We start from the raw sequence: 72089 nt of genomic DNA, 5'->3' as shown, positions 1-72089 counted from the left end.
CCTGTCCCTGCTGAAGAAAAGCAGGCCCAAACTATGATGCTGCCACCACCATGTTTGACAGTGGGGATGGTGTGTTGAGGGTGATGAGCTGTGTTGCTTTTTTACGCCAAACATATCGTTTTGCATTGTGGGCAAAAAGTTCGATTTTGGTTTCATCTGACCAGAGCACCTTCTTCCACATGTTTGGTGTGTCTCCCAGGTGGCTTGTGGCAAACTTTAGACAAGACTTTTTATGGATATCTTTGAGAAATGGCTTTCTTCTTGCCACTCTTCCATAAAGGCCAGATTTGTGCAGTGTACAACTGATTGTTGTCCTATGGACAGACTCTCCCACCTCAACTGTAGTTCTCTGCAGTTCATCCAGAGTGATCATGGGCCTCTTGGCTGCATCTCTGATCAGTCCTCTCCTTGTCTGAGCTGAAAGTTTAGAGGGACGGCCAGGTCTTGGTAGATTTGCAGTGGTCTGATACTCCTTCCATTTCAAAATGATCACTTGCACAGTGCTCCTTGGAATGTTTAAAGCTTGGGAAATCTTTTTGTATCCAAATCCGGCTTTAAACTTCTCCACAACGGTATTACGGACCTGCCTGGTGTGTTCCTTGGTCTTCATGATGCTCTCTGCGCTTTCAACAGAACCCTGAGACTATCACAGAGCAGGTGCATTTATACAGAGACTTGATTACACACAGGTGGATTCTATTTATCACCATCAGTCATTTAGGACAACATTGGATCATTCAGAGATCCTCGCTGAACTTCTGGAGTGAATTTGCTGCACTGAAAGTAAAGGGGCCAAATAAATTTGCACGCACCACTTTTCAGTTTTTTATTTGTTAAAAAAGTTTAAATTATCCAATAGATTTCGTTCCACTTCACAATTGTGTCCCACTTGTTGGTGATTCTTCACAAAAAATTTAAATTTGATATCTTTATGTTTGAAGCCTGAAATGTGGCAAAAGGTTGAAAAGTTCAAGGGGGGGGCGAATACTTTAGCAAGGCACTGTATATATATATATATATATATATATATATATATATATATAGTAACCTGGGGGCAGGTATAAACCTCCCTGGGATGAGCAGTTTCTCAGGCACAGATACCAAATCCAGAGATGAAGTGACAAACAGTGCTGTATTTATTTGTGTTATATACAAGTCCATACACAGGTGCTGTACAGTGTTCCAGAAAACAAAAATAAAGGGCAAAGTAGCAAAACACAAATCCTAGCCGTGTCACGGCTCTAACTATACAATCTGCAGGCTCTCACTACCAGGCTGAACAAGCCTAACGCTTGTCAGTCTCTACAAAAACTGCTTTTACCAACCTTACTCTCTTCACAGACCAACTTTGTCTGTATGTCCCAGGCAGAGAGCAAAGGCTGTCTGCTCAGGTGAGCTTAAATTAGCCTGGGGAAGAGGACCAAGACCCGAACTGGACCATGGATCAGAGATTTCGGATTGTGAACGAGAGGAGCCTGGGAGACGTATAAACCCCGAACAGGACTTTTCCTGGCTCTCTCTGGAACGCTCTGCTACAATATATATATATATATATATATATATATATATATATATATATATATATATATAAAATCATCTAAAAATATATATATGTCCTTTAATTGGTCAGATCTCACCAATTATGCAGCCAGTGCTGCCCATTCTTTTAAATTCTTTATTTAGGATGAATATCACCATAATGAGGTTACATACATATAATAACAGATACTGTACATGTATCTTTTCCAAGTGTCCAAGCACATTAATCAGTATATAGATGCAAAAAGTGTAGGGTTATTGTAAACAGAGTCTAAGTTGATGTGTGCTACCATCTTGGCCAATGCTGGGACAATGCCCTTCAGTGCCCAGGGCAAATATGCCAAATTGCGCCCCCCCCCCCAGGATCAGGGTGCCCCTATCCCTGCAATAAACCATTGAGCCCAGGGCAGCCTCTCCTCCTGCCCACCCCTTGTCCTGGCCCTGATCTTGGATGTTTATCATGTCTTTATGTATCTGAGGTTTCTGTTATATAGAATCATTAAAGAATTGGTCTTTTCCACTGACGCCTCCATTGTTTTCTTCTCATCTTTATGGGGGTTAGGGGGAATGTGTATGAAATGTGAAAGGTAGGGTATGAAGGTAGAGTTTGTCTGAAATGGGGCTGGGGAAGTGGGGAAGGATGGAAAAAGTAGGTGAGTGAAAAAAGCTGAGCATTTGAGTTGGAAAAACTACAATATGTTGCACATTGAGTGTCATATGGATACACCTTTTTATTTATTACATAAGCCTATAAACATGTAAACTTTTTAAAAGACAAGAAAAAGGGAAAAAATAACACCAGATCTTCAGGTCAATGACTCAAAAGGCAGTGAAATGGATTGGTTTCACAGCCAAGCAGCTACTATTTTTAATGGGAGGTCAGCAATTGCTGCCTTCATATTTCTCTTATTACACGTTTTCATTAAGATCAGAAACAAGGAATGATTTTAACGTGAAAATGAAAATGAACAGCAATATTCGGTCACTAGCAAACATATTCCTTCGTTGAAAAATTTTAAATTACCCATATATTTCCACATTAGCTGCACAGACTTTCTTTTTATAAACAATGTTTGTCCATTACACATCCTGTTTTATCATTTAACCTTCATTAATTTCAATTTTCCTGTTTTCTCAAACAGACTGCTTGGTTGACTCCCATTTAGCTATTAGAAAATGCAATGAAGTATGGAGACATTAAGGCTGCCATTGCCTATGCATTGTGTTTTTCAATTTTCACATTTAAATGGATTATGCAGGCATAGAACCTTAGATGTAATAGCATAAAAGAACATGTTATTTTTTTGTAGGCTAGGGTCACACTGCTGCAATCTGATTTTCATCTGACTTTCAGTGCGATTATATAGTGTATGTTGGAGACAATTTGGATGCAACTTGGATGCTACTTTTTTGAAGTGGTTTGCATATTCGACGGGCCAAAACTGTGCTGGAATCTAACCTGTAGTCAGAAACTTTTTTTTTTAAATCGCGCCCTGCTGAATTGCATTGATGTGAATGGACACTATTAAAAACAAAGTGATTTCTATTGTCATGAAATTCTGCGCTACTCAAGTTGCATCTGAAATCACACTAGTATAAATGGAACCTTAAGCTTGAAGTTTATTTACAGTTACCTATATGTACAGTGTATATCGTTTTGGATAGAGTGGGAAGTGATTAAACCCCCATTGGGTTTATATCTTTGCAGTTATTGTCCACTTGGGGAGATTTCCATTTTTACTTCCTGTCCTGTGCTTGTAGCAGGAGGAAAGAGAAGATCTTTGCACAGTGTGGGTAATTCCCCTCTTAAACGGTTGTCACTGGAACATACAAGGCGTGTCTAAAAAGTTTTTTGAATGGTATCAGAAAACAAAAAAAAACAGAAGATACAAACAAATTACCTTTATCGGCCATCAAAATATTGGCCATCCTTCACAACACACTTTTGGCAATGTTCTTAAAGCTTCTGGAAACTGTCAGCAAAAGTCTCTTTAGGAATCAATCACAGAATCGCTGTCACACATTCTTGGAATACTGCCACGTCTGCAAAACGTGCACTTTTCATGGCGCTCTTCAGGCAGGCAAACAGAAAGAGGTCCACAGGCACCAGATCAGGGGAGTGCAATGGATGATCCAAATCAGGTACAGCGTGCTAAACCAAGAATTGGCACACACAGATCGCACAGGCACAGGGTGAATCCTAGTCACACATGGTAATGAAATCTGCAGAGGTTTACGTCAGTTATGGTGTCTGTTGGTCTGTTAGCTTGTGTGGCACAAACCGGAAACAGATCTTCCGCTTACCCAAATCTTCACGAACGATGGTGCGCACCATATCCTTGCTGACGCCCAATTTCTCCGTAGATTTAGTCGCCGATCTCGTGCCAGCATTTGTCACACTCGCTCGATCATGTCTGAAGTTCTGCTTGTCGATGGCCAACCCGAATGTGGATCATCCCTAGTCATTTTCTTCCCATCGTGAAAACATTTGAACCAGTTGTAAATAAATTTTCTGCTCAAGGCTTCCTCCCCATACACTTGCACCAATATTACATGCGTCTCTGTTTTCCCCAATTAGTAACAGCACTTGCTGCTCACGCGTTGCTCCATTGCACTGTGACCCTCCCTCTCACACTTACTATATTCAAAAAGTTTACCCTGACTGTCACGTGTACTCCACGCTAGGTGCCGCTCGTCGAAGTGTCTTTGGATAGCCATGTGCATCCGCACTGTGCACACACCTAGCTCATGTTGCTGTTGAGACACACCAAGCTTTTTAGACACACCTCCTAGGTCTCCTTTGAAAGATTTCTCCTAACCTCTTAAGAATGCTAAAACTTTGAAAAATTCCTCATCATGTTCTGTCTCCATGACTATGATCACCAGGAGAAACAAAAAAATACATTTACATAGCAGAGATAGCAGAATATAGATAAGCAAAAAGCAAAATAGCAAAAATATATAAATTAATGAAACTTCACAAGAGTTCTAGCGCTTCCCTACACTATACAAAATAAAAAAAAAGCTAACTATATATTCACTTTATAGTTTAAAATGTTGCTGTTTGTAACCACATTTTACTATTTTGAGAAAGTCACAATGAGTTTTAAGTTCGCTATACTGTAAATAGGAGAACTTGTGCTAAATGCACCTTTTTGTGCTCAAGATACTTCCCCTAAATTTATGTAAACACATTAAAAACCAGCTACTGTGTCACACTGTGATAAACAATATGATTACAATTAGGTGAACATGCACAGCGCTCTACCCACAACCTATAATTCCCAATTCTATTTCAATGTTATTCTAATAAAAATCAGCATATGCAAATAAATAAAACATACAAATGCGCAAATCCATTAAAAAGATAAGGTTTAAATCTAATAACATGTCCAAATATTGCATAAACAGTCTTTTGTTATCCACCATCTGTAATCTCTCTTTCTTCATATAAGAGCGATGTTTTTTAAAAAGCTGCACACAGAGGGGCGTGGCTAGCCGCCGGAGCGGATGGTCGCATAGAGGACCTGCTCCCATCTACTGAGATCCCCCGGGGACAGTACAGCGCTGAGACAGCCTAAAACACAGCGGCTAAAGGTGTGCGAACACAGCGGAAGGTGAGTCATGCCTTCCAGGAGGAAGAAGGACCACAAACACCCGAGCAAGCTGCCAGCATACTTCTTGCAGCACCGCCGGCCAGAGAGGCAAGATGGTGGCGGTGGTGGAGAGCAGGGACGGAGTGCATGTGAGGAAACACATGGTGGGACGCAGGGCGGTTCGCAGAGCTACTCTGGACATGTGAAGGAGGGGAAACCCCCTTCCTCACTGCCATCAGCAACATCAAGCCCAGCGAAAAGCAGGCAGAAGCTGGATGATGACCTGACAGAGAATCTGGAGGTAAGCCTGACTGCTTCCAATGATAATACTAGGGAACTGCAAGACTCTAGAGAGATATTTGGGATCAGATGGCGCAAAGAATCAGTCACTGTATAGTCTCTATTTGAGTATGAGTATTTTAAAATGTCAATAACAATAGCATTTGTAATAATATAGGAGAAGCACCGTCGGCAGCAACAGTCTTGAGAGGAGAAGCAGGGCTCTCTAAAGATTTCGAAAACACAAAAAACAGGGAGAAGGTGCGCCAGACTAAGTGCAGTATAAACGATAAAGTATTTATTAAAATAAAAAACATACGGCCAAATGGCTACTCACAAAGGTCAGAGTGATTTAGGCATGTAAATTAGATAGGGATGTATCCATGTCTCAATCCGGTCCACGGGGTTTGCAGAGCTGATGGAGTATAAAAGCAGACAGGGGGGACGACAATAGGCTTGCCTCTGTGTTCCAAAAACAACACTGACCTTTGTGAGTAGCCATGTTTTTTATTTTAATAAATACTTTATCGTTTATACTGCACTTAGTCTGGCGCACCTTCTCCCTGTTTTTTGTGTTTTCGAAAACTGCAAGACTCTCTTACAGATTTCCTACTGCTAACAGGCCTGTAATGGACACGACTTTAACCACTTGCTTACTGGGCACTTAAACCCCCCTCAGTCCCAGACCAATTTTCAGCTTTCAGCGCTGATGCACTTTGAATGACAATTGCGCGGCCATACAACACTGTACCAAAATGAATTTTTTATCATTTTTTTCCCACAAATAGAGCTTTCTTTTGGTGGTATTTAGTTACAGCTCGGAGTTTTATTTTTTGCTAAACAAACAAAAAAAGATGCAAAAAAAAAAAAATCATGTTTTAATAGTTTGTTATAAAATTTTGCAAACGGGTCATTTTTCTCCTTCATTGAAGTGCGCTGATTAGGCGGCACTGATAGGCTGCATTGGTGGGCACTGATGGGCTGCATTGGTGGGCACTGATGGGCTGCATTGGTGGGCACTGATAGGCTGCACTGGTGGGCACTGATAGGCATAGTTAAGGCGGCACTAATAGGCACAGATAAGGCGGCACCGATGGGCACAGATAAGGCGGCACTGATGGGCAAAGATGGGCACAGATAAGATGGCACGGATGGGTGGCACGGATAAGTGGCACGGATGGGTGGCACGGATGGGCACTGATAGGTACCACAGATAGATGGGACTGATGGGCACTGATAGGTGGCACTGATAGGTGGCTCTGATAGGTGGCACTGCTGGGCACTGATGGGCGGCACTGCTGGGCACTGATGGGCGGCACTGCTGGGCACTGATGGGCGGCACTGGGGTGCAGCACCTGAGGCAGATTTTGGGTGGCACTGTGGGTGGCACTGCTGGGTGGCACTGTGGGTGGCACTGTGGGCACTGCTGGGTGGCACTGTGGGCACTGCTGGGTGGCACTGTGGGCACTATGGGCACTGCTGGGTGGCACTGACAGGGGGGCACTTACTTTATTTCAGGATGGCACTGCGGGTGGCAGGTGGGCACTGGCAGGGGGCAGGTGTCCTTTTAAATTGCTGGCCGTGATCGGGACTGATGTCCCGAACACGGCCGCCGGCGATCGGCTTTTTTTTTTTCTCCTCGCGCTGTCAGCGCGAGGAGGAATACTAGCCGATTACCGGCTCCGTTTTATCACATGATCAGCTGTCATTGGCTGACAGCTGATCACGTGATAAGGGGTCGGGATCGACCCCTTACACGGATCGGTGATCAGGCGAGTCTCACGGACTCGCCGATCACAGAGCGCGCCACGCGCGCCCCTCAGGGGGCGCGCAGGCCGCTCGTAACCGGGACTACGTCAATAGACGTAGTCCCGAAAATGTGGGTCCGCGCTATTGCCGTCATTTTGCAATAGCGCGGATCCCAAGTGGTTAAAAGACATGCTGGTGTCCCTGCGCTCCACTCTGCACACAGATATTCTATCTTTGACACAACAGTTTAAGGCGGACATTTCTGCTGTTAACAAGCGAGTCTCTCATGTGGAGGTTAAAATGGGGGAATTTGCCTCTACCTTTAATGACCTAGTGGATGCACATAACGACAGGGAGGATGAGTTATTTCAATTAAAGTCCAAAATGGCGAATTTGGAAGACAGGTCAAAGAGAAATAACATTAAGATCCGAGGCATATCAGAAACGGTCAAACCTGTCGAGTTAAAGGCATACTTTCTTGATGTCATGAAATTAGCACAGATGCCACTGAAAGTGATTTAATCATCGACCGCATCCATAGGTTGCCCAGACCTAAGCACGTCCCTTCTCATTTCCCGAGAGACACTATTGTAAGGATCCACTTTTTTCATGTGAAGGACAGATTCATAGCAGCCACCAGGTACCGAGACTCCCTGCCCCCTGACTTGCAAAATCTTTCCTTCTTTCCGGATATGTCAGCATTTACGATGCAACAAAGGCGACAGCTAGCCACTATCACTAAAGCATTGAACAACAACAAGATTACATACAGGTGGTTGTACCCGGCAAAGCTATTGATCACTAAGGATGGAGTCACACACCTCATTGCTAATCTAAACGATGGAAAAAAGAGTGGGTTGCGCTACAGAGAATTACTAAACAGAGAATACACCTACTTGAAAAAACTCACAGAAACATTGACTTAATAGTGTGTCAATACTATGCGGGAAAGTTTAGAGTGCAAGAAAAAATTGCAACTAGAAATTAGGCAATCATATAAAAATAGAAAATGCTAAATCAGTGAAGGTAGCAAATACACCTTAATATGATTTCAAAAAAACACCCTTAATAACAGTGAATATTCAAATGAAAATATGATGTGAACCTGAAAAAAGTATAACATCCAATAACCCGTTGCCTTAAAACATTAGTGAAACATGGATATATAAATAAATTATAAACATAACATAAAGTGTTGCAATGTTCAAAAAGTCCATATAAAGTCTCTATTTGCAAGGTATTCCACAGTGAAATGGTGACAGCAAAAAATATCCAAAACGAACGTGACTCGTGCTTAGCCTCCACCAAAGAAATTACTGCCGCTTACCAAAAATGAATGGTTCCTTATTATAGAGAACCATGCAGAGCAGATGACTGATTCCCCCAGTCCAGGGTTTTCACGAATGGATGTGAAGAAACTCCGGAACCCGTTCGCCTCTCAATTCACTCCCGTTCACAGGTTTGCATGAAAAGTAATAAGACTCACAATAGTGTAAAACCCAAGTATATCTTTAATCGAAAGTAAGAGACAAATGCGCACTTACAGAAATAAAGATAAAAACGATCGTTTCAGCAAAACCGAGCTGGCCGGTCTCGATTCGCGCCCGTTATACCGTAACCAAACAACACGAGATGGTGGCGTCAGGACGTCGCTCCTACTCCCTACGCGTTTCGTCACTATAGGACGTGATCACGGGGTACGGGTGGCGTCCTGATGCACCGCTTAAATAGTACAAACAATAAACCAAGCCTCGGTTTGACCCCAAAGCCGAGACGGAAAACGCCATTTTGTTTTAGGGAAAATTAACATTGACTAATGCTGCCACGAACAGCCACCCTATTGAATACATAGATTTAGCACATATAAAAATTTGAAAAAATAAGATGTAAATTTAAACATCTCATTAACTCAACAAAAAATGTATATTCAATGAAAAATATAAATAAAAATAAAGAAATAGTATTTGCCCATAAAAGAATATATGGTTAAAACAAAGATAATATGATTATCAATGTGGCCACCTTAAAGGGCCCCCGGAAAGAGCCTCATAAGAAAAACTAAAAAGGGCACCATTTGAAGCAAACAGATCGAATAAGCCATCTGAATGAATTAACCCCGTGTGTAAACCGCTCAGTTCCTGGGGTCAAACCATACCTATACGGCTAATATAGAACAGCTTTAATCTCAAAAAACATATATCAATAATAAACATAAAACAAAAATATATATATAACAAAAATATAAAAAGATGGAAAAAAATATGGAAAAAAATATATATATATTACATCCATAATTACGTCCTAATGACAGAGCCATAAATATATATGTGGACAGTAGAAACATGCGTAACCCCAAAATAAGGAGACCTAGATGGACCCCTTAAACAAATTTAGCCACATATACATTCTCAACCTAAAATTCAGACTGTAAATAACTATTATATTGAGTAAATGGCCATAACAAAAATAAAAAAGGTTGCACTGTATCGATAATTTGAAAATATACCATACTGCGCCCAAGAGCTTAAAAATGTATGGAACATAGAGCCATACATGACTCCAAAAATATATAACAGAATCATTTTTAATAAGTAGAGGAAATAAAAAAGGATACAGTATTTAAGAGTTGTCAATAAAACAATTGACGTCAACGTCAATGTTTAACCCAAAAGGGGTATAGCTCTTTAATTTGTGTACCCAGGCCATCTCCAACCTGGAGATGCTGCGAACCAAGCAACTACCCCTCCAGTTTGGCCTATATTTGTCTATGCCAAGGAAAAGAGTATCTGAAGGGTCCCTATTATGAACAGATAAATAGTGCTTGGAAACGGAATGTTTCGTAAACCCTTTCCTGATGTTGCTAATGTGCTCATTGATCCGGACCTGAAAAGGTCTTTTGGTCCGGCCCACATATTGCAGGCCGCACGGACATTGGAGCAAATAAACAACACCTGTGGTAGAGCAAGTGATAAAAGAATCTATAGAAAAGGTTTTAGAGGTACAGGTAGACGAAAAACTAGTGGTCCTTCTCGTAGTGCATCGATTAAGCTGGCACACCTGGCATCTTCTACATTGATAGTATCCCTTTAGCTCCGAGAACAGATTTGTTCTCTCCCTAGGGGGGTTTACAACATTAGGGGCCAGTTTGTCTCTAAGGTTAGGTACGCCTTTAAAGACAACCTTTGGTTTATCAGGTAAAATGGCACCCAAAACCCTATCGTTCTTTAAGATGTACCAATATTTATTCATGATATTCTTCACGCTAAAGTGTTGACGCGAGAAGGTAGTAATAAAAGGACATCTATAAGAACCAAAGTCCCCCTCCTTCTTTTTGGACTCCAATAGATCTCCTCGGTTAGTGCCAATAGCCTGGTCTAGAGCGTCCTTAAGGAATTCAGGACTGTACCCCTTATCCAGAAACCTCTTAGTGAGAACATCCGCCTGTGTCAGAAAGGTACTATCCTCTGAACAGTTGCGTTTAATTCTGAGGTATTGGCTTTTTGGAACTGAGTTGAGCCATGATTTGTGATGGCAGCTGTCTCGGGGTATGTAGGCATTTCGGTCTGTAGGTTTAAAGTAGGTGGAGGTGATAAACCTATCTTCCTTAACAGAAATGACCAGATCCAAAAAATGAATTTGTTCTAAACTGGCTTCATAACTAAAATGTATCCCTCTGTCATTGGTATTCAAGAAATCCATATATTCAGAAAGAGCAGGTAGGTCACCATCCCAAAGGAGGAAGACGTCATCTATGTACCGGACCCAGAGGATAACCTCTGACCTGGGTTCCGCATAGATGACGTCCTCCTCCCACTTGGCCATGAAAAGGTTAGCCAGGCTGGGGGCGTATTTAGCCCCCATGGCAACTCCCCTATCCTGACGGTAAAAATGTCCGTCAAACCAAAAAAAATTATGTGTTGCAGCATAATTTAATAGAACCATAATAAAATTAATCTGCTCTTGTGGGAGATTAGACCCCCTTTCAAGAAAACACCGAACAGCCTCTAGGCCCAAATTATGAGGAATCACTGTGTAAAGTGAGGTGACGTCGGCTGTTACCAGCCACATCCCTATTTTTGGTTTATACTGAGACAAAAGATTAATGACATCCCTTGTGTCCTTCAAATAGGAAGGAATAGAACGTACTAGGGGTTGAAGGTAGAAATCAATGTACTTGCCCACCCAGGACGTAACTGAGTCTATTCCACTCACGATAGGACGACCCGGGGGGCAAGAAACATTTTTATGTATCTTTGGTAAGTAATACATAATCGGTACTCTAGGTGCTCGAGGCACCAAAAAAACTTTTTCCTTCTTATTTAAAATTGAATTAGCAAAACCCATATTAACAGTATATTCCAAATCCTTCCTATATTTCTCATTGGGATTATAATGTAGTAGAGTATAGGTAGTGGTGTCCCCTAAAATACGACGCATCTCCTTCAAATAGTCATCCTTATTTAAGACGACAATCCCCCCTCCCTTGTCCGCTGGACGAATGACTAGGTTATGATTAGTACAGAGGGATTCAATGCCCTTATCTATGCTCTCCTTATTTTTCACCTGTCAGACCCGCATAGCCTCTAAATCTTTAAGAGCCAAATCCCTAAACACTTTCAGGGATGGGGCTAATTGTCCTGGCGGGTTGAATAAAGAAGCGTTCGCTAGGCCAGAATGTGTAAAGGTAGATAACAGGGCTCTAGGTGGATTATAGGAATTAGAGGCCATGTACCGCTGTACATTGAGTCTGCGTACATATTTTTGCAAATCCATGTAAGTTTGAAATTTGTTGATGTTATGAACAGGGGCAAATTTTAGGCCCCTATCTAAAACATCCACTTCCAAGTCCGTTAACACATGGGAGCTCAAATTAAAAATACCTGTACCCGCTAAGTCCTTGCTCTTTTTGGACTTCCTGCGCCTCCCCCCTCTAGTTCCTCTCGGAGCTCGACTATTCTTTTTATTCCTTGACCGGTTTTGGGAAAACCCCAATTTTGTTGCGGGTATACCATGGTATTTCTTGGGTCCTGATGACCCACCTGTTCAAAACCACTATTCATGTGGGCATTATTTTGTGGCCCCAAAGGAGGGTCACAAAAATCCTCATTAGAGTCCATATGGTCTCTCAATGGAAAATACTGGTTGTATACTGGAATGTTATAATCCGGTACCAAGTTGCTATCATAATGTATCACCCGTTGGTCATCAAAGTGACCAGATGGGCCATAATTATAAATAGAAGACTGTGTTGGACCATAACCCTGATCAGAAGGGTAGTTCTGCCCTGCTGCAAAGTTATCTGCATACCTCAAATTGGGGTTAGAGACTTGTCCCCTAGGGATGCCTTGACTCCGCCCCCGACCTCGATTGCGTTGGGGACCTCTCGGTTGACCTCGTCCAGAAGGTCTACCCATCGGAGCCCCATTGTAGGGACCTGCTAATCCCCTATTCAGATTATAGTAAGACCTGGGACCTCCTCCTCCCCTACCGGCGTTTGGAGAAGAAGGAGGGCGAGTGCCCCTTCCCCTCTGATTGGGTGGTCGTGTGGCACCATTTGAGGAGCAGTTTTGACCCCCCCCCCCTGGAACGATTGGAAGATAAGGTGGACCCAAATATTGATTGGCCCCAAGATTGGAGGGGAAGGGGCACTCGCCCTCCTTCTTCTCCAAACGCCGGTAGGGGAGGAGGAGGTCCCAGGTCTTACTATAATCTGAATAGGGGATTAGCAGGTCCCTACAATGGGGCTCCGATGGGTAGACCTTCTGGACGAGGTCAACCGAGAGGTCCCCAACGCAATCGAGGTCGGGGGCGGAGTCAAGGCACCCCTAGGGGACAAGTCTCTAACCCCAATTTGAGGTATGCAGATAACTTTGCAGCAGGGCAGAACTACCCTTCTGATCAGGGTTATGGTCCAACACAGTCTTCTATTTATAATTATGGCCCATCTGGTCACTTTGATGACCAACGGGTGATACATTATGATAGCAACTTGGTACCGGATTATAACATTCCAGTATACAACCAGTATTTTCCATTGAGAGACCATATGGACTCTAATGAGGATTTTTGTGACCCTCCTTTGGGGCCACAAAATAATGCCCACATGAATAGTGGTTTTGAACAGGTGGGTCATCAGGACCCAAGAAATACCATGGTATACCCGCAACAAAATTGGGGTTTTCCCAAAACCGGTCAAGGAATAAAAAGAATAGTCGAGCTCCGAGAGGAACTAGAGGGGGGAGGCGCAGGAAGTCCAAAAAGAGCAAGGACTTAGCGGGTACAGGTATTTTTAATTTGAGCTCCCATGTGTTAACGGACTTGGAAGTGGATGTTTTAGATAGGGGCCTAAAATTTGCCCCTGTTCATAACATCAACAAATTTCAAACTTACATGGATTTGCAAAAATATGTACGCAGACTCAATGTACAGCGGTACATGGCCTCTAATTCCTATAATCCACCTAGAGCCCTGTTATCTACCTTTACACATTCTGGCCTAGCGAACGCTTCTTTATTCAACCCGCCAGGACAATTAGCCCCATCCCTGAAAGTGTTTAGGGATTTGGCTCTTAAAGATTTAGAGGCTATGCGGGTCCGACAGGTGAAAAATAAGGAGAGCATAGATAAGGGCATTGAATCCCTCTGTACTAATCATAACCTAGTCATTCGTCCAGCGGACAAGGGAGGGGGGATTGTCGTCTTAAATAAGGATGACTATTTGAAGGAGATGCGTCGTATTTTAGGGGACACCACTACCTATACTCTACTACATTATAATCCCAATGAGAAATATAGGAAGGATTTGTAATATATTGTTAATATGGGTTTTGCTAATTCAATTTTAAATAAGAAGGAAAAAGTTTTTTTGGTGCCTCGAGCACCTAGAGTACCGATTATGTATTACTTACCAAAGATACATAAAAATGTTTCTTGCCCCCCGGGTCGTCCTATCGTGAGTGGAATAGACTCAGTTACGTCCCGGGTGGGCAAGTACATTGATTTCTACCTTTAACCCCTAGTACGTTCTATTCCTTCCTATTTGAAGGACACAAGGGATGTCATTAATCTTTTGTCTCAGTATAAACCAAAAATAGGGATGTGGCTGGTAACAGCCGACGTCACCTCACTTTACACAGTGATTCCTCATAATTTGGGCCTAGAGGCTGTTCGGTGTTTTCTTGAAAGGGGGTCTAATCTCGCACAAGAGCAGATTAATTTTATTATGGTTCTATTAAATTATGCTGCAACACATAATTTTTTTTGGTTTGACGGACATTTTTACCGTCAGGATAGGGGAGTTGCCATGGGGGCTAAATACGCCCCCAGCCTGGCTAACCTTTTCATGGCCAAGTGGGAGGAGGACGTCATCTATGCGGAACCCAGGTCAGAGGTTATCCTCTGGGTCCGGTACATAGATGACGTCTTCCTCCTTTGGGATGGTGACCTACCTGCTCTTTCTGAATATATGGATTTCTTGAATACCAATGACAGAGGGATACATTTTAGTTATGAAGCCAGTTTAGAACAAATTCATTTTTTGGATCTGGTCATTTCTGTTAAGGAAGATAGGTTTATCACCTCCACCTACTTTAAACCTACAGACCGAAATGCCTACATACCCCGAGACAGCTGCCATCACAAATCATGGCTCAACTCAGTTCCAAAAAGCCAATACCTCAGAATTAAACGCAACTGTTCAGAGGATAGTACCTTTCTGACACAGGCGGATGTTCTCACTAAGAGGTTTCTGGATAAGGGGTACAGTCCTGAATTCCTTAAGGACGCTCTAGACCAGGCTATTGGCACTAACCGAGGAGATCTATTGGAGTCCAAAAAGAAGGAGGGGGACTTTGGTTCTTATAGATGTCCTTTTATTACTACCTTCTCGCGTCAACACTTTAGCGTGAAGAATATCATGAATAAATATTGGTACATCTTAAAGAACGATAGGGTTTTGGGTGCCATTTTACCTGATAAACCAAAGGTTGTCTTTAAAGGCGTACCTAACCTTAGAGACAAACTGGCCCCTAATGTTGTAAACCCCCCTAGGGAGAGAACAAATCTATTCTCGGAGCTAAAGGGATACTATCAATGTAGAAGATGCCAGGTGTGCCAGCTTAATCGATGCACTACGAGAAGGACCACTAGTTTTTCGTCTACCTGTACCTCTAAAACCTTTTCTATAGATTCTTTTATCACTTGCTCTACCACAGGTGTTGTTTATTTGCTCCAATGTCCGTGCGGCCTGCAATATGTGGGCCGGACCAAAAGACCTTTTCAGGTCCGGATCAATGAGCACATTAGCAACATCAGGAAAGGGTTTACGAAACATTCCGTTTCCAAGCACTATTTATCTGTTCATAATAGGGACCCTTCAGATACTCTTTTCCTTGGCATAGACAAATATAGGCCAAACTGGAGGGGTAGTTGCTTGGTTCGCAGCATCTCCAGGTTGGAGATGGCCTGGGTACACAAATTAAAGAGCTATACCCCTTTTGGGTTAAACATTGACGTTGACGTCAATTGTTTTATTGACAACTCTTAAATACTGTATCCTTTTTTATTTCCTCTACTTATTAAAAATGATTCTGTTATATATTTTTGGAGTCATGTATGGCTCTATGTTCCATACATTTTTAAGCTCTTGGGCGCAGTATGGTATATTTTCAAATTATCGATACAGTGCAACCTTTTTTATTTTTGTTATGGCCATTTACTCAATATAATAGTTATTTACAGTCTGAATTTTAGGTTGAGAATGTATATGTGGCTAAATTTGTTTAAGGGGTCCATCTAGGTCTCCTTATTTTGGGGTTACGCATGTTTCTACTGTCCACATATATATTTATGGCTCTGTCATTAGGACGTAATTATGGATGTAATATATATATATATTTTTCCATATTTTTTTCCATCTTTTTATATTTTTGTTATATATATATTTTTGTTTTATGTTTATTATTGATATATGTTTTTTGAGATTAAAGCTGTTCTATATTAGCCGTATAGGTATGGTTTGACCCCAGGAACTGAGCGGATTACACACGGGGTTAATTCATTCAGATGGCTAATTCGATCTATTTGCTTCAAATGGTGCCCTTTTTAGTTTTTCTTATGAGGCTCTTTCCGGGGGCCCTTTAAGGTGGCCACATTGATAATCATATTATCTTTGTTTTAACCATATATTCTTTTATGGGCAAATACTATTTCTTTATTTTTATTTATATTTTTCATTGAATATACATTTTTTGTTGAGTTAATGAGATGTTTAAATTTACATCTTATTTTTTCAAATTTTTATATGTGCTAAATCTATGTATTCAATAGGGTGGCTGTTCGTGGCAGCATTAGTCAATGTTAATTTTCCCTAAAACAAAATGGCGTTTTCCGTCTCGGCTTTGGGGTCAAACCGAGGCTTGGTTTATTGTTTGTACTATTTAAGCGGTGCGTCAGGACGCCGCCCGTACCCCGTGATCACGTCCTATAGTGACGAAACGCGTAGGAAGGAGGAGCGACGTCCTGACGCCACCATCTCGTGTTGTTTGGTTACGGTATAACGGGCGCGAATCGAGACCGGCCGGCTCGGTTTTGCTGAAACGATCGTTTTTATCTTCATTTCTGTAAGTGTGCATTTGTCTCTTACGTTCGATTAAAGATATACTTGGGTTTTACACTATTGTGAGTCTTATTACTTTTCATGCAAACCTGTGAACGGGAGTGAATTGAGAGGCGAACGGGTTCCGGAGTTTCTTCACATCCATTCGTGAAAACCCTGGACTGGGGGAATCAGTCATCTGCTCTGCATGGTTCTCTATAATAAGGAACCATTCATTTTTGGTAAGCGGCAGTAATTTCTTTGGTGGAGGCTAAGCACGAGTCACGTTCGTTTTGGATATTTTTTGCTGTCACCATTTCACTGTGGAATACCTTGCAAATAGAGACTTTATATGGACTTTTTGAACATTGCAACACTTTATGTTATGTTTATAATTTATTTATATATCCATGTTTCACTAATATTTTAAGGCAACGGGTTATTGGATGTTATACTTTTTTCAGGTTCACATCATATTTTCATTTGAATATTCACTGTTATTAAGGGTGTTTTTTTGAAATCATATTAAGGTGTATTTGCTACCTTCACTGATTTAGCTTTTTCTATTTTTATATGATTGCCTAATTTCTAGTTGCAATTTTTTGTTGCACTCTAAATTTTCCCGCATAGTATTGACACACTATTAAGTCAATGTTTCTGTGAGTTTTTTCAAGTAGGTGTATTCTCTGTTTAGTAATTCTCTGTAGCGCAACCCACTCTTTTTTCTTTCATGCCAAATGTAGTATAACATTTGGGTTGCTGCTTCTTTTTAGTTTTTTATAATTTCTTTTTTGCTAAGCGCGGCTTTCCTCTTTTTTCTAATCTAAACGATGGTCTCCAGCTGCTGAAGGACTGGCAGTTGATCCGCGACTCCAGCCATAATGAGGGAAATGTTAGAAGATCCCCAGTTCCCACCGCACTAGGATCTGATTCTGACACAGGCTAAGCTCTCTTCTCTGCAACTGCAAATTGTTCCCCGGGGATCTTGGGAGAATGCCACAGACTCAGTTTCTCCCCCTTGTCTCGAGCAGTAATTATACTGCACATATTCTATTAGGAATCACTAATTCTCAGTTTGTTTATTTTGTCTTTTTTTTTTTTACCTGTTTTTTGCTCTCCAAGGAACTCAATTCGAATAGAACTGCAACTACAGGGCTACAAGACCCATATTGGAAGTTGTGTCGGACAGCTGCGACTTATTCTGAACTAGGAAGGTAACTTATTGACTTTTCATCGCCAATTTCTCTCCTATAGGAAACACAGCCAGGCAGGATCTAAGGACTCACTTGATGGCACAGTATGACGCCCAGCTTCAATCCTTAAAAGCAACATCATATAGGCACGGGAACAAAGCGGGACGTTTATTAGCTAAACAGGTTAAGGCTAAAGTAATTAAACAAAAAATTCCACATCTGCTTCATCCTACAGATGGTTCACAAATTACAGACCCCAAGGGTATTGCAGACAGATTTAGTGACTACTATGCCCAACTATACAATCTTAAGGAAGATCCCAACGTTATTCAACCTAAAGAAGAAGTAATATCAGAATTTTTATCCTCGCTTAAACTACCCCAGATTTCACAGCCCGCCTTGGAAGAACTAAACTTGCCGTTTACGACTTCTGAAATTGAGGCCACGATTAAAACACTCCACACAACAAGTCCCCGGGGCCCGACAGATACTCCTCGGAGTATTACCAAATGTACAGTAACATTCTATCCCCTTACTTGAACCAGGTATTTACAAACGCTCAATCTAGTGTTGAATTTCCACCAGTCATGCTTACAGCAACAATCACAACCATTTCCAAACCGGGTAAAACACCAAATATCCCGCAAAATTTTCGGCCCATCTCATTATTAAATGTAGATGTGAAAATCTACACCAAACTCCTTCGCTAATAGACTAACCTCCCATCTACCGCACTTAAATAGGCATGACCAAGTAGGCTTTGTAATGGGTAGGCAGGCTACAGATGCCACCAGGAGGATGTTAAACCTGATGCATCGTGTAGAACATAGTGGGAAGCCTTCTCTGCTCCTTGCCTTGGACGCAGAGAAGGCTTTCGATAGAGTGCACTGGGGTTACTTGAGGCTGGTCCTATGAAGATTTGGCTTTCTGGGACCCATATGAAACACTATTCTGGCACTATACTCATGTCTGTCGGCATATGTATACTCAGAAGGAATGTTCTCAAAACGATTTCACATAACGAACGGTACAAGACAGGGGTGTCCCCTGTCCCCTTTAATATTTGCATTGATAATGGAACCGTTAGCGGAGAGAATGCGATCAGATTCTATTGTTACAGGCATTCAGGCACACTCCATTTCACATACAGTGGTGTGAAAAAGTGTTTGCCCCCTTCCTCATTTCCTGTTCCTTTGCATGTTTGTCACACTTAAGTGTTTCGGAACATCAAACCAATTTAAACAATAGTCAAGGACAACACAAGTAAACACAAAATGCAATTTGTAAATGAAGGTGTTTATTATTAAAGGTGAAAAAAAATCCAAACCATCATGGCCCTGTGTGAAAAGTGATTGCCCCCTTTGTTAAAACATACTATAACTGTGGTTGTCCACACCTGAGTTCAATTTCTCTAGCCACACCCAGGCCTGATTATTGCCACACCTGTTCACAATCAAGGCATCACTTAAATAGGAGCTGCTTGACACAGTAAGGTCCACCACAACCTTAAAAGCTACACATCATGCCGAGACCCAAAGAAATTCAGGAACAATTGAGAAAGAAAGTAATTGAGATCTATCAGTCTGGAAAGGGTTATAAAGCCATTTCCAAAGCTTTGGGAACCACAGTGAGAGCCATTATCCACAAATGGCGAAGACATGGAACAGTGGTGAACCTTCCCAGGAGTGGCCGGCCGCCCAAAATTACCCCAAGAGCGCAGCGACGACTCATCCAAGAGGTCACAAAAGACCCCACAACAACGTCCAAGGAACTACAGGCCTCACTTGCCTCAGTTAAGGTCAGCGTTCATGCCTCCACCATCAGGAAAAGACTGGGCAAAAATGGCCTGCATGGCAGAGTTCCCAGGAGAAAACCACTGCTGAGCAAAAAGAACATCAAAGCTCGTCTCAATTTCTCCACAACACATCTTGATGAACCCCAAGACTTTTGGGACAACATTCTGTGGACCGATGAGACAAAAGTGGAACTCTTTGGAAGGTGTGTGTCCAAGTATATCTGGCGTAGAAGGAACACTGCATTTCATAAAAAGAACATTATACCAACAGTAAAATATGGTGGTGGTAGTGTGATGGTCTGGGGCTGTTTTGCTGCTTCAGGACCTGGAAGACTTGCTGTGATAAAAGGAACTATGAATTCTGCTGTCTACCAAGAGATCCTGAAGGAGAATGTCTGACCATCTGTTCGTGTACTCAAGCTGAAACGAACTTGGGTTCTGCAGCAGGACAATGATCCTAAACACAACAGCAAGTCCACCACCGAATGGCTGAAGAAAAACAAAATGAAGACTTTGGAGTGGCCTAGCCAAAGTCCTGACTTGAATCCTATTGAGATGTTGTGGTATGACCTTAAAAAGGCCGTTCATGCTCGAAAACCCTCTAATGTAACTGAATTAGGACAATTCTGCAAAGATGAGTGGGCCAAAATTCCTCCAGGACGCTGTAAAAGCCTCATTGCACGTTATCGCAAACGCTTGGTTGCAGTTGTTGCTGCTAAGGGTGGCCCAACCAGTTATTAGGTTTAGGGGGCAATCACTTTTTCACACAGGGCCATGATGGTTTGGATTTTTTTTCACCTTTAATAATAAACACCTTCATTTACAAATTGCATTTTGTGTTTACTTGTGTTGTCCTTGACTATTGTTTAAATTGGTTTGATGTTCCGAAACACTTAAGTGTGACAAACATGCAAAGGAACAGGAAATGAGGAAGGGGGCAAACACTTTTTCACACCACTGTACTATCTCCCTATTTGCAGACAATGTAATCTTAGCTTTATCTAATCCATTAACATCACTACTTGCTGTCCACGACATCTTGCAACAGTTTAGCGCTATCTCTTATTACCAACTCAACGCCACCAAATCCCATATTCTGGGGTTTGGTATCCAGCCTGAAGTTGAAAATTCCTTAAAACAAGCGTTCCCGTACCCATGGACAAAAGGTTTCATTACATATTAAGGAGTCCAGTTAACCTCCCCTGTATCAGATTTATACCAAGTTAACTACCTTCCCCTTCTTGGCAAATTCCAACAAGAACTTAATAGGCTTCAAAAATTTTACCTCTCAAGCTCTGGGCGTCTAGCAGTATATAAGATGCTAATACTACCGAAATTGCTCTATTTTTGTAGGGCCTTACCGATAGCGCTACCGAAAAAAAAATTCAACTCAATGCAAAAACAGTTACTGTCCTTCTTGTGGGCTGGAGCTAGAGCTAGAGGCTCTCCGTCTGAGCGAACTAAACTAAAGTCGGCGGGAGGCATGGGTGTTCCTGTCTTACGGGACTACCATGCTGCGGTGGTCCTGGACCAGCTCAGGAACTGGTTTGTAGAGGCAGGGGACAAGCCATGGTGCCAACTAGAAATTAAACACTTAGGTGGAAGATCCCCACTATCCTTCCTCATGGCTAGTAGCATACCTAAAAAGCTGCACACATGTGAACAGTGAAAATAACCAAACTGAACTGACCCATAAATCAATTAAATATATTTAGGATTATTTGCTCCTGCTTATTTGACTTACGTTGAAATAGTACTGGGGGTACTGGGATAGATGGTGGACGAACTGTTGTGTATGGTCACCTAATTGTATTCATGTAGTCTATATAAATGCCAAAAACAATAGAAGGCTCCCAGTTGTATCCCGGAATGAGTATTTTTTATGCAGAAAAGTTTATGTCCCCATAGGCTGAACTAGAGAGATCTTTTAATTTCCCAATCCAGTTCAAACAGTGTGAATGGCGGTATCTGCAGTTATTGTATACTAACATCCAGCACCTGTTGGGACGCTGTTCAGTTGAGAATTTTTCTTGAGTTTCTGTGACAGAAGTTAATTGAAAAATTGACTTTTGTTGAGCCAGGAGGTGCTGATTTCTGTTCTATTCATGTATGAAAAGTACAAATCTGACACTCCAAATGGTATATGTCTGTTAAATAAGCAGGCGCTGAGTAAGGGTAATAAATGTCTAATAGTCCAAGCAAACGAATAAAAAAAGCTACAAGGAGGCAGCCATCCTCAGAGTGTGTCCAGGAACTCTGTAAGACATGCAGAAAGCAAGAGAGAGGGAGGCCTCAACTAAGTGTAGTATTTTTATATCAGCATTTATTGCACAAAAAAATGTACAGGATTTTTTTCCTTCTCCTCCTTTCTCTCTCTTTCCTTAGGGGCTTCTGCCCATTCTCTCACCCTTTTCTAATATGTGCCAGTCATTTTTCGCAGACCTACGGCCTGTGCCACAGGGTCCTACCTTGAGCTCTTGCTCTATATACTTGACCTGTTTTGGGTTCATTCATTGATGTTCTATGTAATTTTACATCTATCACCTGACCCCTCTGCGTGGGAAACTGTTGATATGCACCTGTGCAAAAATTATTGTACCAGAAAAATAAAAAAAACTTACAGGAAGCAGAAGAAATTTATGTATACTCATCATTATACTGATCAGTCCTAGCAATCCCCACCATCCTGCAGGCTCCACAAATGGTCCAAAAAGTTGGAAAAGATATAAGCCGGATTGGGCACCTCTCCATCCAGGGATGGTAGAGGACTCCACGCTAACCAGGTGGTAGAGGACTCCACGCTAAATACGGTAGTGATGTTACCGGAACAGGACGGATCCAGATTTGGATGCCCCCACTTCCAGCAATATCTCCTGAGAGCAAATCTGGATGTGCCCTGTTCTGGTGACATCACTTCCGCATCCGCGGACAACGCTGGTTTGTGTGGAGTCCTCTACCATCCTTGGGCAGAGAGGTACCCCACCCGGCTTACGTCTTTCACAGCTTTCTGGACTGTTTGTGGAGCCTGCAGGATGGCAGGGGTCGCGAGGACTGATCAGTATAGCGATGGGCATGTATTTTATCTGCTTCCTGTAAGTGTTTTTAACATTGCGTAATAAATACTATTATAATAATACTACACTTAGTTGCCGTCTTCTTCTATTCATGTATGGCCAGCTTTAGTCTAGTGTCTCTGTATGCATAAGAGTTACACTCCACTGCGAGAGAAAAATGCAACTACAAGGTATTGGGGGGAGAGCTGGTAGTTATGGAATAGACACACCATATGGCCAAAATTATATTATATATAAATTAGTTGAGGAGTTTCCAGCAAAGGATACTGTTAACATCAGAGGCATTATAAACAATCATGCACTTGCAACCTTGTGGAAACAGATATGAAAAGGCCTTTGTGTATAAGGCCCCATTCACACCCGAATGTAGCTTTTTCAGGCAGAAAATTGTGCGATTTTACCTCGACTTTGATGCGTTTTTTACGGCGTTTTACCACGATTTTGTGTCGCGTTTTGCCACGATTTTGTCCAGGGCAAAAGGTCACCAATGTAAAAAGAAGAAAAATGGCCAAATCTGCCCGATTTGAGCGACAAATAAGGGTCCAGGACTTGTTTGAGCTTCAGGCGTTCGGCTTCAGGCCACATGGAGTGGAGATTTGAACCATCTCCATTGAGAATAATAGATTTTTTTCCCTCCAGCGTTTTTGTAGCTTCAGACTTCAGACTTCAAGCTACAAAACACTCAGGTGTGAATGGGGCCTAAGAGCATCACTGTGCTCTTATACACAAAGCCACCTCCAAAAAGAATGGTTTGATGGTTTGGATGTGGTGCACAGTGCTCTGATCTAACAATTGCTCTTTTGTCTGAATGGGAAAAAATTCCCATGAACACACTCCAAAATCAGTTGGTAAGGCTTCTCTTAGGGGTAAAGTCAGTTATAACCACAAGGATAATTTGGGGAAACTCCATGCTAATTCCTATAGGTTTTGAGTAGAATTTCCAGCATCAACTCATATAGGTGTGACGGTCAGATGTCCACAATTTTTTTTGCCCATATAGTGTATCCCCCCCCCCCCCCCCCCCCCGCATTGGAATGGATAAAATATAAAGAAAAAATGATTAGGTGACTAACCTTATGATTACCCACCTGTGAAGGCAGAATGTCATTTTTGGATGGACTGACCAGTTTAAGAAGTAAAGATGATTTCTAAGTGGAGGAATAGCTATGAAAATGGTATAAGTATTTTTTGCACATTTCTTAGGATGGATAATAAAACCAAAACAGAGACATATTCTGACTATGATTGAGTGTCAGGAGGCCAGTACTCAGATAGAAAAGACCCACGATTAGAAGAACAAAAATACAAGAATATACAGATTTTATAATTTCCTCCAGTGAAATAAATATTTGCTGTTGGTTTATCTTCATGTTGCCCCCAATACCTATCATTATTATGGTGTCTTGTGTCTTGTCGAAAAGTAATTTAAAATTGCTTTGCAACACTAATGTCTTAAACTAGAAGCATTCACATGTCATAGGCCTGTATTATTTTACATTTTTATATCTCGGAATTACATTTTTCTGAATTAGGATATTTTTGAATGATGCTACTTCAAAGGAGCAATGATTTGTTTTAAGGACAGAAGAAGCACAGTAACATTGGTTAGGGCAAAAGGTCACCAATGTAAAAAGAAGAAAAATGGCCAAATCTGCCCGATTTGAGCGACAAATAAGGGTCCAGGACTTGTTTGAGCTTCAGGCGTTCGGCTTCAGGCCACATGGAGTGGAGATTTGAACCATCTCCATTGAGAATAATAGATTTTTTTCCCTGCAGCGTTTTTGTAGCTTCAGACTTTAGACTTCAAGCTACAAAACACTCAGGTGTGAATGGGGCCTAAGAGCATCACTGTGCTCTTATACACAAAGCCACCTCCAAAAAGAATGGTTTGATGGTTTGGATGTGGTGCACAGTGCTCTGATCTAACAATTGCTCTTTTGTCTGAATGGGAAAAAATTCCCATGAACACACTCCAAAATCAGTTGGTAAGGCTTCTCCTAGGGGTAAAGTCAGTTATAACCACAAGGATAATTTGGGGAAACTCCATGCTAATTCCTATAGGTTTTAAGTAGAATTTCCAGCATCAACTCATATAGGTGTGACGGTCAGATGTCCACAATTTTTTTTGCCCATATAGTGTATCCCCCCCCCCCCCCCCGCATTGGAATGGATAAAATATTAAGAAAAAATGATTAGGTGACTAACCTCATGATTACCCACCTGTGAAGGCAGAATGTCATTTTTGGATGGACTGACCCCTTTAAGAAGTAAACATGATTTCTAAGTGGAGGAATAGCTATGAAAATGGTATAAGTATTTTTTGCACATTTCTTAGGATGGATAATAAAACCAAAACAGAGACATATTCTGACTATGATTGAGTGTCAGGAGGCCAGTACTCAGATAGAAAAGACCCACGATTAGAAGAACAAAAATACAAGAATATACAGATTTTATAATTTCCTCCAGTGAAATAAATATTTGCTGTTGGTTTATCTTCATGTTGCCCTCAATACCTATCATTATTATGGTGTCTTGTGTCTTGTCGAAAAGTAATTTAAAATTGCTTTGCAACACTAATGTCTTAAACTAGAAGCATTCACATGTCATAGGCCTGTATTATTTTATATTTTTATATCTCGGAATTACATTTTTCTGAATTAGGATATTTTTGAATGATGCTACTTCAAAGGAGCAATGATTTGTTTTAAGGACAGAAGAAGCACAGTAACATTGGTTGGGCTATTCCAACAAAATGCCAAACTAAGTTGGCATACAAATTAACAGCTGTACAATTTACAAATGCTTGACTATGCCCCAAGAAAACAGCTCTAGTCCCAGCTTTAGGCCCAGGCTTCAAATGTTTTAGTAGCACAGTCAAGCAGAGTTGTAGGTAACTACAAGACAGAGGTAATGCCTGGGGACAGATATGAGTAAAAGAGGAAGATGGCAGAAGGTTATAGTAAACATAGTCATAGTAATTTAAAAAGTATACATTGCTAAGTAATAATGAGGATCAGTTGATCATGAGCAGAGATTAAAGTTCAATTAAACTCATAACTGGAGTAGCAGATCAGGATATATACATCGGACTTCCAAAAATACTTGACAAGGTATAAAGCTGGACATAGACCAAGGAGGGCATTTGGATGTGTAGGTATACTTTACGTACTCTATTATGTGTAACATCCAGAGCTTCCCTCAAGGTTCATGTTGATGGTTGTTCTTGTTAGTACAAAGAGGATGCGTTTCATACTTTTAAGTTACCCACATGTATTTTCAAATGTATGCAACCAATACAAAACTTTTGTTTTAAACATAAGTAATTGAAACTGATTAGCCTGAAAGTGTGCTGGGGACTCCCCTTTCTCCTGTTTTATATACTGTTCTGCCTATGTGCACCTTTCCTTTCTGCTAGTTTCAAACAGATCAGAGAGGCTGTCATAGTTGCTGTTTTGGATTTGCTGCAGACACACACTGGAAGTCTTCAGCTGCCTTGCAAATGCATTTTCTGGGCTTCTGGTGTGTTGCTAGAACTTTAAGGAAGAAAGGGCTGCCTACACGTTACCCTGCTTTTTGTTTGTGTGGTTCAATATTGAGTTGGCCCACCCCTTGCAGCTAGAACAGCTTCAACTCTTCTGGGAAGGCTGTCCACAAGGTTTAGGAGTGTGTCTATGGGATTGTTTCACCATTTTTCCAGAAGCGCATTTGTGAGGTGAGGCACTGATGTGGACAAGAAGGCCTGGCTTGCAATCTCCACTCTAATGCCCTGTACACACAACCTGTTTTTCTTTCCACTGAAACTGTCTTGCGTACATACAATGACGCCAAAGTCCAATCTCCAAGAACGCGGTGACGTACAGCACGTACGACAGGACTAGAAAAAGGAAGTTCAATAGCCAGTAGCCAATAGCTTCTGTCTTGTACTTGCTTCAGAGCATGCGTAGTTTTTGGTCCGTCGGAACAGCATACAGACAAACTGTTTTCCCAACAGGAATTGGTTCCGTTGGAAATATTTAGAACATGTTCCATTTCTAAGTCCGTCAGAATTTTCCACTTAAAGAGTCAGATGGGGCATACACACAATCGGAATATACGTTGAAAAGCTCCTTTCGGACATTCCGCTCGTGTGTACGTGGCATAATTCATCCCAGAGGTGTTCTATCGGGTTGAGGTCAAGACTCGAGTTGAGCCCACCCTTTACAGCTATAACAACTTCAACTCTTCTGGGAAGGCTGACCACAAGGTTTAGGAGTGTGTATATGGGAATGTTTGACCATTCTTCCAGAAGCGCATTTTTATTTATTTTTTATCAGAAAAATGTTTATTGAGCATAAAAAAAAGGAATACATAATCAAGTGCAGGGTGCAACATGCGCAAGGATAGCACAACTGACAATGCTTTAGTATAGATAATACATGTACATTGCTTTAGTGTTCATGGTTTAGCTAGGAGCCCAGGTAGAGGAGGCAACAGGGTGGCCGGTGAGTGTACCCTGTGTAGGTCAGCCTTGGGGGTATAAGGAGGGCCTTAATTGCTGCGACTGGTGGTCATTGGGTCACAGTGAAACATAAGAGTTAATGCCAATTTAGCTCACGTGAAAGGGTGACGGTGCGGTCCGAGGTCAGTCCTGTTCTGTGCAGGTGGTTGAATCTCACCTATCCCAAATTTTGTTGAACTTAGTCGGGCAGCCTCTGTGCTTATAGAGCACCCTTTTGTAGGGAAGGGTAGGGTAGGGAAGGGTAGCATTGATCGCCCCCCTCCATTGCTGGATGGTGGGGGGTGTTGTTCTGATCCAGGTGCGGGCAATCTACATCCTGGCGAGGAACAGCAATTCCTGTAGAAAGATAGTTAGGTTCCTCTCTTCTTCTGGGAGAGGGAGGATGTCAAGTAGGCATTGGCGAGGGCACAGAGACAGAGGGGAGCCCATTTGGTTGTGGAGAAATTTGACAACCTGGGACCAGTATTCCTGGAGTTTTGGGCATGACCATAGCAGGTGATAAAACGTGCCCTGTGGATCACTGCACTTGGGGCACGACGGGCTATAGTTAGGTTTGAACCTGGATAGGCGGATGGGGGTGAGGTAGGATCTGTGGAGCATGTATAGGGGAGTGAGCCTGACAGTTTAGGGGAGACTATCTTGGAGGTGGCCAACGGATCTTCCCAGTCCCCGTCCTCCACTGTCCCAAGATCCGCCTCCCACCTGGACTTGAGCCGGTACACCTGCAAGGTGGCTGCTGGCGTTATCAGGTGGTTGTAGAAGAAGGAGATCATCCTCTTGGGATCTTGGCCGCGGATCACACTCACAAGTGACAATGACTCAAGTCTGGGGATGGATTCTCCCAAGAAGCGCATTTGTAAGGTCAGGCACTGATGTTGGACGAGAAGGCCTGGTTCGCATTCTCCACTCTAATTCATCCCAAAGGTGTTTGGTCAGGCTGAGGTCGGGACCCTGTGCAGGCCAGTCAAGTTCCTCCACCCCAAACTCGCTCATCCACACTATATTGCCAAAAGTATTGAGCCATCCATCCAAATCATTTGGTGGAGGGGGAATTATGGTGTGGGGTTGTTTTTCAGGGGTTTGGCATGGTCCCTTAGTTCCAGTGAAGGGAACTCTTAAGGCGTCAGCATACCAAGACATTTTGGACAATTTCATGCTCCCAACTGACTTAGATATTTTATAGATAGGTAACTCCTATCCTCATATTGATTAGTGGTTCCAAATTAATAATAACTACTGCACTAGGGAACAGACACAAAATATACGCTCAGCATCTTTCCAAATAACCGTTCTCCTTTATTATGACGCAATTGAAGGTTTTTATACACATGATTACGTAGGTATCACATGAATATTACAATTGTACGTTTATGGTAACAAAGGGCGTTACATAGGCAGGCTAATTTTAATCAGGTTTCGAAAGAATGCAAAACATGTACTGAAAACATTATTAGTGCCGTGTGCACAGTGAGGGCAGTGTGCACTACATATAAAATAGAATATATTTATATACAGAACCTACAAATTTCCATTACAAAACTTTGTGGGAACAGTTTGGGGATGACCCCTTCCGGTTTCAACATGACTGCACACCAGTGCAGAAAGCAAGGTCCATAAAAACATGAATGAGCAAGCTTGGGGTGGAGGAACTTGACTTACCTGCACAGAGTCCTGTCCTCAACTTGATAGAACACCTTTAGGATGAATTAGAGAGGAGATTGCGAGCCAGGCCTTCTTGTCCAATATCAGTGCCTGACCTTACAATTCTGGAAGAATGGTCAAACATTCCCATATACACACTTCTAAACCTTGTGGACAGCCTTCCCAGAAGAGTTGAAGCTGTTATAGATGTAAAGGGTGGGCCAACACAATATTGAACCTACTGACTAAGACTAGAATGCCATTAAAGTTCATGTGCGTGTACAGGCAGGTGTCACAATATTTTTGGCAATATAGTGTATTTGCAAATGTATGTGTAGCCCTGGCTAGCAGCCCTTTTAGGCCACCCTGCCCAAGACATTATCCCCCACTGTGCTGCAAAATTCCCTTCTTTTCTTGGCCCTTGACCCACCCTAGCAGGTGGGAGAAGGACTCTGATTGGCCAGCGAAACTGCCGCCCATCAAACAAAAGGGATTTTTTTGGGGGTAAGGAAATTAATATGTAAGAGGAAGGGAGTAGAGGTAAAGGGAATAGGGTAAGTGTGATATTATGGGCTTCTATGAAGAGAGTCCTGAAGGAATTAGATTTTTAATAGATCCTGTATATTAGTGATGTACAAACTGCCTATGGATTTCCGTGCTGTAAGTGTAGCCGGCTATCCGGCCCCAGGATCTCTGAACTCCCGGCCTTAAGCCTCATACCTCAGACTTCTAACTTCTCCGAACCACCCCCCAGAGCAGCATGTGACTCCCCTTTTTATGAGAGACCTCCCCTTGACCATAGAAATTAACCAATGGTCAATTCTCTCACATGGGTTTCCTGCCACTCAGGTCTCAGCCCATCCTCTCTTTCCAGCACAATCCACTGTCAAGCAGAGGAGGTATCCCTGAGCCCAAGTGTAGACGGCCACACCCCCTTCTATTCTGACACTTCCAACCCTGAATAAACAACCAGGCCTAGTAAAAGGACACAGCCCTGGCTAAATTTGCCTGTCTATATCCTACACCAGTGTTTCTCAACTCCAGCCCTCAAGGCGCACCAACAGGTCATATTTTCAGGCTCTCCATTATTTTGCAAAGGGGATTTGATCAGTTTCACCGCCTTAGTCATTGCCAAAGCTGTTTCATCTGAGGGAAATCCTGAATACATGACCTGTTGGGGCGCCTTGAGGACTGGAGTTGAAAAACACTGACCTACACTGTCAGAAAAAGACTATTAAGCACCTACCAAAGGTAGAGGGTGCTACATAAGGAAGAAACATTTTAATATATTCGCAGTTTTAGAAATCATGACAGCAGACTGATATGGAAAGATGATTTTTAAAAACATTAAATTACAAAATAGCTCCTGTTATATTATATATATTATACAGTAGGTTAAATTACAATATATTTTCAGTGAAAGTAGAGTTTTCTTTTAATATTCATAGAATGTTGCAGCTTGAAAACTTGAAAATCTGGTTAACCCAACTTTCTAAAATTAAGGGAGATCCTCCATCAAATCTAAAAAGGTTTCACTATTTAAATGTATTAAAATTAAATTGAAATTTATAGGTAATCACCCTGGAATGCTTTTTGTTTTCTTTAAAATATATCAAAGAATAAAAAACATATATTTTATTCTATTCTCTAGGGTTTTTGCTCTCAGAAATAAATAATGTTCGAGGTTTTAAATAATCTTCAGGCCTAGAATCTGCATTTCAACAGAAGTACAAAAAAAAAAAGGGCTACACAATAAAAAAAAGGAGCAAATAAGAGAAGTTCATTGTTAGGTCGCGTACACACGGGCGGATTGTCTGTCCAACTTAGTCCGCTGAACCGTGTTTCAGCGGACAATCCGCTCGTGTGTGGGCTTCAGCGGACTTTTTCAGCGGACTGTCTGACGAACAAAGTCTTACGGAATTTCCAAAATTTTGTCCGTTCAAACTTGGTTTTGTCCATCCAAACTTGGTTTCAGCGGACAGTCCGCTCGTGTGTAGGCAAGTTGGACGGACTAAGTATGGCGCATGCTCAGAAAGGATTTACACGGCCGAAGGTTGCATTGCAGTGTAGAGGACGTCGTTTTTCTAGTCCCGTCGTACGTGCTGTACACATCATCGCGCACGCTTTCAGCGGACTGTCTGCTCATCGTGTGTGGTCAAGTCCGTTCATGCAAATTTTGAACGGACTGTCTGTCGGATTGTCTGACGAACTTAGTTGGCCAGACAATCCGCCCGTGTGTACGCGGCCTTAGGGTTTTAATAATAATCTCATCGCTAGTGAAACAGCATCTCCTTTGTGTTTCTTCTGACTACACATATGTCATTGTTTGTTCATATGAATCATGTTTACAATGAAGGATCCCCATTCTGACATGCACCCACCATATTACAAGCAAGCATAAGATTTCAGGTCCTGAGAATTAATATTTCTTCCTACATTACGTATTTTCTTGAACTTCCGGACGCTGATTCCTCTAAATAAAAAAAAAGAGACATTCTCATAATTTTAACAATGCTATAAATATTTTGAAATACCTATAGCATTACTTGTTGTTTTAGGCAGACAGTTTGGGTGAGTGTTCGGTTCCTCTGTGGTGTTACTAGAGGTCATTTGGAATATTACTAACTTCACTGCTGCATGGATGATGTTCTTCAAGATGTTCTCATTCACAGCAATTAAAAAAAAAAACGATTGTAAGCACCAATAATCCCATTTTTTTCCTTTGAGTTAATGGCTTCCAGATGTGTGTACTTTGGATAGACTGCAGGCCAGTATTTTTTTCCACAGTATGAATCGGCCTACATTCACATCCCAGATGTGTTATGATGACTTCTTCCTCTGCACATCTGGTCTTTGACATACTTCTGTCATTGCTACGTGGCAGACTGGGAAATAGACTGACCACCAGCCAAATTTGAATCATCAGATGCGAACAAGGTACAAAAACATAGTTACAAAAAAAAAGCTACGTACTGGGTTATTATAAAATAGAAATGACAAGGATTGCCTTAAACTGGGGGTTAGAGAAGAAATAAAAAATGGATGGAATTATAGAGTTCTGAAAGAGGAAATGGAAATCCTCTGTGAAATTTCTGTGCGTGTGGATTCAGGTGTTTGGCTCTGAATTTCATTTTTGCAGGATTTTCTTGGTTTAATCTCGGAATACTTTATACAGGCCACACAAGATGAAATATGTTTTTTTTGTTTTTTTTCAAATGGCAAAAATAAAGATTTGGACTGACCTAGCCAAATTGAAATCAGATCCTTTGTTTCATTTCCTAGATTACCAGAACAAAAGTGCTTCTGAAATGTAATTGGCTACTATGGACAACACAGACACTTTCTTTTTTGGAAAACCTTTCAAGTCCAGGCATAAAAACAATTATTTAAGTAGGTTTCTCTATAGCTAGAAAGGATAAAAATCGACGTCGTGTGCACCAAATTCAATCCCTGATATTTCCTTGTAAAAGTATCCAGCAGTTCCACTCACTACAGGCTGACTGCAGATCATGAGAAAGGTTCAGATAAAAGATTAGTCAGCCTGCACAAGAGGATAGGGATGGATACAAGACCAGCCAACCCACAGAAGAATAGAGAGCAGCAGTGATCAGTCTTCATTGGGCTTCATGTACACATAGCCTACTTTGACCGCTGGCCACAGGAAAACACAAAACACAGCAAAATCACGCTGCAGTTTTACCACAATTTTACTGCGATTTGCGGCCGGAGGTCATAATGTTCCTATCCTGAACGTGATTCTTCTGTGTTCAGGAGAGGGGGGTTGAACCTCCTCTAACCGCAGCATCTTCTAAATGATCCTCAAAGCCTATGTGTACATGGCCTATGTGTTTAGGAGCTGTGGCAAAAAAAACGCCAAAAGTTCCTGAACTCAAGTTTAGAAGCTGTGGTGTACATGAAGCCCCACAGGAAACTCCTACACAGAGGCAATGTGTAGGGGTTGTTTCATGAAAAATTACTGTACAGAAGTGAAAGAAATACACTAAGTACATCAGCTCTCCACTGAAACTGCCCCACTGAAACTCACTAATGACCTACTAACTGCTAAAATCAATGGCCACTAGTCCATACTAATACTATTCAACCTCTTTCCAGCCTTTGATCCTGTTGATCTTACCCTCCTCCTCAAAAAACTCCACTTTCTTTGCCTTCAAGTCTCCACTCTCTCCTGACTCTCCTCCTACCTATCACAGGGCTCCTTCAGTGTGACCTATAACTCTGTTTCCTCCTCTCTATGTAGGGGTACCTCCAGGTTCTGTCCTCGGACCCCCTCTCTGCTCCATTTACACCTCATCCCTTGGTCTGTTAATAACCTTCCATGGTTTCCAGTACCACCTCTATGCTGACAATACACAACTCTATCCCTATATTTCTCTCTCCTCATCTCACTCCTTCAGTCTTCTCTCGCATTACTAATTTACTAACTGACATGTCAGGATGGATGTCAAACCACTTCCTCAAGCTCAATTTTTCTAAAACTGAGCTCATGATTTTTCCTCCAGCCCATTCAAGATCAATAATACAACCATCAGTCCCTCCCCTCACGTCAGAGTACTAGGTGTAATCCTAAACTCTGACCTGTCCTTTTAGCCCCAAATCCCTTTCTAACCATTGACTATTGTACCTCCCTCCTCATTGGCCTACCTCTACGCAAGCTATCCCCTTCTCAGTCTATCATGAATGTCACTGCCAGACTCATCCACCCTACCAGCCGTTCAGTGTCAGCCACTCTTCTCTGCCAATCCTTCCACTGGCTTCCCATTGCCCAACAAATAAAATTCAAAACACTAACAATAACATACAAAGCCATTTACAATTCTGCCCAAAGTACATCCCCAATCTTATCTCCAAATACCACCCAAACAGTCCTCTCTATTCCTCCCAAGACCTTCTCTTCTCTAGCTCCCTTGCTTCCTCCTCCCATGCTCGTCTCCGGGACTTCCCCATAGCCTCTCCCATCCTCTGGAACTCACTACCCCAATCTGTGGTTATCTCCTGCTCTGTCCACTTTTAGGCAATCCCTGAAAACTCATAGCTTCAGGGAGGCCTATCTTGCCTCCAGCTAACGACCGAATCTTCTACTCATCACTTCATCCCACAGAGCCTACCTTTTGTTTCACCAGCCCCTTCCTCTTAAATTGTAAGCTCGCAAGAGCAGGGCCCCTTTAACCCTCTTGTTTATGAATTGTACTGTTGGTGTATTGTCTCCATTTATATTGTAAAGCACTGCACAAACTGTTGGTGCTATATATCCTGTATAAGAATAATAATAATAATAATCATGTATGGCCTGCCTTAGGCTATTAGCTTTGCCAGCTTGACAACTTTGACAGCTTGAAAGAGTAGAGTGGGAGTTTTTCAAGCTATAGCTATTGTAAATCTAGTAGCAATGAAGATATGAAGGATTAATGCCCACTCCATGTGAAAAAATATCAGTCCCCCGGGGGAGTGGCTTAGCAATGGCCGAGTGAGGACGCGTGTAGTAAGTGCTCCGGTCCTCCTTACCTCTCCCTTACCTTGCAGACAGCATTACAGACAGCACTACAGCGCTCTCTAGGAGGGATGTGCCCCGTCAAAAGACACGGACCTAGATCCAGACCTCCCACTGGCGGATCTCGTACGAGAGCACCGCAGCGATCCATGCAGCAGTATCTACGGGACTCCCAGGATCTGCTAGATCAACAGACCGAAATGCCCGGCAGTACCGCTGAGTTACCACGTGCACCTCGCACCAGCGAGACACCTCCCCTCGCTGAGTCGGTCTCCCCTATAGACGGAGAATTACATCCGGCACCACCGAACCACTTGCTTCCTGCAATGACTGCAATGACTGCAGTGCCTGCTCCGTCTCACCTACTGACACCGCCTCCGCCTCCGCCACCGCCACTGCCGTTACCATCACCCGCTCTGCCTGATGAGCTACGGAGGATCCTACAGGCATTGCCAACTAGGGCGGACTTTGAGGCTTTACCCTCTAAGGCAGATATGGAATCCCTTATCTTACGGGTGGAAGAAGCACATATACGTGATATGCAGGAGGTAAGAGGGGATATCCTGGCTTTGTCTAATAGAGTTGAGTCTGGAGAAGCAGCGATACAATCTCTCACACAGCGGGTGGGTGAGCTGGAGCAGGTGCGGGTCGAGCAACAGGCTGCGACCATAGGTCTCCAACTCCATTTGGAGGTTGTGGAAGACCACGGCCGCCGTAATAATTTACGATTACGGGGGTTGCCAGAGACTATGGGAGCAGAGGACCTAGCTGGGATGGTGGGGGAGATATTTCATAAGATTCTTGCTGTAACCCCCGCCATGACGGTTGAACTGGACAGAGTTCACCGTACTCGGGGACCCAAATCAACAGACCCTGGGAGACCAAGAGATGTGCTCTGCAGACTTCTCAGGTACTCCCAAAAGGAATTGATCATCAGGAAGGCATGGGAGCACGGAGAAGTGAGTTTTAATGGGACTATGGTTAAAGTATTACCAGATCTCTCCAGAGCTACGTTGCAGAGGAGGGCATTGCTGCGACCGGCGTTAGAAGTGGCGAAAAGACAGGGGTGCACTTATCGCTGGGGTTATCCCCTGGCGGTTACATTTCGGAGAGAAAATGGCTCCTTCACTCTTCGCTCTACTGCGGACTTGCCAGCTTTTTTTGCCTTTGTGGGAGCAGACCCGGTACCTGTCCCTGATTGGCTAGAGTTGATTCCACATCGTTCATCTAGTTAAAGACTCCTTCATCCCTAGTTTCAGCCTTTTATCTCCTCATCTGCTTCAGTGATAAGATTAGAGCAAGGCAAGGAAGTGACGGTGGTGACAGTAGGAGACGGGGTCACGGGGTCTTGTGAGCTGTAATCGCCATCCGCCAGGACTATATTGGACTATACTGGAGGCTGAACCAGACTGTTTGGTGTGGAGATATCCCTGAACTGCTATATCCATAATCCTATTTCCATCTCCTCCATCCATCCATCCATCCATCCCTTCCCCCCCCCTCCCCCCATTATTACGATGATGTGATTATTTTTGGAGGCTTTGCCCTCCCCTGGGAACTCCCCTATATGTTCACCAAGGGTTTTTTTTTTTTTTTTGACCATATGGGGATATATGGGGGTTCCCTAAGGTAATAATAAATTTTGGGTAAATGGACTATATAAGGGGGATTTGTTTAGATTGCCTGGGGCTCCCCCCTCTTTATCAACGGAATGTCCCCTAAACCTAGGGGAAAGAGGACTTTGTGGTTTACCAGACTTAGAAAGGGATTAGACTATCATTGTATGTGTAAAGGGCAGAGTTTTGGTAAAAGGGAAAGGGGGAAGGAAAGGGGGAAAAGAGAAAAGGGAAGGAAAGGAAAGGGAAAGGAGAAGGAAAGAAGGGGAAGGAGAAAAGGGGGAAAAAGGGGTGGGAAGGGAGAGAGGGAGGGAAAAAGGAAATTTTTTTTTTTTCTTTTTTCTCTCTCTTGGGGAATGGAGGGGGAAGTTGGGGTGGTGGTTGGTTCTATTTTGTAAAAATGGGGAAAGGAAAGGAAACGTCTGGGGAAATGCCTACTTGATTTCAAATTTTTCGTTGAGGTATGGGAGTACTTTTGAGGTAAGGGGGTCAGTCTAGTTTTTTGAGTGGCAATAGGCCCAGTGTCTATAAACAATGTTGCAAAGTAATTCGTTGTTTGTTATTGGTAAAGTGTCTGCACTAATCTTTATCTTTATTTTCTTTTTATTTATTTTTTCGGGGCTGTATATTTGGGTTGCTGTAGCTGTTGATATAATTAGTTTATTATTGTTAAGGTTTGGGGAGGGGGAGGACTGGCTGCCTGTTTCTCGGTCACTGTTTTCTCCAACCCCCACATAGGACTGCGCCCGATTACCAGCTCTTCGCTGGTGGGCGTAATAGCACTATTGTGCTGTAAATTTAGTAATGTGCTGTTCTCCTTCTGAGAACTAGCTCTTGGGGTTTTTTTTTTTTTTTTTTTTTCTCTTTCTCTGTTTTGGTTTTTTTTTTCCCTACTGGATTACAGTCCCTGACTTGGGACTTTTACCTGAGATCCATGGAGACAGTTAAGATTCTCTCCCAGAATGCGAAGGGTTTAAATGTCCCGGAAAAGAGGCGCATGCTGCTGCAGGACTTACGCCGGCTTAAAATAGACCTGGCTTTAATCCAAGAGACCCATTTTCGGAGTGGGAGCCTGCCCCTCTTGCGCAGTAATCTGTACCCAACTGTGTATCACTCTACTAATGCGACCTCTAAGTCCAGAGGTGTCTCTATTTTAATTGCCCGACATGTCCCCTGGAAATGTTTAGAAGTAAAAATGGATCAGGAAGGGAGATCTTTGTTTCTTAAAGGTTTAATTGGGGAAGTGGCTGTTACGTTTGCGAACATATATGCACCCAATTCTAGCCAAGACCATTTTATCTCTAAGACGTTGTCTACTTTACAGATGTTTGCCTCAGGCCAATTGATAGTTGGAGGAGACTTTAACATACCATTGATACCTACGGAGGATACATCCTCCGGAGCCTCCTCCATTACCCCAAGTGTCAGGCATCGTATTGTACGCTCCATACATAGAGCACAGCTGATTGATGCGTGGAGGTTACTCCACCCGTCAGAGAGAGACTATACATTCTACTCTTCGCCCCATAGACAGTATTCAAGAATTGATTACTTTTTTATCCCTCACGACTACCTGCATGCTTTGAGAGATGCTTCAATCGAACCAATTACGTGGTCAGATCATGCCCCCATTTTAATATCCTATTCCTTAATGGACGGTGGCACTGCTAAGACACGGAATTGGAAGCTGAATGAAAGTTTGTTGCAGGATAAGGAGGTGCTCGAGGACGTTGTCAGGGAATTAGATCAATATTTCGTATTTAATGATACCCCTGACAGTAACCCAGGAATAGTGTGGGAGGCACATAAGGCGGTTATTCGAGGGGTACTGATCAAGCATGGGGCCCGTATCAAGAAGATACGCATGGCACAGATGAAAGGTTTACTTTGTGACCTGCACAGAGCTGAGGCTAGGCATAAGCATATTCAGACTTTAGCAGGCGAAACAGAAATTAGGATCCTGCGGAATAAAATTACTGACTTAATGCAATTTCAAGCGAAAGCAGCCTTACAAAAATGCCAACGAACTACATACGAGTCTGGTAATAAGTGCGGTAGAATCCTAGCTCAAACGTTAAAAGAACAAGCACTTGCTAATTACGTGCCCCATATTAGGACCCCCCATAACCAGAAAGCCATTCTCCCACGGGAAATAGCGGGGGAATTTAAAGAATATTATGGCTCTTTATATAACCTACAAACCCCTGTGCCTCCTCACACTCACATCGAGGACTATTTATCTGCCTCCAATATGCCCAAGCTGTCCGAGGAGGATAGAAGGGCACTAGATGAACCTGTCACCCAGAAAGAGCTGCAGGAGGTGGTAAGAGGGATAAAGATAGGGAAGGCCCCGGGACCAGATGGGTTTACGGCCCTATATTATAAAATGCTATTACCGTCATTGGGGAATTTTATGCTTAAATTCCTCAACTCGTTGGGGACAACACAGTTACTCCCAAGGGAATCCCTGCTTGCTCATATTACAGTAATCCCTAAGGAGGGCAAGGATCCCTCACAATGTAGCAGTTATAGACCGATCTCACTACTTAATACAGATCTAAAGATATTTACGAAATTATTGGCATCAAGAATACAAGGCCTTCTCCCGTCACTGATCCACTTGGACCAGGTGGGCTTTGTGCCCACCAGGGAAGCACGAGACAATACGATCAGAGTGCTTAATCTTTTACATATAGTTAACGATACCAAGACCCCCTGTGTTTTTCTAGGGACGGACGCGGAGAAGGCCTTCGACAGGGTGAATTGGAGATTCATGACGTCTGTTTTGCGTTATGTGGGTTTCGGCGAGAGGCTATTGGATTGGATTGGCTCTATTTACTCTAACCCGATAGCCCGGGTTCGGGTTAATGGAGTTCTGTCCGAACCTTTTGAGATACATAACGGCACCCGCCAGGGATGCCCTTTGTCCCCTCTCCTTTTCGCCCTGTCGCTGGAGCCTTTTCTATGCAAGGTGCGAGCCAATTCTAACATTATGGGGATTTCAGTGGGAGATAAACAATATAAAACCGCTGCATATGCAGATGATATGTTATTTTCCTTGATTAACCCAACGATCTCTCTTACCAATCTGATGCAGGAATTCAGGGAGTATGGTGATATCTCTAATATGAAGATTAATTTCCATAAATCTGAGGCAATGGGTATAGGTCTTCCCCAGGGCCTTATAGTAAGACTTCATCAGGATTTTAATTTTAAATGGACCCGGACAGCCCTGAAATATCTGGGAACGTATATTCCGCCAACTATATCCCAAGTTTATGCTTTAAATTTTCCACCACTACTACTGACAATTCGGGCCCTGTTTGTTAAATGGAATAAAGGTCTGCACTCTTGGCTGGGTAGATGCAACATCGTGAAGATGTGCATCTTACCTAAGTTTCTTTACCTTTTGCAAGCATTGCCGGTCAAGATCCCTTCTCATTATTTTTTACAGACTAGGAGGTTGATATCTAATTATATTTGGGCTTATAAACGACCGAGACTTAACTATCAACAATTGACCCGTCCGAAACAACAGGGAGGCTTAGCGATACCGGATCTCCGTAATTACTACCAGGCCATTCATTTGACTAGATTGATTGACTGGAACAGACACTACGATAGCAAATTGTGGACCCAGCTGGAGCAGGCCCAAATAGGAGTAGCATTGAACAGGGCTCCTTGGTGCCATAGTAGATTACCAAACAAGGTGAAAAACCATCCTCTTATAGGAATAACTTCAAGTATTTGTGCGTCTCTCTTTACGAGTGCTGGGCTTGTTTCACGGACTTCCCCACTTTGCCCAATTTTAGGCACCCCGGAGTTCTCTCCCGGGGTCACGGAACCAGTATTCCGCTCCCTTAGGATTTCTGGGATTTATCAGGTATCCCACTTTTTGAAGGGGGACAAATGGGTGACTACCACTGATCTAATGGACCCGGCGGGTCCATTTAAATTAGATTTCTGGAAAGCAATCCAACTGAATCACTTCTTAAGGTCCCTGGCTCCCCCTGACAGCTATAACCAAAGTCTGACTTGTTATGAAGCTTATTGCTCGGAGAGAGGGGCTATGCCCCATGCCTTATCTGCCACATACCATATATTGACCGTTGCACCGGACGATAGTGGACCGAACTGCCTGAGGGCCTGGGAGAGGGATATGCGGTGCAGATTCTCGATACGCCAAAAACAAAATATCTTATTTTTTACACATAAATCCTCTATTTGTTCAAGAACACAGGAGACCAATTTTAAAATCGTAACCAGGTGGTACAATACCCTGGCGAAGCTGCATCGGGTCTATCCGACATCTTCAGACAGATGTTGGAGATGTCGGCGGGAAGAGGGTACGATCCTCCACGTCTTCTGGTCATGCCCACTTCTAGAGCGGTTCTGGAAGACAGTGGGGGATACGATCACTAAGTTTACCGATATTCCGGTTCCGGAGGGCCCTGCCTTTTATCTCCTTCATGCCACGAACATGTCCCGCAAGAAATATCAGACCTCGGTGCTTCGGCATCTTTTAGATGCCGCTAAAGCATGTATTCCACTGCGTTGGAAGAATACTCATCCACCAACTATTGGTATGTGGTTGAGAAGGGTAGAGGACATTAAGAGAATGGAAGACTTAATTTTGACGTACAGGGGACAGAACGAGCAATTTATTAAGACATGGTCAAAATGGAATATATTTATATCCTCGCGTGCGGGTAGGGCACTTCTGGATGGGGATGCCCTGAGTGATGCCCCGAATGGTGGAGGACACCCCTTGGGTATAGATTATTGACAGAATGTACAGATTATCATGGAGAATTAGGTGCCCGGTATAGGCTGTTTGATACAGGGGGACAGTCCTGCCTACATGCCTACATGGATCTCATGGACCTTGTCCCTTGAGTTACCCTTTTTTTTTTCCCAACCCCCCCCCCCCCCCTTTTTTTTTTTTTTTTTTTTTTTTCCCTATTCCCCTACTCTTCCCTGCGTTTAATTTTCCTGCTGTTTTTTGTTTTCCTTTTAACAGTCTTTTTTTTTTTTTTTTTTTTTTTTTTTTTTCTTTTGTCTAAGGCTTTGGGCCTGGGGGGTACGTCAGGGTGCCCTCCACGCCCAAGACTTTTTCTCTATATATAGGTTTGAAATCTGGATGGGTTCTATGGGGCTGATTAGTGTTTGTGGAATAATTGTGCCAAGGGCATTTGGCCTTTTTGGTATGGAACTGGAGACCCTACTATGAGAAGGCTCTACTTTTGGGAGCTATGGAAGGAGTTGTCTAGATGGGTTAGAGATGCTAGATGTTCTACAGTGGCATGATGTATGGCCATTTGCTATAATATCGATTTACTTTGTATGCCGATTGGTTCATTGTTTTATTTACTTGTTTTGTTCCTTATTTTCCTGTCCTATGAATAAAATATAAATTTGCAAAAAAAAAAATAATTATTAATTTTGTTTAATAAAAGCCTGGACAGCCATTTAACTCCAAAAAAAAAAAAAAAAAAAAAAAAAAAGAAAAAATATCAGTAATAGGTTTGTGTAATGTCACTACATAATGGTTCTTATAGTGGTTCATCTAAATTAATGTATGAATAGGATTGTGTAAGGACTCTAATATTCAAGTAATAAACACATGGCTCAAAATTAGACAGTATTTGTTTAGCACAGGTTTCAATTTTGAAGGTAAACCTAGGATGACAAAAACATTCTAAACAACATAACTGACACTGCTACCTCAGCTGTGTGAAGCAAGTAAAATAAGTAAAATAATTAAAATAATTATCTGAAGTCAAAGAAAGGCTAAGGCAAATTTTTCTTTTTGTTTTGCATAGAGTGGGAAAAGGTTGTGTCAGGGTAATTATATGTATGGTCATGCACAAAGATGTGCGCATGCTCATAATAAATCTCGAGTGACAACTAGACATTAGTCTGAGCACTTGGTGCTCACTTGCCTATTTAAAGTGGCTCCAGAGACCAGAGGATTGCTGAGTAGTTGTCATCTTCTACGGTTTGTAACCCGATTTCTTGATCATGCTTGTTACTGATACCCAATTGCTGATTCTGGTTTGTGACCTAACCCTGCCTTCTGCCTGCTGTCTTGGTACCTTCTCTGCTTGCCCAATATCAGGGTGTCAAGTGACCAGCACTCACAGGGGTGTGTGGAAACAATCTGGTGGCAGCACAGTCACTGGATTATTTCCATCTGACAGTTGACAGTCAGCTTGTCAGATTTACACACACTCAGTCAGATGCTATCTTTTAGGTCTCATTTACATTTGTGTTTGGGGGGGGGGGGGCAGTAAAAATGCAGAGCTGAGACACATTTTTACTGCCCCCAACCCCCCACCCCCCCCTTATGGATGGTAGGTAAGGAGGTGGCTGGACTAACACTTGGTCGATCACCTTTGGAGTTCTGTCTGCCTAAAATGGCCATAGGTTATTTGGACCAGCGAGATTCTAATGGATTCATTGAGTATAAGATTTTCCACATCAGTGCCTCATTTAGATTGTGGCTGCTGTGATTAGGCCCCACATAACCAATTTGTCAGCCCCCTAGGTCAGTGGTTCTCAACTCCTCTCCTCAGGACCCACTAACAGGCCAGGTTTGCAAGATAACTGAAATACATCACAGGTGATATCATTTGCTGCTCAGTGATTGGAGTATTCTAGTCTGCATCTGCCCAAGGTAATACTTAAAATCTGGCCTGTTAGTGGGACCCACTAACAGGGGACAGGAGGACAGGAGTTGAGAACCACTACCCTAGGTGATTGTGAAAAACCAGGGCATATGTACAATTTTTATATGTGCTTAAAGTACCACGAGAAGGAGTTCAATCTCAATGCAACTAATATTGTGGATATTTTAGATAAAAATAATGCATCTGATCTAAAAAAAAAAAAACGTTGGCTCTCTGCTAAATCTAAAACCAACAGGACTGAGCCCACGTACACATGGTCGGAGATTTTGCCAACCAAATCTGTCGGATTTTGTCCGTCGGATTTAGTCCGACGGATTGTGGCCGAAACTGTTGCATACACACGGTTGGGCCAAGTTGGCGAAAAATCCGATCTTTCAGAACGTGATGACGTAATTTCGTTACGATGGGACTACATTCAGGCTAGTAGCCAATAGCTTTGATGTAGGAATTTGATCTGAGCATGCGTGGCACTTGGTCCGATCAAAATGCTCTACACATGATCGGATTAGGTCCGTCTGGCCCAGTTGGTCGGGAAATATTTCCAACATGTTGGAAAATTGGGTCGGACGGAGATTCGGACGGAATCAGTCCGATGCATACCACACACAGTCGGATTATCTGACGACACGGTCCGATAAGACTCATTCCGACAGATTCTCCGACCGTGTGTACAAGGGCTAAGACCCCTTTCACATGACTGTTCTGATCAGGTCCATCTGAAAAACTGGCAAACTGATCAGATGGTCCATTCACCCCTAGGGACCAGCAGATGTAAATGGTCTTGTGTCATTTACACCCACCTACTTCAATCCGATTTGGTCCACAAAAAAAAAAAAAAAAAAAGGAACAAAATCCTTTTTCCTCTGTGTAGGCAAATCAGATCGGAGGTAGTTGGGTGTAAATGGACAGCAAAGTCCAAAGAGCAGTGCAGGCTCTGTCCCTGTCCTTTTTGCATAAACTGAGTGGACACGGACCTGCCACCCACATGCTCTGCTCTGATCAGCGGACCGATCCACCACTGATCAAAATGGAAAGTGCCTGTGTGAAAGGGGCCTGAGGCCTGGTTTACACCTATGCATTTTTTAGTGCATTTTCAGTTTTGCAGAAACACACTACAGTCCATTTAAAATGGTTTCCTATGGGTCACGTTCACATCTATGCATTTTATTGAACAGGCCAGGGACTTTTTTCAGTTTTTTGGTTAAATAGATTTCAATGGATCAAAAGCATGCATTGAAAAATTCAAACTGCAACCTGCATAGGTGTGAACCAGGCCTAAAGCTCTCTCCCCTATCTGCACTCCTGCCTGTCAGAAAGCTGGGTACAACCAGGTGCTAATTTACGTCTTCAGGCCTGAGCATGCTTTTCAAATTCTAAATGATGAACAATTGTCTAACTAATAATTACTAGAGTCATAAGGACGTCTTTCTACTGTCCAACAAAATAAATATATCTGTGAAATCATACCATTTCTACTGTATATTTAAATATCACTGTTACCTGTTTTTGTGTACACAGAACATTTATATGTTTCAAGCTGCATATTGGTATTATTGCAGTCAGGGGCAGATTCTGCCATAGGAGCATTTTTAGCCCTTTCTGGTTTTCCCTTTCACTTGTTCACAAGCTTGATTTTTAACATATACCAGGGTAAACTCATCATCTGTGCGAGCATCAAGTGCTGTACTGTCTGTAAATGTCTTATAGCTATCTGAGAGACCATTGAGTGGTTGTTTTTCTATATGAAAATCTTTTAATTCTTCTCCTATAGCTCAGAGGCATTACATTTCTAAAGTACATCCTACGGTATATAATGCTGAACTTTCTTATTTACTGTAGCGCCCTGATCCTAATGAGCAGACGCTATTGTTTTTCAAATTTAAGTTGTCTGAAGCTGAAGTTTGGCTCAGGCTAATTATTCCAAAAGTTCTGGTTTCTGTACCAGTTCAGCTGGGTTGCGCTAATTTCCACTTGACCGTAGGTGTCACTGTCACCGCCGGTAAATGTAGAAATGCAGCAAGCTGGATGTATTGAATATCACCTTTTGCACGGAAATAGCCCAGTGGGAGTGTGCATTCTGGGAGAGGGTATTTAAGGTACCGACGCCATTTTGTGGGGCTCTTTTCCGGGGTTCGCTATCCTGACCTCATGGCCCTCCTGGCCTGGGGTGTGTGTTGCATGATCCTGCACCTCGGGTCCAGCTGGCCCGAGGCTTTGCAACTGAGAGAGTAGGCCCAAAAGTCTTGGGGCCTACTGATCTAGGAGTGGTCCTGTGCTGTCTCACCTGCGGGGAGACGCCAAGCGACTGGAGGATCCAGGGGAGGACTTTTCTAGGAGAGGACTGAGCACAAGGCTGGTATCTCTGGAGGAGCCTGGAAACCCAGTTGGAGGACGCAACCCAGGTCAATAACCATACAGTATCGTCGGGTCGGCTGGAAGGGAACTGGTACTGTAAGACAGTTCTTTAAATCTCTCAAGAAGTTTCAGGTAAATTGACAAGTCTGTGGCAGAGACTTTGTTTGAGCATCCCACCGGCTGCTAGGTCAGTGAGAGAGGCCTATCCGTTGATTGCTGGATCCAGTCTGTGGAGCTGTTTGTCCTCTGGATCAGTACAATACCTCTAACCCGCAATTACCAGGTGCCTGAACTCCCCTTAACCCACTGACCATCTATTGAAAGACTTTGTGTTTATCCCAAATAAATCTTGGAGAAAGGACTAAGTGTTGGAGCTAACATTCTTTTGGGTTACTTTCCAACGGGACCCCTGAGACGGAGAGGCGAGCAGGTGAGGTAACGGTAAGCCCAATAAAAACTGGCAGTTTATGCTGGGCTTTATATGCTGCACATTCTCATCAGTTCTTGCTCTCAAGGAGTTTATAATGTAAGGTCCCTATGAATACACACATACACAAAACACACACACACACACGCACGCACACGCATGCACACACTACTAAAGCTGGTTTAGATATAAGCCAATCAACTTACCAGACTTTTCGGGAAAGACAGGTCACCAATAGCTACTTACATGTTCCTCTCGCATCAGCTTTTCTTAAGTAACATTATTGAACGTTTTTTGTAATCTCTAAAATAATTACTTTATTCCCTACACTAAACAGGTACAGCAATATCATTCTATTTTCCGTGTAAAATTTTAGAAATATTTGATAAAGTATTATGCAAATTCCTGCAAGAGATTTGTAGATAAGATCTTAAATTGAAGTGCTCAGATCTTGTTGATAATATATACAAAATCATTTATTTTCTTTCACGTACTCAGGGAATAATAATCTCTTAGCAGTCACTTCACTAATTCCTATCAGATTATATAAATTATTTAATTTTTCAGATCCAAATATTGACAGCTTTTTAAAGAGTTACTTTAAAGGCTTGACTTTTACATCAAATTATGTTCTTGTTTTAATTTACAAGATTAAATTGACATAATTACCACTTACCCTGGGGATCTTTATTACTTAAGGAAAAACTGCAGTGAAGCAACTAAATATACAGTTAAAACAAATATATGAAATGACTAACCACTGCCATACTAGTCTGGACTTGATTTACTTCAAGCCCAACTCTGATAAAACATATAAAAATATAATACAGTCTTTCAGCAGCTACTTAAAATAAAAGAAAGCCTAGACTGCAATATCTACCTTTATTTCTGGAACTGTGCCACAAAAAAATGTATTTTTACCACACAATATGCTTAGTCTTCTGGGTTGAATGATGCCCAGCCTCATTGAACTTGGAATGCTAAGAGCATACAGTAAGTGCAGCACATCATGGACCCTCCCTCTGAGGACACATCACCATAACATCCCTCATTCATAGTGTATTTATGCAAAGAGTGGAGCTTATGTACAGTAACAGGGGGTTACTGCCCTGTTAGTTTGTCTCACCTTTCTGGGTATTAAAGTGATACTAAAGTCTTATTTTTTTTTTCTATAAAAATAACAAACATGTCATACTTACCTGCTCTGTGCAGTGGTGGTTTTGCACAGAGCAGCCCAGATCCTTCTCTTTTTGGGTCCCCCCGCCGTGCTCCTGGCCTCTCCCTCCTGCTGAGTGCCCCCCCCCCCCAAAAAGCAGCTTGCTATGGGGGCACCCGAGCCAAGCTGCTGCTCTGTGTGTCCATTCAGACCCAGAGCCATGGCCTGGCCCCACCCCCTCTCTCTCCTCATTAGCTCACTGATTTTGTTTGACAGTAGCGGGAGCCAAAGGTGTCTACTGCTGTGTCTCAGCTAATCAGGAGGGAGAGTCCCAAGACTTTGTGACTTTCTTGCAACATTACTGGATTGAGAGGGAGCTCAGGTAAGTATTAGGGGGGCTGAGGAGGGCTGCTGCACACAAAATATTTTTTTATCTTAATGTAAAGAATGCATCAAGATAAAAAAAACTTCTGTCTTTACCATCAGTTTAAGTCCTCTGTGTTTCTTGGGGAGGGGCCCTCTTTTGTTGTATATACAGTAGGGGTTGGGAAGAGGTAGGATAGTTGTCCATCAAAGAGAACAGTGAGAAAGATGGAAGAGTACACATGTGCAGTCTTTCCCTTTTTGGTATAAGTGGATGGGCCTCAGGCCTGAGGTCTGGGAAAGGGGAACAGGTGTTTTTTTAGGGACGATCACCTTTACACTGCATTGTGAACACTGCAGTGCTCCTCCCCAAGTTAATAATAATAATAATAATAGTAATATTAACAGCCATATTTTGGTAAATTCTTTTATATTTTTTAACTTACATATTTAGAAATTCTACGTTTTTAGACTTTGGACTAATAAGGCCTAAGTTGCCATTTAATGTTTATTGGGGCTTGTGAGAAAGATAGGCACAGCCAATACCTGTCAAACGTGCAAGATGAAGAAATCAAACTATAGATACCACATCCCATATATGCAAAATAGAACAAAGAGGGGGGACTGAGAGGTAACAAACCTCAGGGCTTTAACGGTATCAAATGCATGGATCAAAATACCAAAGATCGAAAATATAAAACACCAAGATTTTTATTAAATTACACAATAGTGAAAACAAAAAGAAACAGTAATACATCCATACAGCAGGATATGAACATTAATTAGATATATACATTTAAAGCGCTACCACTCCCGACATGTTTCACTCATTAGAGTTTCTTCAGGAGATTGATGGTAAAGCTCTTTTGTATGCTGAAATAACAAAACATGAATAAGAAACATCATTTTGTAGAACATGTATGCATAAATATATTGTATATATATATTAATTGAAATTAATGGCTATAATCAAGGACAAAGCCACAGTTCATAATACAGTATCAAAATTAAAAGGGCATGGAAAGCAGATGATCAGAGAATAGGAAAAAACAAGTCTCACCACATATGTTTAAATTCCGCAGTATGAGGATAATAAAATATTGAAAGTTGGAGATTGCCCCGGAAAACACAGGAAAGCCACGTAGCATATGCTTGCAGAGGGGGACCCTCAAATTGTGTGGGTCTAAGGTGTGTAAATAAATAAATTGATTAGTCGTTTTACATATACCCCAAAAAACATAAAGTAACCCTCATAAATAGTAAATTTACCCTTAAATGAAGTAAGTGGTTTTGGTAGAATCAATTCAGAAGAGAATTAGCTGAATTGCTAGTAGCCCAAATGCAGACACAAAAACGTCAGCAGGTAAGTACAGACCAGATGCTGGCTGAATCGGGCATCTAAATAACACAGGTAGAAATTGTAAGCCAAAAAAGTTGTAAAGAATCATGGATTCAAAGGCTAAAGAGCGTGACTATGAGTCCAGAATAAAAATAAAAATGGTTAAGAAATCTTACCCGAACGTATGGAAGGATAAAGGGGGCCCAAACGAAGGGACACAAATGGACGTGTCCCCTAAGTGGCCATCTCACACAGAGATTAAGCCAGAATGTCACTGCCTTATCAAGCCCTCCCCGACTCGGCGGCGTCTGACATCACCGCCGAGTCGCGGGCGAAAATCAAATGCCGCTGCTATACAGAGAAAACCGGAAGTGTTGAACATACATGCGCTGATGACGCAAATCGCATCACCGTCACACCGCGGCCATCTTTAAACACCCATGCCCTCAGTGCTTGAAAAGAGGGCATAAAGTGTTAAGCCTGCATGCGCAGATGGCGCACAACGCGTCATCGGCACACCATGGCCATCTTTGAACACACAGTGCCCTCAATACATTGAGAGAGGGCACAGACCGAGATCCAGGGGTGGACGGACCAAACCCAACCCATACCCACATAGCAGAAAGGGAGTCCAAAGCACTCCGGAAAGCAGTAAAGCCCAGATCAAAGGGGTAGATCGATGGCGGAGATGATTGATTAACATCTCATCCGGGGGTATGCCCCGGGTGCCTGTACAAGCAGCCACGCAGCATACACCCGGAAAAATAAAGGAACTGAAGACGATCAGAAATCAATTAAATCCGATGGATTTAAAGTAATCTGGTAAGGAAAAATAATAATAAAGTGACCATATTAAGCATAGCATGGACAGAACAGGTTTCTGTCCAGCAATGCCTCACATCCTTGGAGGAAATCTGCTCTGGTTATCAACAGAAACTATCTTTATGAGACACCAAATAAAACCCCTGCTGGAGAAAATCCATGGGTGTCGGGGTTCGTATGTTTGGGGCTACCCTTTCAGCCTTCTCATTCACCTCCATGGCGACAGGCAACAGATTTTCCCTTCAAGACCCAGAACAGTTGCCAGACTTGTTTGCCTTTCTGGATGTGCCTCCTCTGGATATCCCGATTGATCTACCACCAAACCCCAGACCTCTGCCTCAATGGAGACATCGTATGCCATCTTCAAGAAAGAACTCTCACCCGCCCTCTAATGGTCCTTTCTCTAGAGAACTCTGATGTCAGGCTTGATCTGCACCTATTACCTGTGATTGTTATGGCTAATGCCCTAGGGCATTTAGCTACCCTCGCCTGGCCGTTTTAAGCTTGCAGAGGGGCAAGGTGCTCTTTTTTATACGCCTTGATCTTGTGTGTATATGGAAATGTCTACTGATATCCCCACCTGTCTCTCCTTTCAATCCCCCACTCCCCCCTTTTTTTTCCTTCCCTCCCCCTTATTTTATTTTTTCTAATCTCCCTTCCCTCCTCCTCCTCCCAGTCCCTGTTCCTTGACATTCCAGATACACGTTGATCTTGAATATATCTCCCAATGAAGAGCAAGAAGTTCCATATGAGAGACCTAGGCACAAACAGCTTCCATTTAACAGCAACCTCTTTGTTGTCCTCTACACCCTGGACTTAAATTGCACCACGGGGTAGCCGATTACCTCTACCTAAGGGAACCTGCCCTCTATTACAACCTGTAATTTTCCTACAACTGCAGCTGCCCTGCCTGGGTCTCCCGTGGGCTTCCCCCATATTTTAGTCTTTTATTTTAGGCTAGTGTTTATATGTTAATAATTTTCTTTATTGGTCACTAGCTTGTTTACTACCAATGCACAGTTTGCTCGTTATTGTTTTGTTTCTCGTATTATGCTATCATACGGTACCTGTTGCTCACCCGTTTATGTGTGAGCTTACTTCCCCCCATTTTAAGGGGCAGGGATCCTGTCTAGCTCCCTAATATTGATCTGGACAGACCTCTGTAGGCTACATTTTGACATTCTTTTTCTTTTTCCTGCTTTAGAGCTTACAAATGGAGTTTCCCCCCCCCCCCGTTCTCGCCCCCCCCCCCCCCTTCTATTTCTGTTTTCTCCTTCCCTTCCTTTATTTGTCTGAATCTCTATACCCCCCCCTTTCACTCTTCTTTTTTGTGTTCCACCTTCTTCCTTCCTTTTTTTTCCCGTTTTCCAGGAGCCCAAGCACTGAGACCTACTGATTTCAGAACCATCCCATAATGGCGTCACTTCAGATGTGTTCCTTCAATGCCAGAGGCGTCAACGAACCATCCAAGTCCTTTATGGCTTTCATAAATCTAAGGTCAGAATACTCTTTCTCCAGGAGACTCATTTCCGCTCAAACCACATATCAGTACTATGCAACAAATATTTCCCTTCTTTCAGTACTTATGCTCAGTCGAGGTCAAGGGGTGTTTCCATAACCTTTCAAAAATCCCTTCCTTATCAAACTCATAGAAACCTGCTCAGACTAAGAGGTTTGATACCCATTTCTCAAAATCACATATGGCAAAACCTACACTCTAGCAAACATGTATATCCCCAATCAGGACCAAATCACTCAATGTCTTAAGTATCTCCATATCCTTATGGGTTTTGCCGAGGGAGCTGTCCTAATGACCGGAGATTTTAATTGTGTTCTTGACCCTCAACTAGACCCCACTATAGGACATAGTTCGATCTCACGTCTCCAAATTACTAGACTGAAAAAAATCCTATTACAATACAATCTAGTGGATGTATGGAGGACTCTCTGCTCCACGGATAGGGACTACACTTTTTACTCAGCAGCATGACCCTTACTCATGCATAGATTTTTTTTTCATAAGCCAATTTGCTTTGATGTTTCAACTACAATGTAAAATAGGTCAAATTTTATGGTCACACAATGCAACCGTCTATCTATCCCTGTCCCCACCCAACATTGTTAAACAAGAATGGACTTGGAATCTGAATGACTCTTTAATCCAAGATACTGTATTTGCTGCTGAGATTACCGAGACCATAGCCCACTTTATCTCTGATCACCAACATGACAAAACTCCCTTACCTACCCAATGGGAAGCCCTAAAATGTGTACTAAGGGGGGTCTTCATCAAACATGGCACCAGACTCAAACAGTCTCCCTCATTTCCAATACAGGAGTTGCTGAAATGGATCGCCCTTTAAAAATCCCCTCATAATCGCTCTTAGTCCCCACACACCATGGTGGACTTATCCAATGCTAGACACCGGTTATTACAACTTTTCCATCTCAAAATCTTCTCTATCAAGCATCGATCTCACAAATGATTCTATACAGAGGGAGACAAGCCTGGCAGATTGTTAGCAATTTTCATAGCAAAACTGAAAGACCCTAGTGGCCGACTCACCCATCACCTTAAAGAGATAGCTGGCCTCTTTCAAAACTTTTGCAAGCGTTTGTACAACTTGCCTACTAGTCCCCTTGATATCTCTCTGGATGTTTTCCTATCCACAATGTCAGAATATATCTCTAACACATCTCTTCCTTCCCTTATTCCAGATGTAGGGACTGATCTGGACCGGCCCCTTTCTAAGGAGGAACTGTTAGGTGTTATTTCCATGCTCAAACCTAATAAAAGCCCAGGCCCAGACGGTTTTACGACTCAGATTTATAAATGTTTTTCAGGACCCTCTCTTTTCTTTCCTTACTAAGACCTACAACCTAATCTATGGAGATATAACTTTCTCCACCCGAGCCAAAAGCCCCATACACACTATCAGTTTTTTCTGCTGAGTTCTTCCTTCAGAGTTACCAAAACCATATAATATGAGGTCAAACCTTAAGCGTTTCAGTTTGTATGCAATCAGGCAGGCCCTTGCACTACATAGTTTTGGTAAACTTGAAGGAAAAACTCAGCAGAAAAACTGATAGTGTGTATGGGGCATCCTCCACGCAAACCATAAGTCTCGAACATCATCTTTGACTCGCAAATGTCCATGAATGCCCAAATAGGAGCAGTAGTCAGTGGCTCTCACCATCTGCTCCGCCTGCTACGCAGACTAATCCCATTCATCCCACAGAAGGACAAAACAGTGGTTGTTGGAACAGTCATTAATTCAGGGCTTGATTTCGCAAACTCCCTCTACTTAGGATTACCCCAATATCAACTTGCGTGCTTACAACTTATCCAAAACACGGCGGCAAGGCTGATAACAGGGAAAAAACCCTGGAATCAATCTCCCCTACCCTGAGGAACCTACACTGGCTAACCATAAAGAATCGAATCACATTCAAGACCCTCTGCCTCACCCACAAATGCATGCATGGAGACGCTCCTCAATACCTATTCGAGAAAATAAAACACTACACGCCCAACCGCAGTCTTCGATCCTCTAACCAAAACCTCCTCCTAGTTCCCAAATCTCGGTACAAATCTAAGGGGCAACGGAGATTCGCTGTCCAAGGACCACGGCTATGGAACGCTTTACCAACCAACATCCACTTGGAAGAAAACCTCCAGGTCTTCAGGAAAAAACTCAAGACCTTCCTCTTCTAGAAGCTGAACAACAAAGCTCCGCACAGCGCCTTGATGCGATTCAGTTCGCTTTGAGCGCTATACAAATTATTCATTAATTTATTCATTCATTAACATCACAGTTTTGCCCAACCCTGGCAAAGATTTGTCCTTATGTGGTAGCTACCGCCCAATTTCTCTCACTAATATTGATATACGCATTTATTCCAAAACTATTGCCACTCGCCTCACACCCCTTCTGCCCGTGATAACACCCTGAAAACCATCTCTTTTATTGAATATGCTCAAAAGCTTAGTCTGAAAACTTGCCTTGTATCGGTGGATGATGAAAAAGCCTTTGACCGTGTTCACTGGGAGTTTCTCCGAGCTACTCTTCACCAAATAGGAATGGGATCTAACATTCTCCAAAAAATCCTGGCTCTATACACCAACCCCTTCACGAGAATACGTTCTAATGGAATCCTCTCAGACCCAAAAGCTATTTGAAATGGAACTCGCCAGGGATGTACCCTGTCTCCCCTTTTATATGTTCTGACTAAAGAACACCTTGCTATGGCCATCCGCAATAACCCAGATAATAAAGGTATTGAGATTGGTTCAAATCATTATAAATTGTCACTCTCCGAAGACGATCTTCTGCTTTATATCTCATCCCCTCTTACTTCACTTCGTTCGCTAATGAAGGAATTCACAGACTTTGGACTTTTGAGCAATTTCAAGGTCAACTTTGATAAAACGGAGGCCCTTAATATTTCTTTATCCTCTATGGAGAGATCCAGACTTTGCTCTAACTTCCCATTTAAGTGGCAACCTCTAGCCATTAAATACTTAGGTGTCCATATCCTTGCTACTCTTTCTAAACTGTCAGACCTAACATACACACCCCTGCTCACCCTTATTCCCACCTGCCCTAAATCTTACGGTCTCTTGGTTTGGCAGTATGAATGTCATTAAAATGGACATACAACTTCCGGTTCCGGCGCCATATGAGGAGGAGGTAAGCGGGACCGCTCCGACCGCTCACCCCCCTGAAATCGGCTGCTAAATCTGCCATACGCCTCGGGGACCCCCCCCCCCGGACTCCGGGAGTAGTTGAGCCGCTAATGGATCGATTTGTGGAGCGATCCACGCATAAATCGTTCGCCGCGGTGGTTGCTGCTGACATGAACCAGGCTGAGACTCCGGCCAAGATGGCGCCGATGCAATGCATCACAGAATCTTCCCCGCTATCTCCGGCGGTTCCCACCGCTACCACGGCCCCCACTGCTGACATTGCACAGGCAGTAGTATCTCTCCTGACCCCCACGCTGACAGCTACTATTGATTCAGCTATTCACAAAGCCATGGAGCAGCTCCACACTGAACTCCAGCATCAGGCCCAGCGTCTCACACACGCGGAGGAACGCATTTCCCTCATGGAAGATGACACCACAGCACAATCCGCGGCCATAGCACGCCTTACTCATTCCACCAGAGACCTCTGGATTAAAATTGATGATTTAGAAAATAGGGCCAGAAGGAACAATTTGAGGGTAGTGGGACTACCAGAATCGGTTACCGCAGCACAGCTGACTGACATTTGCGCTGAAGCCATTCCTGCGCAATTGGGCCTTAAATCGCCATGCATTGTTGAAAGGGCCCACCGCCTTGGCCACCCCAATGAACAGCGCGCTAAACCCAGGGCAGTCATTGTCCGCTACCTTAACTATGCTGATAAGCATGCTATACTACAAAAATTTCGATCACAGCGTTCCCTGACTGTTGATGGGGCGACCTTGCTTCTATTTGCTGATTATTCCATGGAAGTCATGAAACTGCGCAAGGCCTTCTCACCGATATGTGCGGCACTCTTCAACAACCATGTTAAATTTACTCTAGCATACCCGGCAGTACTTCACATTACTTCCTCGGATGGTACTCGCCGCACGTTTACCTCTCCAGCTGAGGCGGAACATTTTCTAAACTTTCCTGCTGACATGGACACGGCCCATGCCCCCTCCACCAGATCTCTTTCGCCTGGACCGGCTCACGAGCCTAACGCCGGCATCCCCCAACGTATGAGCCCTGAAAAACCACCTTATAAACGAAGCCGCTCGACCACCCTTCCTCCTCGCACAACCCTTCGCTGAGGATCACTTTTTACCGAGCTTCTGTGCATTTCCTCATGATGGAGGTCCTGCCTCTCCTACTGCTTTGACATAGGATGGATGTTAGCTGTCCTACTGCTTCGCAAGTTGTTATGCGAACCTTCAGTGTGTTATGTTTGCGACTGCTCCCTCGCTGTATACCTTTCTCATCGTTAATGTTACGGATTGGTATATACAGGGGGATGGTTTGCGCTTTTCTTTGTTGTTTTTTTTTTTTTCTTCATAACCTAGGCTCGACTACCTGTAGTGGGCTTATCTACTACTATGTTATGGTTGTCTTCTGTTACCTGTGTTACTCTCACCTATGTTACTTGTGTTAGCGATGCTCCATTTCTTTTATTTTATTTTGATGCTGAATCCTACTTCCTCCTGAAGTCCATTGCCCTACCCTTCTTCCCTGATCTTCCCTCCCCTCCTCGTCTTTTACCTCCCTTCCCCCCCCCCCCCTCCCTTGTCGTGCCTGTCCTCCCCCTGTTTTTTTCCCTGCCTTTTCCTTCCACCCCTCCCTATACCCCGAGGTGCGATTCTGGCCTCTCCCAGGGGGTGCGGTCATTCTCTGGGAGACGTGTTTTTACAACGTTCCTTATGTGGAAAAAAGTGAAGATGTGGTTTACACTTGCTTTGTTGCTTTACTGTCCTGTCTTTTTCTTTCTTCATTACCCCTTTCCTACTATTTTTATCCGTGCTCTCCTTTCCTCCCCTCTCTCTCCTCCCTCCCTGTCCACTGTGCCATCTTATATACACATGCTAACCCCTACTACAATACCCACCCTCAATCCCTTCGGATCTCCTTTAATAGTAGCTTTACGTCTTTTATACACCCACCGCACACCTGATGGCTGACACGAGCGGAACCCAACTGACCGTGGTTACGTGGAATGTCAAGGGCCTTAGATCTCCTGCTAAACGTATGAAAATACTTAGACATCTTAAACGTCTGCGGACAGATGTGGCGCTCCTACAGGAGACCCATTTGTCCGCTGACGACATCTCTCGCCTTCGGAAACTCTGGGTCGGAGAGGTCTTTGGCTCACCTGCGGATGGTCGCAAGGCGGGCGTGGTTATCCTCTTACACAAACATCTTCGCTATACGACTCGGGACGTCCGCATTGACTCGAGAGGGCGTATGCTTACAGTACGTCTCACTGTGAACAATAAAGATCTAGCCTTTACTAACATCTATGCCCCTAACTCCCCTGACTCTACATTTTTCCAAGACCTCCTGGCTTGGATATCGAACGTGCCTGAAACACTACATCTAGTTGGGGGGGATTTTAATTCAGTCATCAACCCATTGGAGGATAGACAATATCGGGATCATCCTGACGCCGCCAGGGTTGGTTCTCACACTCCTACTACCACACCACTAGATAGGACTTTTTCTACCCTCCAGTTTACTGATATCTGGCGCTTGACTCACCCCACCGATCGGGAATTCACTTACTTCTCGCCCCCTCACAAATCGTTTTCACGACTCGATTACTTTTTTGCATCCCCACCCCTCATGTCGTTCGTTAGGGACCCGGAGATCAAAGATATGGCGATCACTGACCATTGCCCAGTCTTGGTCCGTTTGTTACATACCAAACCCTCTTCACCATTATTCACATGGCGCTTCCCTTCACATTTGGCCGACAATGAGGATTTCAAGCAGATGTTGTTAACTAGCTGGTCGGAATATGCTGATACCAATTCGCTACACTTAGATGATCCCAATCTGTTTTGGGAAGCGGGTAAGGCCTATCTCAGGGGAAAAATCATTGCCTATGTATCTAAACACAAGAAGCATTCCAAACAGCAATACCTGCTCGCCAGCCAAAAACTGCGGGTAATGCATTTAAACCTTCTTCGCGATAGGACTCCAGCCAATGTTCTGGCTTGGCAACTAGCCAAGCAAGAATTTGACCTGTGGGCAGACGCGCAGGAACGTTTAACCTCCTCTTATCACACTTTACGCCTCCATAAATATGGCAACAAGGCGGGAAAACTTCTCTCCAGACTCTGTTCAGGCTCTCATCGCCCCACTTACATACACACCTTAAAACGCTCGGATGGTTCCCTCGTTTCTGCTCCTGAGGAAATCAGTAAGATTCTTACGGATTATTACACATCCTTGTATGCATCCGACCCTATTGATCAATCTTTAGCTGACAACCTACTGTCCAAAATCCACTTGCCAAAACTAACTACCCAGCAACTAGAATCTATTAACGCTTCTATTACACTGGAAGATGTTAAGTCCACTATTAAACACTTGTCCTCATCCAAAGCCCCGGGTCCAGGTGGCTATACGGCCGAATTTTATAAGCTTACGCAAGAGTTCATCCCCGACACTTTATGTAAAGTATTCTCTACTCTTTGGCAGGGGGGTTCCTATCTCCCTACTGGCTCTCAGGCACATATAAAACTGATAGGGAAAAAGGGAAAGGACCCCTCCCACCCTGGTTCCTATAGGCCAATATCCTTAATAAATGTGGATGTGAAGATTTTGTCCAAAATTATTGCCTCCCGCCTAGCTAAGCTTCTCCCCTCTCTCCTACACCCAGCACAATCTGGATTCACCACAGGCAGATCCGCCACACTTAACATCCGCAAAGTTCTCTTGGCATTGGAATGTGCCAAGCGAAACCCGGACGGTGACATGGCCATTATTTCAGTTGATGCCGAAAAGGCCTTTGACAACATTAATTTTATCTGGTTGTTCAAAGTTCTTCGGACTTTTGGTTTCTCTGGCCCGATTCTACATTTCTTGAGCCAAATGTACGCTGCTCCGACTGCTAAATTGGTGACTCCAGATTTTGTCTCCCCGACCATTCCTCTCACTAAGGGCACACGGCAAGGTTGCCCACTTTCTCCCCTACTCTTTAATTTAGCCATAGAACCTCTCTCCAGAATTCTAAATTCCCCTGACGGCATTAGTGGTATCCCCATACATGGTCATAAATTGCAATCTGCCCTCTTTGCGGATGACATTCTCCTGTTCTCCTCAAACCCTTTAACTGACTTTGAAACCATTCGTAACCTGTTTGCAACCTTCCGGCTTTGCTCGGGGTTTCGAATCAATTATGATAAAACTGAAGTTCTAGCCCTACACCCACGCAAAGCCCGAATCTGGCAATCTTCTTCACCCTTTACTCTGGCGCGGCACTTTATCACGTATTTAGGTATATGTATTGGTAGAGAACCCTCCTCTCTGTACTCCCTTAACTATCCCCCACTGTTGACTAAGATCAGACAGGAATTGGAGTCTTGGGCAGGCCTGCCGCTCTCACTCTTTGGGAGATGCCATTTATTCAAGATGGTATCCTTTGCGAGACTTTTATATCCGTTGCAAACTATCCCACTTTTATTAAAACACTCCGATGTTCAAACAGTACACAAAGCCCTAAGTGCTTTCTTATGGGCGAACAAAAAACCTCGCATTGCTCTTCAGAAACTCAGCCTCCCGAAGTCGGAGGGTGGGGCTGGCCTGCCCAATATTCGCTTCTACAATCTCTCCTGCCTAGTACGTCAAGGGTTGGATTGGATAGTGGGTAAATCTAGATATTCAAACTATGTTCTTGAAAGTGCACTGGCACATCCCTATACTCTTCCTGCTCTTCTTCATTCTAATTTGCATGTCCTCCCAAGTCATCTCAAGGCTAATGTTCTCATCCGTGATACTGTGATCGCCTGGAGGGAAACCAGAAAACTCATGGGACTGCCTACCAACATCTCTAAGCATCTCACCATTCAAGGGAACCCAATGTTTCCTCCCTCCACGACCCATCAGGCCTTTGCACTTTGGGGCACAAAAGGATTGAAATCAATTGACTCCCTATATGACCTCCCTAGGGGACGACTCAAATCCTACCATGTTCTGGCTTCCGAATACTCCCTCCCTCCCTCTCATGCGTTCTACTACCTCCAATTGACACATTATTTACAAGATATAGGAGGGACTCGGCCTGACTCTTGTTCGACCTCTCCTCTAGATTCCTTGCTTCAACGTGACACTTATTCTATCTCCGATATTTATACTCAGCTAATCAGCTACCAAGCAGACAAGTACCACCTCGCTCCTTTTAAGAATTGGGCCTCCATCTTGGGGGATCCAGGCTTCTCCGATAACATTCTCAAAGGATACAGACTCATTCATAAACTCATTATCTCTGAAGTCTGGCGGGAAACTCAGTTTAAAATTGTTCACAGGGCCTACTATCCATTTTGCACTGCCAAGGGTGATCCTTCTCAGTCCAAATGCCCATGGTGCTCTTTGGATCGCCCCACCCTGCTTCATCGCCTATGGGAATGTAATTCAATTTCCACCTTCTGGGACTCGGTGCTACATTACATATGGACCATTACTACTGTACATGTACCTAAGGAGCAACTCATCTGCTTGTTCAGCTGTGACCATGCTGGCTCTGAAAGACCTCAACCAGGATCTGTGGTCCTATCGCATTGGATTCATGTATGTTTACTGGCTGCCCGCAGAACCATTATGTCTCATTGGATAACCCCATCTCCTCCGAGTATACAAGGTGTAAAACAAGCTCTTTTATCCCTGTTCTACATGGAAAAGCTGGACACCATTTCTTCACATTTCCAGTCCACTGCCCGGTTCTTCTCCCGGTGGAAAAATTACATTGAAAACTCGTTTTCTCCTGCTGATATTTCATCGATAATGTACCCTTTCCGATATACTGACTGGTACCTCAAACGGGACCTCACAAACTCGCTGGGAAAGCTCAAGCTACCGACCTCCCATCTTTCTACTCACCCCCTCAACGTTGTGCACTATCCGCCATGATTCCAGTGGATATTCTTGGGACTTTTCATATGCGGTTGTTAGTTCTATTTACCTTTCTACTACTCGCATCGATGCAATGGACTTTCATAGGTCTACTATCACAGGGATCTAAATTTGTCAATTGCTCTTTGTACTTAGTGGTATTTTATTTGATATTTTGGCTTTCTGTACTTGTCAATTCCCTCTGTAACGGAGGTTTACCATATTGTGCAGTACTGCTCAAGGCACACAATCCCCTCATATTTCCTACCCCTCCCTCCCCTTCTTCTTCTCTTTTCTTTTCTTTCCTCCTCTTTTCTTTCCTTTTCTCGCAAATTTTTCTAGTGTTTTAGATTTGATCCTTGGTTTGGAACTCCTGGATGATTGACATCCAGACTGTATGAGAATCTGTCCATTGTTATATTTTCTGTAATCTGTTAAACTTGAATAAAAATATATTTGAAAAAAAAAATGGACATACTGCCCAAATTGCTATACACTTTTCAAACGGTCCCAAACGCTCCTCCCTCAGGATTTTTTACATGTGTTAACACACTTATACGTAATTTTATCTGGCAACACAAAAAAAACTGGATTCAGCGCTCCACCCTCTTTTTGCCTAACTCTAGAGGAGGGGTGACTTTACCTCACATACTCCTTTACCATAAAGCATCTTCCTTTCTCAGGATCCTTGACTGGTATCATAGCTGGGACTCTAAATTATGGACGGTCCTAGAAATGATGACATTCTCGCTCCTGACATCACGTCTCTACTATGGACTGACCAAAAAGACAGACCACAGGTGGATTACTTACCCCTCCTAGTGGCTTCTACTCTCCACACATGGGACTCTTATGTAGGGAAGGGATTACTTATGTCAAGACCTGGCCCATTATCACCGCTTTTTGAAATGCTTGCATACCCTCCTAGTCTTTATCAATCCTGTTTTCTTATTTTGGATTAAGGAAGAGAAACCGTTACTCTGTCACAACCTGCAGAATGGTGCATTGTTCCCAATGCCACAACTGCTGGGGTCTTGTCATAACCAGGCCAGGGCATGGTTGGAATATTCTCAACTCCGCCATTACCTAACCGGTATTATACGACTGTTCTAACCAGACCACTTTCTGATTTAGAAAGCTTGCTTGCTGGTCTGACAGGCCGCTTCACTCCTTATCTCCTATGTACCAGGTTTTGCTGAAGACATTTAAGACCTCCATATCTACCATAGCACAGGAGCGCAATTATAAGAACCTTTCCAGATGGTATCAAAGCCCTACCACTTTACATAAAATAGACCTGTCAATTCCATATACCTGCTAGAGATGTTTTAAGGACCCAGGCACCATGACTCACATTTTGAGCACCTGCCCGCTTGTAAATCCTTTCTGGGACAAAATACTTCTCCTCTACTATGATTAAGTAGGGGGCAAAATTGATCATTCTACTCTTATTACTATGCTTTCGATGTTGCCTGGATCCTATAAAAAAAAAGAAAAAAGTCTTCTCCGACACTTCTTGACTTTGGCACATACTGTTATTGCCAGGGCGTGGCGAAAATCATTACCTCCATCCTTTGTGAATTTGGCCTGTGAAATTGACTCTATTGGTCATCTAGAAAGGTTGAACTCTTGGGAGTCAGATAAAACTGATGATTACACCTTGACCTGGTGGGTCCGGAATCACTTTCAGCATTCCTCTAAATTTGCCTCCTATCTATGACCTCCCTGACACAAAATTTGTTACCCTTCTTAGATACCTGGATTTGTTCCCCTTATTAGTGCTTGGGTTCCTTCCAATTCTACCCCCGATTTTACCCCCCCCCCCCTTTTTATATATTTTTTTATTTTTCTTTCCTCTTCTCTTTCCTTTTCTTCCCCCTTCTTTTTCTCTTCTCCCCATTTTATGTTTATTGACCCACAGTGATTGGGTTTTTAGTATGTTACCTAGTCCTATCCCTGTTCACCTAGTTTTTACCAAAAGCTATTATGTAAATACCCTCAGTAGGATTTCACTGATTTCCAAGATGTTGACAAACCTCTCCTGATGAATACCCTCCAAAGTCTTCTATGCTGCTGATATAAGCAGTCTATTGGAACCTCAAGCTATGCATCTGTTGGATGATTGCTTATGTCCCCCTTATTAGGGTAGATATGCTCACCTGGTTTCTACCTATAAGGAAATCACCAAATTGTACCATTTTGTGCCTTATGTACTAGTTTACATCACTTACTAGGTTTCATATACTGTACTGATTACACACTCAATCTTCAAACCTCTTGATCTTTCTGTTGTTCTTTTGTTTTGTTTTTGTTATATATTTTTGTGTGCAAAATCAACAAAGATTATACATAAAAAAATTCTAACAATGTCCATCCACAAATGGCAGCCTCTACAAGAGGATTAGAAGCAAAATCCAGCAGGAGCTACAGAGTATAAGCCCTTGTACATACAGTTGGAAATTCAGACGGAAATGGTCCGATTGGATTATATTGTCGGAAAATTTGATCGTGTGTGGGCTTTATCTGACTTTTTCCATCGGTAATTCCAACAGAAAAAATTTGAGAGCAGGATCTCAAATTTTCCGACAACAAAATTCGATCAGACTTTTTCCGATTGTTTGTGGCAAGCATGTTCAGATCAAAGTACGAGAGCAAAGCTATTGACTACTAGGCTGAACGTAGTCCCATCGGAACGAACGAACGTCATCACGTTCCGAACGATTGGATTTTCTGACAACTTTGTCCGACCGTGTGTATGCAACACCAGTTTCGGACAAAATCTGTCGGAAAAAATCAGATAGATTTTGTGGTCGGAATTTCCGACCATGTGTAGAAGGGCTAAGAGAGAAGAGATGCACCTTTAAGTGTAGCAATATGGTTACATTTAAAGAAGGTACAACATTTAGCAACTCACATGGTTGATGATTTAAAGAGGCACATACATCTAAGTATGCAGGCATCTGGTTTAAAGCTGTCCATATAGACCATCCTCCGCACCGCCGACTCTCACTGCTGTCAGTCTGCAGTCATGACTGGGAAGACTACCCTGCAATAGAGCAATCTGAAAGCGAGTTTTGAACCGCTTGTGGAGTGCAGTGTGGAAGGGATGACGTAGATGGCGGTGCGAGGGGATGGTCTATGTGGACAGCTTTACCCCAGATGCCTGCATACATAGATGCGCCTGTGTAAATCATTAACTATGTGAGTTGCTAAATGTTGTACCTTAATTAAATGTAATCATATTACTACACTTAGAGGCACCGCTCTTCTCTTTTATACTCAGTTGTGACGTGGCGCTACTTGTATTTCAAGACATCGCTTGTTTATCAATTAAAATTTAGAAAAAAAATGTGCTTGTTTTGAAAAAGACTCTCAGACCAAGTTATTCTCAAACCAAGGTTTTACTGTATGTAAAAGCAAATATGTTCCTGGAATTTTTTTTAATCTTAGAGACTAGCCAAACTTCTTGGTGGGTCTGAAGTGCTTGAGTGTCTCCTTCTAGAAGGTTCACTCCCTAACTACATATTACTGAACAAGGTACCAACACACAAAACATGTCAGCATCTATTTCCTGTAATTGCCCTTTACATCGCAATCAGCACAATCATCAGTTCTGCCAGCATACTATTTTACTACTGCAAAATGTTTCTTTTTTCAGGAATTGCTATCTTGAAAGTGTAATGTACAGGAGTAGTACAGGCCATGTACATTTGCAAAATGATGAAAGCTACACAGCTCCAATGATTAAAGCTGGCCATACATGGGTTGAAATTCGTAAAATTCCTCCTGGATCCGCTGAAATTCAAGTTGAGGATGGCACTGTCTGCAGCACCTGGCTCAACAAAAGTTTATTTAAAAATTGATGGAGATGGGGGTAAATTGTGGATGAAACGGTAAGTGCATCCAAAAGATGCAGTCACTGTTCAGGTAGTCAGACAGACATGGATGCTGAGGCTGTCTAAATACAATAGCCAGATGTAGTGTGGATGAGGGAATTCATGATTTCTCTAGCACCTAAGAAAGATAATAAAAGTGTATGGCTAGCCAAACTCCATCACAACAACCCTATGCAGTCAGCTCTACACCCTAACCTGGAGAATAACAGTTCTGTAAATGGCTTGCAACATTTTTGGCTTTTTATTTGGTTCTAGGTCCGGCGGACAATCCGCCGGACTATGGAGGGAAGTTTTGACTCAAAATTGTCCGCCAAACTAATCCGCCTATCTGTGTGCTAGTCCGCCGGACTTTTGAAATGAACGGATTTGCCCACACACGGAGTAACGTCCGTTCATTTTGAACGTGACACCAGGTAGATGGGACTAGCAAAGGAAGTCAATGTCGCCGCCTTCATCGGCGAGATTGACACCTCACCGCACAACCTGTCCCTGCCATTGTGGCCAGAGAAAGCATTGTGTCAACATCTCAAGGAAGAAGAAGAAGAGAAGAAGGCGATAGCGACAGAAGACTGGGCCAACGCTAGTAAAAGAGCTATAAGAAGATAGCGGAGGCCCGGCAAGAAGAACCTAAGAGGGGGACAAGACCCCCGAAGAGTGGGACAAGACCCCAAAGTCAGAAGAAGCCCGCTGGACGGCGGCGACGACGAAGAAGAAAGCCAGGCTCCTCCGCTAGTAAAAGAGCTAGCAAAAGAGCAGAAGATAGCGGAGGAGTCCGGCGACCTCCCAAGACGGAAGAAGACCACCAGAGATGTCTAATAAATTATTTTAAAAACTTGTGTTGTGTTTTTTTATTTACACTTTTTTTCACCAGGTGAATGGCTAGGGATACATTGTACCCCATACTCATTCACATAGGGTGGGGGGCCAGTATCTTGGGGCCTCCTTATTAAAGGGGGCTCCCGGATTCCGATAAGCCCTCCTCCCGCAGACCCTGAAAACCAACAGCCAGGGTTGTTGGGAAGAAGCCCTTGTTCTCATTAACATGGGGACAAGGTGCTTTGGGGTGGGGGCCCCCCTTCCCCAAAGCACCCCCCATGTTGAGGGCACGCGGCCTGGTACAGCTCAGGAGGGGGGGGCGCTCACTCGTCTCCACCCCCTTTCCTGACCGGCCGGGCTGCGTGCTCAGATAAGGGTCTGCTATGAACTTTGGGAAGACCCCCATGCCATTTTTTCGGTGTAGGGCTTCCCCTTTAAGTCCATACCAGGTGACGGGGCTAGCGAGGTGTCAATCTTGCAGATGGAGGCAGAGACATTGACTTCCTTCGCTAGTCCCGTCCACCTGGAGTCACGTTCAAAATGGACGGACTTTTCTCCGTGTGTGGGACTGCATAGTCCGGCGGACAATTTTGAGTCAAAACTTCTTTCTAAGTCCGTCTGACTTTTGGGAAGAAAAAGTCAGCCGGAGCCCACACACGGGCGGATTGTCTGGCAGACTCTGGTCCGCCGGATAGTCTGATTGTGTGTACGGGCATTACAAGAAGTGAGAGGCACTGTGAGCTCATCCTCTCAGTCTACTGCAAACAGAGTGAGCTAGCTTGTATTTAAACTGGCCGCTCTGTATGTTGCTGTAGTGCCATCAATTTACATAGCACTTATACATTTATTATACATCCAATAATGTATTTTATTGCGATTTTATGTGATAGACCAACATAAAGTGGCATATAATTGTGAAGTGGAAGGAAAATGATAAATGCTTTTCCCAGTTTTTTCCAAATAAACATCTGAAAAGTGTGGCGTGCTTTGTATTCAGCCCCCTTTACTCTGATACCGCTAACTAAAATCTAGTGGAACCAATTGCCTTCAGAAGTCACGTAATTAGTAAATAGAGTCCACCTGTGTGTAATTTAATCTCAGTATAAATGCAGCTGTCCTATAAAGCCCTCAGAGGTGTGTTAGAGAACCTTAGTGAATAAACAGCATCGTGAAGGCCAAGGAGCACACCAGGACAGGTCAGGAATTATAGAGGGATTCCACCTACAAAAAAAATATTAAAAGCCAGCAGCTATAAATACTACAGCTGCTGACTTTTAATAAACGGACACTCACCTGTCCCGGGTTCCAGCGATGCCGGCAGCCGAGGCCGATCGACCGCTCGGCCCTCGGCTGCTGCCGCCACCATTCTAGGTGAGGGAATCAGGAAGTGAAGCGAATCGGCTTCACTTCCCGGTTCCCTACTGCGCATGCGCGAGTTGTGCAGCGCAATAGGAATTGTCCGCGCTGTCTCTGAGACCCGTGTGTGTCCCAGCAGACAGCGCGGCAGGACAGGAAATGGCGTAGACTCCCACGGGAGTCTATGCCCAGAAGTGGGTGTAAATACCTGTCTTTGACAGGTATCTCCACCCCCCTCCCCCCTGAAAGGTGCCAATTGTGACACCGGAGGGGGGGAGGGTTCCGATCAGCGGAGGTTCCACTTTAGGGTGGAACCCCACTTTAAGTTGTGGAGAAGTTTAAAGCCTTTAAAGCAGGGTTATGTTATAAATAAATATCCCAAGCTTTGGACATCTCACAGAGCACTGTTCAATCCATCATCCTAAATGGAGAGAGTATGGCACAACTGCAAACCTACCAAGACATGGCCGTCCACCTAAACTGACAGGCCCGGCAAAGAGAGCATTAATCAGAGAAGCAGCCAAGAGGCCTGTGGTAACTCTGAAGGAGCTGCAGAGATTCACAGCTCAGGTGGAAGAATCTGTCTACAGGACAACTATTAGTTGTACTCTCCCCAAATCTGGCCTTTATGGAAAAGTGGCAAAAAGAAAGCCATTTTTGAAAGAAAGCCATAAGAAGTCTCCATGTGGGGGACAAAGCAAACATGTGGAAGAAGGTGCTCTGGTCCGATGAGACCAAAATTAAACTTTTTGGCCTAAAAGCAAAACGCTATTTGTGGCGGAAAACTAAGTCCTCATGTACACTGCTGCTGCTAAACGGACGTTTAGGAGCAGTTGGGCATTTTTTTTAACTGCTCCTGAACTCTCCTCTATGTTATCTTATCAGTACATGTACACAGGGTCGTTTCTAGGTAGTTGAGTTTAGAGGCTTTTTTTGGAATGCAAAACAGGCGTTTTTCGTTTTTTGCCTATTTTTAAGAAATACATTTTTTTTAAAATGCTTCTAAACTCAAATGCGGCAAATTGGGGCAAAACACAGCTAAAGATGGCATGTAAACGCGGCAAAATGGACATTTTAAAAATGGGTTTAAATCGTTCAGGAGAGGTTGAAAAAATGCCCCGTGTACATGAATTCATAACACTGCACATAACCCTGAACACACCATCCCCACTGTGAAACATGGCAGTGGCAGCATCATGCTGTGGGGATGCTTTTCTTCAGCAGAGACAGGGAAGCTGATCAGAGTTGATGGGAAGATGGATGGAGCCAAATACAGGGTAATCTTAAGAAAATCTATGATGCCCTGTACACACGGTCGGAAATTCCTGCGGAAACGGTCCGATCGGATTATGTTGTTGGAAAATCCGATCGTGTGTGCGCTCTATCAGACTTTTTCCGTCGGACATTCAGACGGAAAAAGTTTGAGAGCTGGATCTAAAATTTTCCGACAAAGAAATCCAATCGGACTTTTTACGATCGTTTGTAGAGAATTCCGACGGAAAAAGTGCCACGCATGCTCACAATAATTTACAAGACGAAAGCTATTGGCTACTGGCCTCTACGTAGTCCCATCGTACGCAACGAACATCACTGCGTTCAGAACGATTTTCCAACAACTTTGTCCGACCGCGTGTATGCAACACAAGTTTCGGCCAAAATTCGACTGAAAAAATGTCCAACCGTGTGTACAGGGAATTAGAGTTTGCAAAAGACTTGAGACTGGGGCAGATGTTCACATTTCAGCAGGACAACGACCCTAAACATACATACATAGAGCTACAATGGAATGGTTTAGATCAGAGATATGCAATTATCGGACCTCCAGCTGTTGCAGAACTACAGGTCCCATGAGGCATAGCAAGACTCTGACAGCCACAAGCATTACACCCAGAAGCAGAGGCATCATTGGACTTGTAGTTTTGCAATAGCTGGAGGTCCGCTAATTGCATATGCCTGGTTTAGATCAAAGTATATTCATATGTTAGAATGGCCCAGTCAAAGTCCAGACCTAAATCCAATTAAGAATCTGTGGCAAGACTTGGAAATTGCTGTTCACAGTCGCTCTCTATCCAATCTGACAGAGCTTGAGAAATATAGCAAAGAAGAATGGGCAAAAACGTCACTCCCTAGATCAGTGATGGTGAACCTTGGCACTCCAGATGTTTTGGAACTACATTTCCCATGATGATCAACCACACTGCAGAGTGCATGAGCATCATGGGAAATGTAGTTCCAAAACATCTGGGGTGCCAAGGTTCACCATCACTGCCCTAGATGGACAAAGCTGGTATGGACATCCCCAAAAAGACTTGCAGCTGTAATTGCAGTAATACAAAGTATTGACTGGGGGGGGGGGGGCTGAATACAAATGCACGCAACGCTTTTGACATTTTTTTCTTTGTAAAACGATTTGAAAACCATTTATCATTGTCCTTCCATTTACGTTTTTGGTTATAACATGAAAAAATTTGTAAAATTTCAAAGGGTGTGAATACTTTTTCAAGGCACTGTATACATACAGGTTACAAACCTATACAACACCCAGACAGGAGTGTCTTCTATTACCTGGACACAGGTCACAAATATGAAGGAATAGAACCTGTTGTATCTCACAGGATTGTTAGTAACTGAGTTCATGTAATATGTAAATGTATAAATACATTCTCAATATTGCACTTAAAAGTTTTTGACTTCTATTTCTGATTCCAAATAACCTTCTTCCTTCTGAACTAGATTTAAATTGCAAATTAAAAATAAATATATATATCTTTTCAAGGCAACAAAGCTTTATTCGTGCTTTCTTGAACTTTGGTGATCTTTTGAGTTATTGCTAGTTTCGTTTCTACAAGCCACACACTAAAAACATTCATCAAAGATATTGTACTCTTTCAAATGTGTTCATTGTTTAACTAGGTATTAGTGAAATATTCCCTGTGTTGTTTGTTTGCCTTACCTTGTAATGATGGTCTCACATGGTATGGCTGCAGTTTGTAGTGTCATGTCTGATTGATTCCCTTATGTCCATGTATTCCTTCAGCGAACCTGTCCCAGTGCACCAGTGGGAAAGACAACTTGTGTCTGTGAATGCTGTGATTGCTTGTGTCTGTGTCAGATTGAATTACTACTTTGCCCTCACCTGCACTAGCATTAGACTGAGAGACCCAGGGATTGCAGAATATGTAGTTTCTTCAAAGAAGTGTCAGGTCATACACTGGAATATGTAATTTGTTTGCCTAAACCCTCATTTTATGAAAGGGAATAGGGGTTCCTTTTGCCTAGCAAACAGGTGGTTCTATACTATTGGCCAACTATGCCTGCCAAACCCACCCCCCTCTGCGAGGGATGGAGAACAGGCAAATCATCAGTGCATAAAGTGGCTGGAGCAAATGGCAATGCCCCCTAGAGCAAGGAGGATGTGCCATGCTCTCCAATTGATACCAGCCCATTTGCTAGGTCCCGTACGTGCGTGATGATCATGTTACCGTGGTGCACATGAGCGGGTGTCCGGTGCCATATTTAAACCCCTGTGCACAGTGTACAATTTGAAGACACTCCAGGGTTGATTCTTAGAAACAGGTACTTGCCCAGCTATCTAGATGTACACAGACCTCTGCTAGTGAGATGCTGTGTATATATATATGATCATGAATGCCCATAATGATGGGCGTGTGTTTTTAGAATTCCATTAGAGTATCTCCCTATTTTTTTTGCAGTATAAGGAGCATAGGCAATACCTACTATACCTTCCACTTCTATCGTGGCAGTAGGACCCTGTGCTACCTGGAGGATTGCTGGTTTACGCTAGATTTTGGAGAGAAAGGCATGCTGATTGCACAGCTGTGTGCTGGGCTATTTAGTTTTGACCTGGCTATGGCTCAGGGTTCCACCCAACAGACAGGAAGCCTGTGCATGGGAGTCAGGTGGACTTCCATTCCTCTGAGAGGAGTCAGAACCTGCATGGGTATAGCCAGAGCATGCATGTCTGCAGGAGGCAGACGTACTTGATGACAGAGCAGCAAGACACTGATCAGGAGAAAGCTTAACTCTAGGAAACTCTTTTGGGTCTGAGACCTAAGGCCTAGGCTAAAGGCCTGAATCAGCTGTATGGGAAGAATGTAAGTCAGGAGGCTAACGTATAAAGTGTGCAAGATACAATAATGGTGAAACCCTCCTGCATGGGTACTGATGTCTTTGTGAACTTTTCTGTGCCTTAAAATAAAAGTGGGCTACCAGGCCCTTAAAAATACAGTTTTGTACTGGCGTACTGACTGGAAAACGCACCTACTGTTTGATAACCCCAATCTTAGGCCGCGTACACACGAGAGGATTGTTCGTCCAACTTAGTCCGCTGAAACGTGTTTCAGCGGACAATCCGCTCGTGTGTGGGCTTCAGCGGACTTTTTCAGCAGACAGTCTGGCGGACTAAGTCTTTCGGAATTTCCGTAATATTGTCCGTCCAAACTTGGTTTCAGCGGACAGTCCGCTCGTGAGTAGGCTAGTTCGACGGACTAAGTATGGCGCATGCTCAGAAAGGATTTACACGGCCGAAGGTTGCATTGCAGTGTATTGGACGTCGAATTTCTAGTCCCGTCGTACGTGCCGTACACATCATCGCGCAAGCTTTCAGCGGACTGTCTGTTCGTCGTGTGTGGTCAAGTCCGTTTATTCAAAAGTAGGACGGACTGTCTGTCGGATTGTCTGACGGACTTAGTTGGACGGATAGTCCGCCCGTGTGTACGCGGCCTTACACGATATATATATATATATATATATATATATATATATATATATATATATATATATATATATATATATATATATAGTATATAGTATATGTATATCTTCCTGAGTATTGCTGGTGGGAAGATATGGTAGACAAGTGTCACTTCCTTTTCTTTTTTGTTTATTCCACTCTTAGTTCCTCCCTCAAGCTGCATACCTTATACCTAGGAGGAAAGTTACACAGTAATATCTGTAGAGCATGAACTAAAAGCCAAACCAGACCTCCAATCATACTATTCACTGACAGTGATCACTTCAATCTTGCCTAATTATCTGATTATCTGTGTACCTGAGTGCTGCACCATTTACCTCATAGTGGTAGATTGCCCATGAATCTGGGATGAACCCTATTCATTATGCCATGCCAATATGTTGTTTTGCATTATAAACTGCTGTACTCTATTTTTATTTTTACTAGATTTTAGATTCTCCTATACAAATACCCCTGATTAAAGGGGTTTGAACCTGAAATGCGTCGAGGCCGAAGAGTTTTTCAGACATTGCAGAGTAATCATTAAACATATGCACATATAATCTATTGCAAGACATTATGTATTTTGTTTGTTTTTTGTGGTTTGTTAATATTTATGTGCTTTAGCAATCTTCATCATGTTATTGATGGTTTTAATAATAAAAAACTATTTTTACACATTCTCAGTTTTGATGCCAATTTAAAGTCCCATATAGGGACTTTATCAGGGATGTGGCATCATGTACTGCTATGGTAAAACACATCTGTCCAGGTCTCACACTACAGACATAAGTAATGATTAACCTGTGCAGTGCCATGCCAAATGTCCTATGTTTCAATAGAAACAGAAAATGCTAACACAGGAATGTGAAGATTTACTTTACTATAGGCTGTGGGTACAGGGCAATACATTACACTGAGACAATACATGATAAATGCACATCTTATGCAAGTAAAAAACAAAAGGTGCAAGTATGAATGTTTGAACCCCATCATGCAAGGATGTGTAGCCAGGTGCTCGGACGGCTGCTGGGGAAGGAAGCTGTGTGTGCTTCGGTGCTCCCTCCCCCCCCCCCCCCCACTGCTGGGATCTGTGTAAACAATGGGCTGTGTGTGTAGCAGCTGCCTCTCACCCTGAGTTTTCCTTCTGTGTGAGCATCGGAGCAGCTCTGTGTGAAACCCCTGCAACTTGCCCCTGCACCCTCCTCCTGGCAGCAGAGGACCTGAGCCAATTAAGGGTAAGAAGGACTTACTATGAGGCTGCTGTGGATTCTGGGAACTGTAGTCCTTAAAGGGGCATCGTGCAATACAAGTCAATGGAGGCTAATAGAGCTGAAGACTTAAACACACTGGGTTCCCTGCACAACAAGGGAACAGAGAGTGAGCTTTTCCCCAGGCAATTCAACAGGGATCTGG

The sequence above is a fragment of the Lithobates pipiens genome, unplaced genomic scaffold (genome assembly GCF_037356315.1).
Source record: "Lithobates pipiens isolate NorthernLeopardFrog02 unplaced genomic scaffold, aLitPip1_a1.2 Scaffold_19, whole genome shotgun sequence".
NCBI lineage: Eukaryota > Metazoa > Chordata > Amphibia > Anura > Ranidae > Lithobates > Lithobates pipiens.
The sequence above is the reverse complement of the archived record's forward strand: the minus strand, read 5'-3'. Positions refer to the sequence as shown.